General features: G+C 38.3%; 5 protein-coding genes and 1 pseudogene across 10 annotated transcripts; 4 read left to right on the forward strand and 2 right to left on the reverse strand.

Annotated features, from left to right (window-relative positions):
- The first annotated feature begins 1,761 nt into the window (after positions 1 to 1,761).
- Positions 1,762 to 6,225, forward strand: c9h8orf74 (chromosome 9 C8orf74 homolog). The gene is made up of 4 exons (XM_017476646.3): positions 1,762 to 1,865; positions 2,424 to 2,613; positions 3,666 to 4,063; positions 5,229 to 6,225. Exons 1-4 carry the CDS (start codon positions 1,821 to 1,823, stop codon positions 5,433 to 5,435), a joined length of 840 nt encoding a protein of 279 aa, XP_017332135.1. The 5' UTR covers positions 1,762 to 1,820; the 3' UTR covers positions 5,436 to 6,225.
- Positions 6,226 to 7,183: 958 nt separating this feature from the next.
- LOC108269579 (L-threonine 3-dehydrogenase, mitochondrial-like) lies at positions 7,184 to 8,350 on the reverse strand (annotated as a pseudogene).
- A 5,830-nt stretch (positions 8,351 to 14,180) lies between these two features.
- xkr6a (XK, Kell blood group complex subunit-related family, member 6a) lies at positions 14,181 to 34,441 on the forward strand. The gene is made up of 3 exons (XM_017475408.3): positions 14,181 to 14,859; positions 27,868 to 28,064; positions 28,221 to 34,441. Exons 1-3 carry the CDS (start codon positions 14,297 to 14,299, stop codon positions 29,186 to 29,188), a joined length of 1,728 nt encoding a protein of 575 aa, XP_017330897.1. The 5' UTR covers positions 14,181 to 14,296; the 3' UTR covers positions 29,189 to 34,441.
- Positions 34,442 to 39,476: 5,035 nt separating this feature from the next.
- Positions 39,477 to 46,380, reverse strand: fam167aa (family with sequence similarity 167 member Aa). The gene is made up of 3 exons (XM_017475500.3): positions 46,287 to 46,380; positions 41,860 to 42,267; positions 39,477 to 41,620 (listed from the first exon to the last, which is right to left on the reverse strand). The coding sequence occupies exons 2-3, from the start codon at positions 42,226 to 42,228 to the stop codon at positions 41,357 to 41,359; spliced, it is 633 nt and encodes a 210-aa protein (XP_017330989.1). The 5' UTR covers positions 42,229 to 42,267; positions 46,287 to 46,380; the 3' UTR covers positions 39,477 to 41,356.
- Positions 46,381 to 47,351: 971 nt separating this feature from the next.
- On the forward strand, positions 47,352 to 53,573 carry enpp4 (ectonucleotide pyrophosphatase/phosphodiesterase 4). 2 transcript variants are annotated; one of them, XM_017476992.3, is made up of 4 exons: positions 47,352 to 47,435; positions 48,482 to 49,363; positions 51,550 to 51,720; positions 51,825 to 53,573. In XM_017476992.3, the coding sequence occupies exons 2-4, from the start codon at positions 48,517 to 48,519 to the stop codon at positions 52,190 to 52,192; spliced, it is 1,386 nt and encodes a 461-aa protein (XP_017332481.1). In that variant the 5' UTR covers positions 47,352 to 47,435; positions 48,482 to 48,516; the 3' UTR covers positions 52,193 to 53,573. The 2 variants fall into 2 exon arrangements, with proteins under 2 accessions (XP_017332481.1, XP_017332480.1); XM_017476991.3 differs by having other exon boundaries at positions 47,400 to 47,649.
- A 462-nt stretch (positions 53,574 to 54,035) lies between these two features.
- On the forward strand, positions 54,036 to 60,862 carry clic5a (chloride intracellular channel 5a). Of its 5 annotated transcripts, none has more exons than XM_047157751.2 (7): positions 54,036 to 54,716; positions 57,197 to 58,336; positions 58,430 to 58,539; positions 58,633 to 58,758; positions 58,846 to 58,952; positions 59,062 to 59,243; positions 59,357 to 60,862. In XM_047157751.2, the coding sequence occupies exons 2-7, from the start codon at positions 58,181 to 58,183 to the stop codon at positions 59,480 to 59,482; spliced, it is 807 nt and encodes a 268-aa protein (XP_047013707.1). In that variant the 5' UTR covers positions 54,036 to 54,716; positions 57,197 to 58,180; the 3' UTR covers positions 59,483 to 60,862. The 5 variants fall into 5 exon arrangements, with proteins under 5 accessions (XP_047013707.1, XP_047013708.1, XP_047013706.1 ...); XM_047157750.2 differs by having other exon boundaries at positions 54,268 to 54,716; positions 59,353 to 60,862; XM_047157752.2 differs by lacking the exon at positions 57,197 to 58,336 and having other exon boundaries at positions 54,267 to 54,716; positions 58,434 to 58,539; positions 59,353 to 60,862.
- Positions 60,863 to 71,889: the final 11,027 nt, after the last annotated feature.

Raw genomic sequence — 71,889 nt, forward strand, 5'->3', positions numbered from 1 at the left:
ATGACAGTCCTGTTGCACTGCTTTTATTCCACTGTGAATACAAACATTGAGCTTGACAGCATAAAATGATTCTAGACCGCATTATTCCTGTACTGCACACATTCACAGTGCCCAAACCGTCATCATCATCCTACCAATCATGTTATAAATTATGGCCTGCTGCTTTGTTCACATACTTGTTGAATTAGGCCCAGGTCCTTTCTGGTAACCCTTTCTGAGTCATAGCTGTCTTGTGTCTCTTGGACTAATTTCACACTGCATTGCACACATCAGCAGCTTACCCTTTAGCGACAGATTCATTGTTGCAATGGGCTGTGCCAAAAACATCCAAAGTCTGGTGTTGGCTAGTAAGGATTCCAGGAAGCTAGTTCAGCAAGACACTGTAACACTGCAAATGTCTGTAAAGATAAAACAGCATCCAATCCAGCATGGTGGTGTGTCACTCAGCAGCCACAGAGACCTACTACAGGGATGACACATCTGTATGTTGTTCTCTTCACTTTGTCTCCATTCATTCCATTAGGCTAATTATCAGATACATGCAGACCCACATGGAGGGAGGAGTGACTCCTATTAAAGAGGATTATTCTGTTCCACCATCTGTGCCAGTAGATATTAACTGTTACTTCTCCAAAAGGAATGTGTAGGACAAGAACTCGTAAATAAAATGTAATGTTAAAATGTAAACACAGAATTAATCACTTATGTGCAAACTATTTAGAGCACAAGGTTGTATGTATAGATCTGGCAAACATACCAATAGAATATAATACAATATTACTTGCCTAACCTTTTCAATGAAGTCTGATATTAATAACAAATGATTACAAACAAATAATCATGAAGAATGTCATGTATTATGATCAATATTTTTACCTCTGTAATAAAAATGCTAACATTTGCAAAATAGCACATATCATTATCAGGGATTTTACTTCCTCCGTTCAGTGTGGTAGATAAAGATGAGCCAAAATGAGCCGCCTATAGATTATTAACATAATTACATAATAATTACATTTTTTCTTTAAACACAATCTCTTTTTATGACATTGCCAGACAAAACTGAAGTGACAGTTGTGTTTTGCTTTATGTAGAATTATGGTCAACTGAAAATTTTGCCTATTATAGTAAGGTTGTCTTGGAGTGGGATTATTATTATTATTATTATTATTAATTATTATTATTATTATTATTATTATTACTCTTCTTCTTCTTCTTCTTATTATTATTATTATTATTATTATTATTTAGATAGATAGACAGACAGACAGATAGATAGATAGATAGATAGATAGATAGATAGATAGATAGATAGATAGATAGATAGATGCATGGATGGATGTACTTTACTAATTTCCTGGAGGAAGATTTCCATATGCATACAAATGCATACAAATAATAAGTTAAAACAAAGTTAGACATTCAAAACATATTAACAAATCACCCACAGTGCAAAATACATTCGTGCAAGAAGCACGACAAGGTATAGAAAACAATAGACATTCAAGCCAACCAAGTGGTGAGATTGGTAAGAGATTGGTTATTATTATTATTATTATTATTATTATTATTATTATTATTATTATTATTATTATGTTCAAGAAATGCTGAGTTTTTATCATTGACAATGGCACCGAGATTTCAGGAGAACGTTTTCTGAAGCATTTTATGCACATATTCAGATGGTAAATGTGTAACTGATGATTGTTCAGCAAACATAACTCCTCTGCAGTTCTATAGTCAAAGAGTCACGTGACTAGGCGAAGGTCGCGCTTGTCTCCCTAGCAACAAGCATTTTCCTAACAACAGCCGTCGCCGCAATGGACGCGTTAAAGACGGCGATACAGGAAGCAGCGAGGCTCAAGGTAACTATCCACTGTACAAGCTTGTATTAGGTGCAGTGTTTACCAAGTACGACTTACACATACTGCTAGATTTTGGCTTCAAATCCTTTCCGAAGGCCATTTACTGTACAAACCGTTAGAAGCGGATGCGCGAGCAGGCCAGGGAGCAGTTAAAGCAAATCACAGTCAGTAGATTTGAGGTGATGTTTATCATTTTGCTGCTGATTTAACATTAGCTTGAAGGTACACGCAGTAGCAGGCAGGCCTATCTATTGTTCTTTTATAACCTAACTCCAGTGTCTGTATCTGCAGATGCAACAGGTTTCACATCATGCATGCCTGCACACAATTTCCATCATACACTTAAAATGTTGAATTCATTGCAACCAGTGTGATTAATGCAGCAGCTTACCTCCAGTTACCTTACACTAAATAACGGCGCAGTAGATCAGTTGAGAGAGATTATAGGTACCAGTGCCAAAGCAGGTGGGTGTTCGTATAATCACACCACTTTCCCCATCATCAGGAGCATGTACAGTCACTTCTGCCTTATTGCCACCATGCTCCGTTTCTTTTCAGAGAGATGAAGGCATAATACGCCTGAACAGCTGTTTTCAGTGGAGAGAATTTGAAGGCGATGACCAGAGACAGAAAATACACCAAGAATTTGTGTATGAGAATGTGATGTACTCAGTACAGCGTGGGCTTCCATGGGCTGCAGTGGCCCAAATAGCAAATCTGAGTAAAGAGCTCCTCCCTGAGCTTAGAGGTGAGTCATGGCTCTTGAATACATGCTTCACAAATCGTCTGTTTCACTTATTAAACATATTGATGCATATCTATATTTTAACAATAATATTGCTGAGTAACAGCTGAATAAAGACGCCGTGTGACTGATCTTCTTTCGACCATTTTTTCAGGCTTGTGAAAAAAATAAATAAATCAGGAATTATAGTCATAAAATCCAATGTGTTCTCTGAAGGTTTAGGGCCTGTTTACACCTGGTTATGCATTTTCTCTGATCGGATAGTTATCCGATAGTGAAAAGACCAGGTGTAAATGCCTTCCAAAATGCATTCGAGACAGATTTAAATCTGATTGCTCAAACCACATCAGGACATGGTCTGGGATGCATTCCAGACGAAACCTGACAAGTCTAAATGCATCTGGTTGTTGAAACCACATACGCCAGCGCTTTTCTCCTCCCAAACGGAAGTACGTCACTTGCTTTAGTTGTTCCAGAAGTAAAAACAACTTATCGACCGGTATAGCCTGACGGAGATGAGTGTGCTGCCTCATTAAATTGCTTTTCGTGCTGACACAAAAATAATTGAAGGTCCGCCGTCCCATTCGGAAACCAGATAGCCAGTCTTGTTCTGTAAAAGATGCCAGCACTATTTTTCCCCAGCAGTGTTGACTCCAAGCTTTCATCCAGGTATCTCACTGGGTTTTAAAGTTTAGTACTGCCGACAGCAAAAATGTTTCACGTAATAAATGATGCCTTTTGTTGCGTAAGCGTTGTAGCAAGCATTTTCATTTTCTTTTCGACTGCATTTGCAAACCCAAATAGAGCAAAATAACTATGGCTGCCATTTCAGTTCAGTGGAAATGTGTATTTGCATTTTGCACGGGAATAGAAGATCAGATTCATATCCGTTTAGCTGAAATGCATTATGTGGCCACATGTAAATGGAACAGTTTTTAACAAATAAGATAACTATCCGATCAGAGAAAACGCATGAAGTGACCAGGTGTAAACAGGCCCTTTGTTAACCTGACTCTGAATATGTGTGTGGTCCTCTCTATAAACCTCTGTATCAGGTTTGGAGAGATCTGAAGCAGCGTCTTTGATCCAGACTCGGCTGTCACAGTGTGTTCATCGACTGTCTCCCTCTCATCACGCCACCATGTATGACTTTATGGTGCAGACCTACATCCATCATCAGAGCCTATATCAAGCTTTTTTAAAGGAAGAGGTGAACCTTAACTGTATGCACTCCCATCTTGAGATTCAAGTTCCACCACATCCCCTACCACTATCTGAGGGAACAGATTTGGGAATCTGGGAGAAGCAGCAGGCTTTGAAAGAACTAATGGCAGTCGAGACAGTGAAGCTTGCAGAAATCCATAGACTAAAAGAACAAGCCGAGGCACAGATATGGGAGAAGGCAGAAGTCAGTCTCAGTGACCTTTCACTGGAGGGCAGACTAGACAAACAGGTACTAGTGTTCCTTGATTTATGACTGATTTTATCATTGTGTTTGGTAGCACATGTTGTCCCAGGTAAATTAACAAGTTAAAGGCCTGATGACACTTCAAAAAATCTTAGTTTAGGAGATAATACGTAATGTTAATGTCACTCTTTACACACAGACAGGTGAGAAATTAAAGGAAAAACCAGCATAAACTGACCTAGTAGGGTGGTTGGCCACTGCAAGATACCATAACAGCTTCAATGCGCCTGATTTGGGTTCACTTATCCCCTCAAAGGGAAGGGTCTGGTCATCCTTATCATGGTGGAACATGTATATTAACAATTACACTTACAGCATATAAAAGACACCCTTATCCAGCGTGACTTTCAGTAGTGCTTTGTAGTTTCAATAGTTGAAAGTACAGTTAGTACAGCAACAAATTAAAACACACAGGTCAAGGGAATTTTTTTTTTTTATAAATAAGTGCTAATAAGAAGCCAATCTATCATTTCTGTCCTGATGGGAGTGGTGTCTTCCAGAATGGCCCCGTCCACACCCACAGGAATGAAAACTATGTAAATTATATGCTTATGCTGTGGCCTTAATAGTCACTAGATTTCAACCCAACTGAACACCTATGAGAGATTTTGGACTGACATGTTAGACAGTGTTCTCCCCCAACAACATCAAAACACCAACTGTGAGAGTATCATTTGTGACAATTGTGTTCATCCACCATCACAGCCCCCACCCCCACCCCGTATCACCCCCACACATCAATAAGACACTTTATTCTTATTTTGTTACTCATCTGTATCTTAAATATGAGTATTTTAGACAAACTATCAATATGTCACTCACCATCTCCAAACCACGAAAGCAAGAAGGCCTTCAGATCTAAGTGCTATGCAGTAATCAGACAAAAAGCACTTCACCTTTGAACACCCATGCTTCATCGGCAGTTATAAACCGGATTAAATGAGTGCATTTGTTATTTACTCCTACTGACAGCTCGTTTTGGGTTATAAGTTAGGGAGCATGTTTGAATAAAAATCTACTTGTCTTATTTCTAAATTCTGCTATCCAAGAACTGCTATATTCTGTCTCTACAGACTAGTAAAATTTATATTGCATTTGTATCAGAGATGATATGTTTTATCCTCTTCTTTAACCATGTTTTTGACTCTAGGCACTGGAAAGCATGGTTCACTCCATTCTGCAGTCAGAAGTAGACATGCTAAAGGAGATTTTAATAAAGGAAATCAGAGCTGTGCAAGAGCTGCTGGAAATAAGACTGAGTCAAACAGCTCTACAAGGAGCAGGACACTCTTCAGATGCATCAGGCTTCTCACAAAAAGGCTCTACGTCTGGCTCCACAAAACCGAAAAAGAAATGAGGGTAACAAGATGGTTTAAAAAAAATATTTTATACTGGCAATCATTCATTCATTCATTTATTTGTTCATCTTTGGTGAGTTCATTATACTGGTCAGGATCATGGTGAATCCAGAGCCTATCCTGGAAACAGTGGGCATGAGGAGGGAATACACCCTAGACATTGGGGCATCAATCCATTGTAGGGCACCACACACACACACACTCATTCACTTATAGGGGCAATTATAGCATATTCAGTCATCCTACAGCATTTTTTTGGTAGGTGGAGAGGAAACCCACAGTAACGTGAGAGAAAAGAAACAGTAATTAGAGCTACCCCCTGCACTTGTACTGGGAATTGAATATACTGTATTAAATATCGACATTAAATTTCATTTTAATTACACAGAATTGTTTTTGCACTGTACAGTGCTCTATTTTAAGGGTTTGAAAGTGCTCTAATAGAAAATGGGGTCCTCAAAGTTTATTTGATGGTTTGGGCTTGTAGTTTTCTACAGAGATTTTAAATTGATTTATCCTGGGCTGAACAGCTAGATTGAAGAGGGTACTAAGCAAAAATACTTAATATGGAATTTGGATTTAAAAAAATAAAAGAGAAGATAACCTGCTTTATACAATGCATTAAATCATCCACGTGGAGAAACTATCCATAAAATATCAATAATATATTCATAACACAATATGCTTGTCGTGTGGATAATGGAGGAAAAAGAACATTACAGACATTAAAGTCATTCATTGCAATAAGTAATATTACATTCAAAAAAGAAAATATACTTACAAATATAGGTCAGCAAAGAGTTATGTATATATATATATATATATATATATATATATATATATATATATATATATATATCGTGCAAAAGTAAATGTAAAACTCTTTTGATAAAGCTGCAAAGTTGTCATATAGTATTTCAATGAATAGCACCAGATTCTGAATGGTTGTTCCCATGAACAATACTACACGTCTTTCTCCAGAAGAGCACAACTAATCAACCAAAAAGCACCAAAACAACTTACACCAATGATATTACACTAACAAAAAAGTACATTAAAGCTTGCACCACAAAAACAAAATGACAGCAAAATGATATGCAGATATATCAAGTTACCAATTTTTTTCACAGATGTTAAGGCCAATGTGAGGCACACCTGTACTTGGTAAAACTCAACATGTGACATTAGACCTCAGTTTGTTGACAGAAATAAATTATGAACATGAGAATATATACAGTAACATTTTTGCTTTTGAGCCCAAAATCCAGATCAGGAATGCCTGTTATTTTTAAACCCAGTTCACTTCCTTATATCTCATCACCACCACACTCAGTAGAGGCTTATTACACGATCATTTGATACTTTAAACTGCACTACACACAAGGAAATGAACAGGCTTAAAAAAACAGTATGCCTATTAAAAAAGCTCAGTAAAAAAAGCATACTGATGTGACAATTTATGTGGGTGTTTAAATTGGAAAATGGTGTTTGTCCCCAGTGTTTGAATGGATGCCTTATCTTTATCATCTCATCTATTACAAATATAAAGGTTATTTGTCTTAACATGTTCACATTTGACCTACCTATCTGTAGCTCTGCATTCCAAGAATCTAGAATTTGTTTCCCTATAAAGTCACCTGACTTTACTCACACTACATTTTAGTACAGTTGTCCAGCAAGTTTCAGGATAGTGTCATGTAATACAATACCCAATGCACAAAAAAAGCAAAACAAACCTTTTATTTGGTTGCAACTAGTGTACTACAGAAGATGGATACTAGTCCAGTGTGTCTGAGTATGCACATTGTTCTAATCAAATCGTGATGTTCAGTTAGCATGTGTAAGTCTGGAGTCAGGGCTGATGAAGCTAAACATTGTCTGGATGAGTTCTGGTAGGTCATACAGAATGCATGCTTCCAGCCCCAATCTTTCCTCACATTGCTGTCTTCAAAGTTCATAGGCCAACTGTCAGCTAGTCAAAAACGTATGAAAATAATTAACAGGCTGAACGCATGGAAAGAGAATTTACAGTAAATCTCAGATGTGAGTCATAGCCTACAGTAAGGCTTTTATACACAGCAAGGCAAATCTGATTTATATCTTAAATCTGAGTTTCCACATCATCTGACTGGTCTAACTGAGTCACATATCAATAAAAATGATTTTAATCGGTTCTGAAACCCTAGACACATGTGGCTTGTGGTAAAAAAGAGGGTGTTTTCTATCCATTCAGATTACCAAAAATCAGATATGATTTGTCTGTGTAAACAAAGCCAAAAAAGGTTTTATGTAGGCTTTAAATGAAATGCCATATATCTTTAGGCTCTTACCAATTGCTTGTCTAATCGGATCAACATAAATGATGTGCAGGTCAGGCAGCTGCTTCTGTAACTCCTGAATAAGCTCTTCAGCAGTGAAGCTCATGGCATTGATGTTGTAGGTATGCATGCTGAGCGTCTCAGCAGGAGCCGCCATCACCTCCAGTGTAGCTCTCAGACAGTCTTCAATGAACATCATAGGGAGGTGTGTATCAGCCTTCAAATTACACGTAAATTTTAACAGCATCATGAAAGATCTGGACAGCACAGTCTGAAGAAAGGAAAGGCTGAGTAAAAATAGATTTCTAATAAAAGTACAGAAAATGGAGGGAAAAATACAGAAATGCAAGAATGACAACAGTTGGTAAAGGATGGAAAGATAACCTGTCATTCCTTCTCCAGGCTGAGAGTCTGCTGAGATGATGCCTGGGTACCTCAGACACTGGAAGACAAGGCCATATTTGTGATTGTAATACTGTCAAACAAAAGCACAAGGCCATTGTGCACCTGAACATCTTTCACCTAGCCAAAGCTTAAAGGCTAAGCTCCTTCTGAGGCAGTGCTGTATTTAGCCCCTGACTGAATACCTCTCCCATCAGCTCTGCATGGACCTTGGACACTCCATAAATGGTTCTTGGGCACTGAATGCACAGTTCTGGAGTGGGGTTACAGGGCGATGTGGGTCAAAAAGCTCCAATTGTACTAGGAACAGAAATCTTTGGGGATTCACAACAATCTCCTATAAATTCTTGTAGTCCAGAATATCAGCATAGATAAAAGGACCTGGAAATCAGAATTGTATCAGTATAAGTCACATAATGATGCACAATATGTGGCAGAGAACATACTAAAAAAACATGATTTTGGTGGCATCCTGATGTCAAAAATAATAAAATTTTTGTTTCCATTTTTTTTCCTACAGGTTAGAGCATGAACTTTAGACTTATTTAAGAAGTGACATTTTCATCCAGATAAAATTGTGGCATTCCAACAATATTTCATCAAAGACATGTAATACACCCATCCATCCATCTTCTATACTGCTTATCCTTCAGGGATATACTTCAGGGTCACAGGGAACCTTGAGCCCATCCCAGGGAACATCGGGCACAAGGCGGTGTACACCCTGGATAGGGTGCCAATCCATCGCAGGGCAACATGCAATACATATATAATATAAGTATAACCTCCTTCTGTCAGCTACACCACTTAAAGCATTTCAACCTTCAATATGTCAGAAAAAAGCATTCATACCTAAGCAGTGTAGCGAGTCTCACCCCCAGTTGTTCCACCTGAAGCAAGTATATAAAGCACATAGGGGAAAAAACACGTTAGAGGTCATCAGTGCCATGGGCCCACTGTTGCCTTGGAAACTACACTTCTTTGGTTTGGAGAATCCATCTAGTTACCAAGGTAACCAATCATCCAAAAAAAAAAAACCCACATGTTTATCAATAAGGTGGAGTTGCTACAATTGCTCATTGGTTTGAAAGCATGCCACATTAAAAAAATGAGGTGATGAAAGCAGAGTAATGCTGTCATACCTGTGATGAGAACCTCGGGGTGGTCAGTCACTGAGAAGGTGATGGAGCAAAACCTGGCATCAAGTGGTGATCTCATTTGGCGTGGTAAGACACTGACGTTCCTTACAGAGTGAGAAAGCGGTTCACACCCACATGCTGCAGTCAGGAGGAGCTGCCGTGTTGCTTTACTTACCGATCTGATCAAGGGCATTATCTATCTTGAAAACAGAGGGACAATATCTAAGTAAGGGGGGCACTGAACAGTTTATAGGTAGAGGTAGTTACCAAATTAAGAGTTGGATATGTTTATGTGAGTCTGCTACTTTAACCTCAAGGATGTATGGATATACTGCCACCTTCTGGCTAAAGATTTACCACATGCAGTATAAGCTTCTCACAAAATGCAAATGGACCAAAATATTTTGCTTTAGCTATTTACACTGCAAAACATTTGTTGCAGGTTATACACAGATATGAGTACTCAGTTAGTTATAGAAATCAGAACAACATTAAATAATGTTCATGGCAGCATGTGTTTGGTTGTACATAAGAAAAATCCTCATTGTGCAGCTTTGGCTTTTCAGAATTGAATTAACAAATCAGGGAGCATGTTAGGGCTTCCTAGCCCTATAATATTACATTGCATGTCACCAGTGTTCTGTCACCAGTGTTCTGTTCCTAGCCTTATAATATTACATTGCATGTCACCAGTGTTCTGGTTCTTGGTATAAATTAGCTAGTGGGGGGATAAACTCTACAAAGCAGTAGTGCACAAGGTGTGAATGCACAGGGTGTAAAATTACTTTCATAGGGAAATATCTAGTTGACATTCAGCTCTTGTGAACACCATGACAGTTCTTCCTTATTACAGTTATGTGATACAAATACTTACCGAGATTAAACCTCATACTAACACTTGATCTTGTTATGACTTTATGTAAATTAGCTGCAGATACTACAGCAAAGCGCTAACAATGGCTTCTGTGTACACTGCTGTTACTCGCCGTTTATTACCTCCACTGAGATAAATCCTCAGGTTTAAAGACAAGTTAGTAATAAATATGTAAAATCCCTATTTAGTTTTAATTAGAGTTATAATTACACGGAGCTGCCTCACTCCGTCAGCACCGCAGCAGACTCGAGCCTGCCTCTCGCTTGGCGCGTGCAGAAGCCGGTTTAAACTCCTATTGGCTAACAAAACGAAGGCGCGACTCAAAACCTTCAGTCTTATTGGACAAGAGAACAGAGGCGTGGCTCTCGGTTGGACTGAGAACGCCCCTTGAGTCAGTACGCCTCGAGCTGAAACAGGAGTGTTTGTGCAGACAAGGTACACTTCAACATGGTGATTAGATCAAGGCATGTGTCTGCATGTACACCTTTAATCGAATCAAATTTAATATGCTGGATAGCCAGGCTGTTTAAGGTGTAGGTTGAATTATAGTTTAATTTGTAAACTATTTGAGCTTGAATATATTTAATTAAGTTATTTGGCCCTGTTTAACACTTTACACTAGCATTATACATTAGTAAGCCCTAACTTAATTGCAGTCACTGTAATTACTTAATCGTTTCTAGTAATTACAAATAGCTAAATAATAAGCAGGCGATTAAAAATGTTTTTTTTTTTTTTTTTAATGTTTAAGTAACTTTTCTAAAAACACAATAATACCATGCTATTTCATTATTCAACTTAATCACATAATTGAAGAATTGTGTATCAAAATAATATCCAAATGTGGGTACAAAAAGGACACCTTAATTTAAACTTAAGTCTTGATATTAGTGTAAGATAAAGTAATAATGTCTTTATTTTATGTTATAACCCATGAGGTTAATTAAAACTAGTGGTTTTCATTGTGTCATTTATATATATATATATATATATATATATATATATATATATATATATATATATATATATATATATATATATATATATATATATAAAAGTATATAATGTTATTTGTATAATGCAGCCCTAATAATGAATATGTATTATTTTTTAAATTAAATACACAGATTTTTTTTAATGATAAAATCTGTGTAATTAATAGAAAATAATTTATATGTATTTTTTTTTTTAATTAACTACAGTGGTTTGTCAAGTCACTGCAAAGCATCAAAGTATTGACTAAAGTGTGATTCTTCTGAAGGTGTGCTGTGGTATCTGGCACCAAGACGTTAGCAGTAGCACCTTTAAGTCTTGTAAGTTACGAGATGGGGCCTCCATGGATCGGACTTGTTTGTCCAGCACATGCCATAGATGGTTGATTGAACTGAGATCTGGGGAATTTGGAGGCCAAGTCAACACCTTGTTCCTCAAACCATTCTTGAACAATTTTTACAGTGTGACGGGTTGTACCTGGTCTGAAACAGTGTTTACCTCAGGTAAGAGGTACGTGTCAAAGTAACATCCAAATGAATGCCAGGTTCCAGTGTTTCCCAGCAGAACATTGCCCAGAGCATCACACTGCCTCTGCAAGCATTCTTTCTGTACACACACCCGGCCATCCATATGATGTAAAAGAAAACGTGACTCATCAGACCAGGCCTCCTTCCTCCATTGCATGGTCCACTTCTGATGCTCACATGCACATTGTAGGCACTTTAGATGGTAGACAGGGCACTCTGACTAGTCTGCCTCTACAAAGGTGTGTTCTGACACCTTTTTAAAATAGCCAGCATTAACTTTTTTGTCAATTTCTCTGCTACTGTAGTTCTTCAGTGGGATCGGACCAGACGGGCTAGCATTCGCTCCCCATGCTTGTTAATGAGCCTTGGGTGCCCATGACCCTGTCGCTGTTCACTGGTTGTCCTTTCTTGGACCTCTTTTGGTAGGTACTTATCCCTGCATACTGGGAACACCCTACAAGACCTGCCGTTTTGGAGATGTTCTGACACAGCCGTCTAGCCATCACAATTTGGCCCTTGTCAAAGTCGCTCAGATCCTTTCGCTTGCCCATTTTTCCAATTTCCAAAACATCAAATTTGAGAACTGACTGTTCACTTGCTGCTTAATATATCCTACCCCTTGTGAGGTGCCATTGTAACAAGATAATCAATGTTATTCACGTCACCTTTCAGTGGTTTTAATGTTATGGATGAACAGTGTACATGGATATATTATTTCTATGCCACTTCTGGTTACAGGCACATGAAAGCAATATTCTTCTCCAGGGATCTGCAGGCAATTATGTGTATTGCATTATTCAACCCACACTCATGCAGAATTCACTCTGTTTTCCCTAGAGTATATTATGCCAGCATTTGATTTCATAAAAATTGTATGCTCTTGAGTAGTAGAAGTAGAGAAATACACATGCACACAAATGGTACATTTTGTAGTATAGACAAATATTAAATGACCATGAGGTTTCCTTTACTGGTATCATATCTGATAGAGGAAGAAACTGGCTGTAAAATCAGGGAACGTTTAAGTTTACTAGAATGTGCCTCTTGCATGTTATTTTTCTCCACTGAAGTTGTACTTTTGCAATATCTGTGACAGAGCATTCAGGTTGTGCTAACCTTGGCGATTGTTATGTTTCATGAAAGTAGAGGCTGTTACATTTAGACTCTCCTAGATAGTAGTCAAATACAGGATATTTTGTGGTATTGTGGAGAATTCAGAGCCAATACCAGGAACACTAGGTACAAAGAGAATTCTCCTCAGAAGGGATGCAAATCCATCATAAGGCACCATGCACACACCATATTCACAAACTCATTCACACCAATGGGCAATTTTGTGTAGCCAGTTTGCCTACCTATAATTTTGTACAGTGGGTGGAAACCAGAGAACCCATATGAAACTCACACAAACATTAGGAGAACATGCAGAACTCCACACAGACAGTGACCCAAGACCAAATTGGGAATCCTGGAGCTGTGAGGTGAAAAGGGGAGGAAATATGATAAATAATTCCCAGGAGGAGAAATATTAGATGCAAAAAGTGTGCATTTAGGATTTGTATAATTAGGAAAGTACTGGCACTGCATGATGGACCAAATATAATCTCTCCCATTATAGTCCAAATGTTATGTTTGGGATTTCATTTTGTTATACCAGCTGCATTGCATTTCAAGTGTGAAGGGATTAAGAATGGGTAACATTGCCACCTCACAGCTCCTGGGTCCCTGGTTTGATACTGGGGTCAGGTTACTGTCTGTGCTGAGTTTTGCATGTTCTCTGTGACATGGTTTCCTCTGGATTCTCCGGTTTCCTCCCAAAAACATTCCATCAAATTCATGGAGTATTTTCACCTCACATCCAGTGTATGTCACACAGAAGGGGTTCACAGTGGTTTATTGGTTAGTATTGGTTTTGGTTTATTGTTTGCCTCGTACCTCCGTGGTTTGGGGTTTGAATACCACCTCTGCTCTGTGCGCATGGGGTTTGCATGTTCTCCTCATGCTTCAGGCTTTCCTCCAGATACTCAGGTTTCCTGCACCGGTCCAGAGACATGCATTGTAGACTGATTGGCATTTCCAAATTGTCTACAGTCAATGTGTGTGCGATTCTGCCCTGCGATGGGTGGCACCCCGTCCATGGTATCCACCACCTTGTGACCCGAGTTCTCTGGGATAAGCTCCAGGTGACCCTGTGGGAGATAAGTGCTATGGAAAAGGGATGGATGTAGAACAGATATATGTGGGTTAAAATTCTACTCACAAAAATAGTTTGACTTTGTCATTTAACTAAAATGCTAAAACAAAGGTCAATTAGTCTTATAGTAGAAATGAAGCAATCCTTGACACAGCTAAATCTCCAGTCGTGAATTAGCACTACAGTGTTTATTTTGATACACCAGGAGTAACACCCTCAATGTTAAATCCACCGCTGGTTGGAGACAAAATGTTCTCTGAGCATTAGACACTCTTATTCATAAATTCACAATATTGCAGATTAATGAAGTTCTCTCGTTCATGAGTAGAGGCTGCGGAGCACAGGTATTTGGGAAGTGACGTCACCAGCCCTGAAACGGAGGAAGGGGGGGACGAAACGTTTCGGCGAGCAAGATGGCAGCGAAATCCGATGGCGTGGGGGTCGTTACCGGGTTCGCGCAGCTGGATGAGCAGGACGATACGGCGCTCAACGACGACGATCTGGACAGCGCGGCCATCCACATCTGCCATTGCTGTAAGTCGTCGTCGTGTTACTGGGGCTGCCGGAGCGCGTGCCTGCGCTCCCTGACGGGGAAAGGGATCCGGAGAGGAGGAAGAGGAGCGGAGGAGCGCCTGTGGTTGGACTGTCTGTGGATCGTGCTGGCCATGCTCGTGTTCTTTTGGGACGTGGGCACGGACGTGTTGTTGGCCTTGGATTACTACGGGAAGCGGGACTACGCGTGGTTCGGGCTCACGCTCTTTTTCGTGCTCGCTCCGTCCGTGCTCGTGCAGATCCTCAGCTTCAGGTGGTTCGTGCAGGACTACACGGGCGGAGGCCTGGGTCCGGTGCAGGGTCTGAGCCGGAGAGCAACCGCTGGACTGAGCGCAGGCAAATACAGCAGGCATACGTGCTGCCACATCTCCATCTGGACTTGGCAAGTGCTGGTACATCTCCTGCAAATGGGCCAAGTGTGGAGGTAAGTCTGGGCTTTCGGACGCCAGTGTTATGATGTGCTGCTCTCTGATGTGTTCCCTCTCTTTCTTTCTCCCTCATAATCAATCACACTCACTCACACTTGGTACCTTGATAGCTAAGATAACCCTGCTTCACCCGTACTTCAACGCAGAAAGGCACTGACAGACAGGAGGTATGCAATTATATACAAATGCATCAGTGTATTCTTTGTAGCCATCTCCCTGTACAGTGCCCATTTTCAATTAATTATATGAGTCATGCTTGAATGTAGGAAGATTGTTTTGGTTGCCACTCTTGCTGTTCACTGAAAAAGGCTGATGTGCTGGTGAGAGGACTCCATGGTCTCAGCCATCACATCTGTGCTGCATGACATCACACCAGTGTGTACACTCAGTACCTTCATTTGCTCTAACTGTTCCTGTGAGGATGTTTATATCTGTGATGATTTATTCATCCAGCTCACGAATAATGTGCAGGAGAGTGAAAATGACTTGTATTTTAATCTTGAAGACCTTCATTCATCCAAGGGTCTTCATTCATTCCTAAACCCCAATCAATCATTGATATTTTCATTACTGATATCATTTTTAAGAGCTGTTATTTTTTTATTTTTTTTTAATCTAACCGATTGGACAGGGAATGCCAGAGCATGGTCGTTTACATCTGTTGTTTTCCCTAAACTAAAAATAAAATCTATGAATAAGGATAATAATTATTCATTGTATGCTGCCACATGAGCAAACAAGAATTACAGTTTCAATTTGTGTGTGAAAACAGTATGGCTTGTAATTTATTAACAATAAAAAGACTTCTACAAGAAAGCTGAGTCACTGATTACAGAAAAAAAATCAAGGGTTACATTTAATTTGAAGGTATAAACTATTATTTGGATGTCATAGATTTACAAGTCACTTAAATTAAAAAGAGTTAGACTAAATAGCAAAAAAAAGTAGAAATAATGTTCATTTAAATCTAAGAGCTGTTAATATAATACACATTGTATCAAATCCACATTTGGCTGGCAGGGAAGTTCAGGAACAAAAAATTCCAGTAGCTCAAAATAAATGAATATGATGGTACATATTTGCTTTGATGTGCCTAATGTTTGAATCTGTGCTGTGCTAGTAAAGGGGTTCTGGAAGATTCTTTCAGCCTGCTTGCAAATATTTTGAGAACCCCTTGTCCACATAGCATCCATAGATGTCTATATATAGCTTATAAGCAATTTATTTATGCATTCTAAACCGTGTATGAAGCCCTCGTGTCGGTTTCTTTTACTGAAGCATTACCAAATCAAACCTGTTTTAATGTGTTGAGGATGTAATAGATCTCCAGTGTGCCTTTTCTAAGCTGCAGGTTCTGCATTATAACCACCAAAATAAAAACTTTTGCTTTTTCAAGGTCAGCAACCACTGAAACCACTGAATACTGCTGACAGCTGGAAATTTTGGATTCTAATTAGTAACTTGCAGTGGTAAAGAAGCTGTCAAACAATGCTGCATTAGAAATGGAAAATAAATCTTAATTCAATTCATTTGTTGCTAATAATATGTGGTTACACCCTGAATACTCTTTCAGCCACTATTTATAAAAGTAGTAGTTGTAGCGAGGGGAGGGTCAGACACACAGTTCGCTCTCTCCGCTTTATCTGGAGCTGAAAACATGATCTAAAATAGTTGCTAATATATAAGCAGATTTGCATCTACAGTATCAGCATTTTTTTACTGTTGCATGAGAACCATGGTTTCATGCTGTAATATGGAAATGTTTGGAATTTCATCTAGGATTATTTCAGGTTTGGGGCCAATATTATTTCAGTTTTCACTTATAGACAGGCAGCTCTGCCGCAGCTCTGTGGTTCTGGGCTTGATTAAAATGTGCTTCTAAAAACACAGCCAGATGGAATGCTTATTTCTTTGAGATAGATCTTTGACTGAAGTAAACTGGAGAAGCCATGTCCAGGAATTGTAGGTTTAATGAAATTTAATGAAGTTGAATCACTGTGATTTATCACCGGAATTCATCACAAAAAAGAGCTAAATTAGTGTCTTGAAGAGATATGTCCAGAACTATTGTAATTATAATGTTAATTTAGGTTAATTTAATTTTATGTTAAAGTCAACAGTGCAAATAAAAAGGAAATAATGATGAACATTTTTCAGTTCTAGTGCCAGTTTCAGGAGTCTGACAGGTGGACGGATAGTCTGGGGGTCAGGGAGCACAGCCCAGATGTGTGAGATATGATAGTTACTTCTACAGAAAGAATGAACTGACTGTGGTTCTGTTGGATTGTTTCCCTACTTTTGTCCAAATACATGGAGCACAAAGCTGGCACACTCAAGCAAAACATTTGCTTCCCATCAGCATCATTTAAGCTCACTGGATATGCACATATGCTGCCCTTGGCAAAGCTAACTATAATGAGGCTTGATTGGAGTGTTAAGAGTGCAGTCTTGATGCAGAGTTTGGCTGGTAGGAAAATCCCCTTTAAGCCTACTGAAAACAAGATATTTTTCCTGTGGCCACTAGCCATATTTTCAGTCCTCTTATTTCAGCCTGAACTAGGACTAATGTAAGACTTTGAAAAGCAGAAGTGAATTGATAACAACGCCCCAATGTATCAAGGAACCTATTACCATTTTAAATATTACATATAATGTGCTCTGAAAAGAATTTAACTGAGTGGAGTAATTTATTTCAGATTAAATAACGTCAATAATAAGAGAGTATACAGCTAGACATTTCACAAGTGATTGCTTACAGTATGTAAAGGTTCTTCACAGCACACCATAGACCAGCATTTGGAGATGGGTTATACCCAGATGGTAGCCTTGGCACGCTGACCTGAATTCCAACTGTGTGTTTGGTGCTCTCTTGCACCCCATTAGTACCCTACACACAGTCATCACACAATTTTCCATTTTGGACTCCACTGCAGTGTGACAGCGGCTGCCTATACTGTGCAACCTACTTTGCTGCAATCAGTCATCCCAGTCTACATTTTTCCCCTTTCATCAACATGCACTAAATGTATTCCTCGTCTGCCTCCAATAACCACACTGAACTGTCATCAGTATGATTGTACTGATTCACATAGCCATAGGTGGCAAATACAGTCACCTTGAGATGGGCTGGGCACAAGCAGTGATGCAGTATTTCACACTTGAGCAAGCAATTAGATCCTCCTGAGTCTATTAACCTCCCCATATAAAACCAGGGCAGTGCAAAACATAGTGAAATAGCAGTGAAAATACAGAGAAATATATTAGGCGATACAACAAGACAAACAACTCAAGGACACATAGTGGTTCATATTCCAGGAAAAAGGAGATGCTGACTCCAGTCCTACCATTTTCACTTTGAGGGTTGTGCCTTTGATGATTCAGTGCTACTTCTTTCAGACAGCAGTTGGAGAATCAATATTAATAGCTTCATGTAATTATACCAATGCAAGAGAGCTTTCTGTCCTCAGGCGTCAGGCACATCTTGGTTCTGAGTACTCACCACAAACAAGTACTGGCTAAAGAATTACACAGCTTTGAATTATTTTCCTGGCTCAGACACCTAAGCAGTATCTGTTCTGTTCTTAATGCTCATGGGTTTAGAACATGGCCTGCATGCAGAACATTTTAGAAGAAACAACAGAGGAGCTATTAGTTTCTGTTACAGTCCAGTGAGAAGCAGCAGAGTGGAGAAATTGAGTAATATGAAATGACATGAAAAATATAAATTACAGGATTTCTAATAGGCTTCTTATATATTAAGGGCAATCATTATGGAAACAGTCTGCATTTGTGCAGAGAATATAATACAGTTTCAGGAGTTACTATGTACCATGTTCTTTACATTTATGGACATTTAAAAAAATAATAATTTCATTATTAAAGTCTTATTTAATTTTTGCATCTACATGTGACCTTGCACTTAGTCTTTGAAATATACTTACTATACATTACACTGAAGTGGATTTTTTGATCCCTCTGAATGTAATATTTGAAACTGATTTAGAATTTGAACCGAGGCTTCACTGACAGCTGACATTTTTACCATAACTTTTCATCTTCTTTCACTTTTATTAATTTCATTCAGCATCAACTTTATAGCATGATTTTGTCAGTTTGGTTTTATTTTCAATATTTCTGCTTTCGACCCCATTCTCATTTCATGACTCCATTCTTTTCTGTTTGTTTTGCTTTAGTTGCCCAGATGGACTGATGCTCCTTAAAGAAGTTCTTGGGTTTGAGATGGGGGGGGTTACACTTATTCTCTCAGCAGAGGGTAAAGAGAAAAAGTGGCCAATGAAGCAAGGTGCTTGTAAGTCCATCTCTACATTTATCCACATTTTGTCCATTTATCCACCTTTTTCTTTTGGGGCATTTTATCTCCTTGATTCCTGTCTTAGAGTCAAATTTCCCAGTTAGTCAATGATGGCAGTATAACTAAACACTTAATAATTTGGTCTGAAATATAACCCTGATTTCACTTGTTCACAGAGTATGTTCTCTGTCAAAATAGGTTTCAGCATTTTGTTTAAATCCATTGTCTATGCCAGAGAGTATTTTGCTGAGCCAGGCTTTTCCTCTTCCTGTGTATTTGTTCAGTGAAGTCAGTTGAAGAGGAGAGCCCGTTTGAACGCTCTCCCCAGGAAGCTCTTTGTAGGAAAACGCCAGAGGCTCTTGTGGGATTACAGAGACGTGCATGCCTTTCATCTGAGCTGTAACACAGAAACATCTACTGCAAAGTACATCAGAAGAGGAGAATTCTCTTCTAATTTTATATAGCTTTCTACGATTTGGTGAATATTATATGTCTGCTACCAGCCTGATTCCTTCTTTAATTTCCATTATGAAAAGCAAATGCAGCTATGATTCATTTCATGTTCATATTATGATATTTTTGGAGGGTTTTTAGGTATTAACTGTGTCTTAGAGATATTTTTATGTGAATAATGCTTGCTAGGATATAACCCTAAAATATAAGATGCATTAAATGATCAGATTTATATTGTAAATCACAATGCAACAAATTTTTGCTAAGAATTTCTGATACAAGAGATTATTTGGGCTTCCTTCCTGGAATGCATTTCTGAGGCAAACATCTGCATGTTTCTTTTTTGTGCAGAAGATTGGAGAGGGCCTTAATACATGCAGACATAAAATACAGATACCCACTGCATCTGGTGCCCTCAGCTCTGAAACAGCTACAACCAGCCAACATTTTTACCAATCATGATCTTAGAAGTGCTTACAGTCTAGTACAGTCTAATAACGTATGAACTGGTGAATGCCCCTGCTGTCTTCCAGCCACTGATTAACAATGTACTCAGAGACATGTTTGGAAAATTTGTGATAGCCTTGATGACATCTTAATTGTCTCCAACTCCTTAACCCAGTTGGACCCTCTCTACTTTTCAAAAGTGGAGAAATGTGAGTTCCATGAGTCATCTTTCAAAGTTATATAATAAATGAAGAGGAATTATTAGGAGACATAGCCAAGATTCAAGCAGTAACAGAGTGACTTACTCGCCAAAGCATCAAAAACCTATAGAGATTCATATAGTTTGCAAATTTTGACCTAAGATTCATTGGAAGTTTCATTTCAACCCCTCTGATGTCACTTTTTAATGGAGAATCAAAGATTTTACCTAATCTTTACCAGATTTTATTTCACTATCTCACATAATCCATGTTCCAAAAATGTCAAAACAGTTGCCCCCACTAACATGTTCCAAATTCACCTTTAATGACATCTTGCAAGAGTCATGTTGAATCACTGCCATAAGCTGGGATATCAATCACCAAATCACCCTGGCCTCCCAAAACAGAGCTTCCAATCTTCAAAAAGCTCTGATAACCTGGGCTCAAATCTGCCTTGCTACTGGTCACTCCATTGCCAATAGTCACCTGACTCATCAACTCCTCACCACAAAATATTAGTGGGAAACCATGCTACACTACATACAAATGTTTAAGTCATGCCCCATTTGTTCTCAGGCCAAGATTCCGTGCACTGGTGGTAAACCTGTGCTTGGACGAGTTGAAAGATCCAACCAAGAAACTGGTTGAAATTGGCTCTTCTGCACTTTGTAGCTGGACTGGATATGCCCATAATTCTCTGAGCCGTTCAACCGCCAGCTCACGCCTTTTCACTGTGTACTGGAATACCAACCAAGTCTCTTTCCCTGAGACACACCCACGGATGCACCGGCTGTTGATGAGATTGTTCTGAAAGAATGAGGGAGCATGGGAGGAGGTACATTGACAGTGAGGTCAAGCAGTTCAATTACAAAAGAACTTTGCTGACAGACTTTGCTTTGGTGACTGGGTATGATTGTCAACAAATGTGTTTTGACCTTGAAAGGAACTTCATCGGCTCTTTCAAAATAATCAAACAAATGTACAAGGAAACCTATCATCTACTCCTGTCACGTCATTACCACATATCCCAAGCATCCATGTTTCCCTTCTCAAGCCAGCCAACCCTGATCCTCAAGATGAAGGCTCCTCCAGTGAAACAGCTACTGAACACCAGCATATTTCATAAGGGCAATCATAAGACTTCCGTTGTTGTCAAGGGCAACTGAAATACCTTATTGACTGGGAGGGCTGTGGCCTGGAGGATTGCTGCTTGGTTCCAGCAGTGGATGTGTTGGATCTTTAAATAACTTGGACACTCTGTGTTACTTTGTGAAGTACTCGAGCACTGTATCTGTGTCTTGCCTATCATGATTAATGTTTTGACCATTGCCTGCTTCATGGTTCCTAATTTCTTGTCTACTATTGACTGGCCCTTTTATCTGTTTGCTACTTTGGTCTTTATAAATCTAGGAAACCTAATGGCTTGCACAAGTTTTTTAGCAATCAAATTAATACTATTTTATGGATTTTAGATTTGAGGCTTTCTTGGTATTTATGTTCAGTCTTCCAATAAAATCTGCCTATTTATAACAGCTGAGTGTGTAACGTGAATTCTGAATCATCAGTGAGCCATGTGAAGTGTTCCAATATTTCTGCAGGTACAGATGATGGATGATCACGCTTTCCCTGTCGAATGTGGCAAATGTGTGGGTTTGTGTAGGCAATCAAAACTCAAGCTCAGTTTGTCAGGGCTAATTTGTCTACAGACAGTCATAAGCTGCATGACTCACTGAACATGCTGCCAAGCTTAATTGAAGCTCCTCATAAACTATCCTGCACATATCTTTGCTGAGATGTTAGATGGCTTGACAGTTTGGTTTACAGTAGTGCACAGGACATTGTGTCCTTAAAAAATTATGCGCACATGCTACTGATTTCTGATACCCTTGAATTGATGTTGGCGGCATAGTGGGTTATTTTTATTTATTTTTTTAAATTATTTTGTTTTTACAAGCAAGTGATACAGACTGTGTTTTGCTCCTCTTCGTTTACTACTGTTATATTTGTGGATTTTTTTTTCTGCAGCATAATGTTCTGCACGAAATTCTTATTGCAAAATTGCAATAATATCCCATAATATGATTACAATTCAGCATTAATTTTTTTTTACATGATTCTTATCATTGACATAGCAGCAGTATTGGCTGAGCTCAGTATGCAGCATAATCCTATAATTTTTTTTAAAGTAATGGCCATATTTTGAATGGTGACCAATTTGGAAAATTGTATATGTAAGACTTATATCCTGTGATCTAAATATTCACGCAGCTATCATGTAGCCATGTAGCCAATTTGAGGACATCCAGGGCAAGATAGTTCTGGAACTAGTAGATTCTTCTCATAAGCTTGTTTCCTAGCTGAGCAGGAATGGCCTCTGCTATGTTACATTTGTTATCTGGCCATTCTCATTAACCCAAGTGACCCAGATAGTCTGGTAGTCTTCCATTTAGTCGTAGAACTACAGTTACATACTGTTTGTGACCTACTGTTTTAATTTCCTATGCTCTGGACTGCTATGGTGGTATCCTTCTAGGGGAGACTGCATATCAAAGTCATCACAACAGTTCCTAACACTCACTAATGCTTTTCCTGGATTGTGCATTCCCTGGATAGTAAGTGCTGATACCTTTTTCTATTGGGAATCATGACTGATCAAAGCCTCAAGTGTGAGGCTGATTTTTTTTGAGGACTCATACTGAACCTATTTGAGAATGAGAATCGCTCCTGTGCTGATACTGTTTCTATTGCAGATAGGAGTAACTAAAGCACTGATTCTATTATTTATTGATGATGAGAATCTCAGTCTGTTGGTACTGTACTTTGCTAGTGATGAGAATTACCCTATTGGTACTGTACTCTACTGATCATGAGAAACACTCAGTCTATTAACACAGTACTGTATTATAATTTGATTGGATCAACTTCCAGTGCGTTAATTGCAGATGGGTAAAGCAGCTCACCACAGTGCTTCTGCTGTGGATCGTGTGAATCGTGCTTTGGTGATTTGGTCATTATTTGTCTGGACATCCGTTGTCATCATACCAGTGTGTTGCACGCTGTATCCTACAACTCATTCCATCCCAAAATAACTCGCTGAGGTGAGGTGATCATCCAGGGTCTCCTGAACCTGTGCACCAAAGACCTGCACAGGAACTAGTGGCACTAAGTGCCCTGTCTCTACATGTGAAGCAGGTGTACTAAGCTCCACAGAGCTCTACACTTTATTTTACTGTTGCAGTTCCTCTAACAGCTCTTGCATTTGGCCATTGCTTACTGCCACCGTCTCTACACTGTGGTCCAACACAGTAAGGGCATTCTCTCCTCTGCACAGAGGACCTCTCCTTCATTTTCTAGCGAGGCTTACATCCACATTGGTTGCCGGCTTTGTGCATTTTCATTCAGGTCTGATATGAAGCCCATGGGACAAACAACGACCAAGTTCATTAACACTGATTTACACTGTTAATTCATTTATACATTTATACTTATTAACTGCCTGGTCAGGGTTTATATTTTGGGAAATAGAACCTAATGAATTTGTTATAAAACATTGTGGACAGGTACAAACAAAACTATAACTGCATGAGCAGGATTAATAAAACATTTTCACGCACATCTTTAGGTGAGACCACTACACTACTAGCTGAGGTTGAGGAACTATCAGAGCTAGAACTCACAGATAGTGCTCACAGTGCTGGTATTTCCTCCTCTGGGTTTTGTCTATTATGTACCAATGTTTCTGGAGTCATATTGGTAGGGTTTATATATAAAAAAAGAAATAATTAATTTTTCTGATTTAGGTCACACCCAGTTCAGGTTCAAATCTGAGTACGATACAGGGATATTTGGAGCACTAAACAGATAAAGATAGTGGCATTGTGTTACACCCTTAATGTGCGTGGTACCCAGATAGGCTCTGGATCTACCGTGACCCTGACCAGGATAAACAGTTTGCTGAAAGTGAATGAATAAATGTAATTACGAACTTAGAAAATTCTGATATGAATTACTTTGCATTCTCAGCAGAGAGCCAACAAAAACAATAGGCATAATGTCTGCTCTTTGAGTAGGTGGTGCATATTGATAAATCAATACTAATGTTCAACATAATCTCCTTGGTGGTGCAGATTTTTCAGAACACTTTTATGCAATCTTTTGCAAGGATTTTTGGGCACTTCTTATCATGTTCAATCTGCTTCTTCCTCTCCTCATCAAGACAAAAATAGGATATAGGACAAATGTGAGGTAATGAAGGCCTTTTTATAGGCTACACACATGAGGTCATGGTCACAGTCATGAGGTGACGTCTTTGCTATTAGTACCCGGCTTGGAAATGAGCACACAGGAAAACTCCATTAGTTTTCCTAGTAGTGAAACTTCTCTGGCAACCCAGAACATGAGGAAGTACATTGGCTGGCCAAAAAACAAAAGTCGCACACTCTAAAATTTCGTTGCACTACCTTAAGCTTTGATTACAGTGCGCATTCATCATGGCATTGCATCAACAACCTTGTGCAACATGACAACATTTATTTCCATCCAGAGTTGCATTCATTTTTGGCCTAGATCATGTATTGAGGATGGGAGAGTCGAATCACTCCATAAAGTCCCAAAGACTTTGAATCGGGTTAAGGTCAGGACTCTGTGATGATGAACAAAAATGTAACTGAAGCGTGTATTTCACTTTAAGTTCACTTGAGTGTTTAGTAACTGTTAAGCACCTTTATAACTTTCAGTTTACCTGCAGTATAAATATGAGGTAACGTATGGTGCTATGAAAAAAGATTTGGATTCTTTTGTCACTAATTCCCCAAATCTATGAAACTGCATTCATAATGGAGTTCAGCTGGACTAGACACAACCAGGCCTGATTACTGCAAACCCTGTTCCATCAAATCAACACTTAAATAGAACTTTTTCAACAGCATGAAGTTGGTTAAAAGATTTTACCTAGTAACACACTATGCCAAAACTGAAAGAAATTCCAGAAATGATGAGGAAGAAGGTGATTGAAATACCTCAGTCTGGGAAGGGTTACAAAGCTATTTCAAAGGCTCTGGGACTCCAAAGAACCACAGTGAGAGCCATTATCTCCAAATGGAAAAACAGTACAGTAGGCAACATTCGTAGAAGTGTCTGACCTTCCAAAATTCCTCCAAGAGCACAGCAACTACTCTTCCAGGAAGTCACAAAAGAGCCAAGGACATCATCAAAGGACCTACAGGACTCTCTTGCATCAATAAAGGTTCATGTTCATGACTCCACTATCAGAAAGACACATGGATGACAAAAATGTCATCCATGGAAGAGTGGTGAGGTGAAAACCACTGCTAACCCAGAAGAACATTAAGTCTGAATTTTGCCAAAACACACCTTGATGATCCTCCAATCTTTTGGGAGAATGTTCTGTGGACTGATGAGTCAAAAGTGGAACTGTTTGGCTGACAGAAATCCAGTTACATCTGGCATAAACCAAACCCCGCATTCCACAAAAAGATCATCAAACCTACAGTCAAGCATGGTGGTGGAAGTGTGATGGTGTAGGGATGCTTTGCTGCTTGAGGGCCTGGGCAACTTGCAATAATTGAGGGAAACATAAATTCTGCTCTCTACCAGAAAATCCTAAAGGAGAATGTCTGGTCTTCAGTCCATAGGTTGTAACTTGCAACTGGATTATGCAGCAAGACAGTGATCTAAAGCCTAGGAGTAAATCCTAGTCCTAGAAGTAAGTGCAAGTCTGATCTCCAGAGGTGGTGGGCAATGCATGTGTGAAAATGATTCCTCATGCTCCCTGAACCACTCTTTCACAGTTTGAGACCGATGAGTCTTGTCATTGTCATCCTGGAATATGCCTGTGCCATCAGGGAAGAAAAAAATCCATTTATGGGATTACCTGGTCAATCAGTACATTCAGGTACTCAGCTGAATTCATTTTATTGCCGCATAATGTTGCTGATCCCAGACATGAGGCTTGTACTGTAGACACTATGCATTATGGGTGCATCGCTTCATGTGCCTCCATCTTACCTTGATGCACCCATCACTTTGGAATAGGCAAATCTGGACTCTTCAGACAACATGACCATTTTCCATTGCTCCACAGTCCAATCTTTATGCTCCCTTGCAAATTGAAGTCATTTTTATCTGATTAGCCTCACACTGATTAGGCCACACAGCTGTTTTAGTCCCAATCCTGTAAGTTCTCATTCATCGCGTTGTGCATGTGGAAATTCTCTTACTTTCACTATAAAACTTAGCCATGAGTTCTACTGTTGATTATTTACAATGAGACTTCACCACTTGTTTTAAAGATCTCTGATCACGATCATTCAAGATTTTGAACATTAATTTTTCCTACCATATTTCTTCCTCAAAGTTGACAGTTCACCACTCTCCTTCCAGATTTTAATAATGCCTTAGACAGTTCTTAAAACAGTTACAGGGATTTCAGCAATCTACATAGTTGTTTTCTTTGCCTGATGCAGGCCACTAATTTGCCCCTTCTGAAACATATTAACATCTTTTTCATGACCATGGGATATGTCTTCAAACATGGTTGTTTAAGAAATGAGAAGCTACAGACTGCATCAGTTAGGGTCAAAAGAATTGTTGCCAGCTGAAACATATTAATCACTGCAATAATGATCCAATCATAGGCTCTTAAGTGTTTGCTTATTTAAATCCAAACTGTGTGCTTTTTTTTGGCCAGGCACTGTATAATAATGAAGGAAGGTGAGAAAAGAGAAGTGAAGGTAAATACTGTGAGAGCAGAGAAATACGGCCAGAAAATCGGGTTTATGATTAGCCGCTTACTCTCACTCTATTTGTTGATGCTCTTCGCTTTGATTACTTTCATTGTTGCTCTTTCTTCAGTAGAAAGCAGAGGTTTTTCTTTTGAAATGTTGATTAAATAATTGATACATAATTAAAGTGTGAAAATAAAACATGCCAAAATATGATGTTTATTTACAGCTCTTTTACTTCAAGAAGTCACGAGGTACATTTAGCGATTGAACATACAGACCTATGCAGCTAAAATTCGAACGTTGGGGAAAAATTCAAACAACATAATTATTACTAACTGCTATACATTATGCATTAACTACAGTGAAACTAATAAGTAGCTGCAATAGTGAGGAATGTGAATATGGTCAAGCCTGATTTAGGAAGAGCCCAAGACCATATTTTTATAAACAAAATGACTCGGGTATCAGTCTGTCATGAGTAGTCAGATAGTAACCTTTCTTTAAACTTATGCACATCAAGCATGAAATCTATTTCACTTTTGAAAGTGAAAATAGTTAAAGATTAAATGTGTGCATCCATAAATATGAGTCACATTACAAATGTCTCTCAACTTGTGCCTAGCACTAGCTATGAAGGTTATTCAGTGGTTTGTTACTATTTCAGTGTGCTACTGCTTGTCATTGTGAAACATTAAAGAATGTGGAGGAGTATAATAAGATTCAAGCTCCTGAATTCCATTGATGTCTGTCCCTGGAATGAAAAAGGACTAGTATCTGTGGTTGTCATACTTTTCTTCTCAGCACATGCTGTAAGCATATTTTGGCAATGTTCATTTTTCCAAACAGATACATTCGGACTATGTACCTGGGCATCCAGAGCCGGCGCCAGACCAAACACAGACGGAGATTCTATTGGGCCATGATGTATGAGTATGCTGATGTCAACATGCTTCGACTGCTGGAGACATTTTTGGAGAGTGCTCCACAACTGGTGCTACAACTTTGCATTATGATCCAGAAGAACCGGGCTGAGACTTTGCAGTGTAAGGAATCTACCCGTTTACCTCCAGTTAGTGTTACTTAATCCTACTGTAAGTAAGATTAGAAAAAGACTGGGTTTCCTGGAAACAGGATATGTTCAGTGAGCAAACTGATAGGTACTACCAATACTAAATGTATTTCTACTACATTTCCTTCAGGTATCTCTTTATTAGGATCGCTGATGTCTCTGTCCTGGGTGTTAGCTTCCTACCATAAGCTCCTGAGGGACTCCAGAGATGACAAGAAGAGCATGAGCTATCGAGGGGCACTGATTCACATCTTCTGGAGGCTCTTCACCATTTCTTCAAGGGTGCTCTCCTTTGCTCTCTTCGCATCTATCTTTCACATCTACTTTGGCATTTTCGTGGTGATGCACTGGTGTGCCATGGCCTTCTGGATTGTGCATGGAGGCACTGACTTCTGCATGTCCAAGTGGGAGGAGGTGCTCTTCAACATGGTAGTTGGCATTGTCTACATATTCTGCTGGTTTAACGTGAAGGAAGGTCAGACACGCTACCGGATGATGATCTACTACTTTGTGGTGCTGGCTGAGAACACAGTGCTCACCTGTCTGTGGTACACCTACAGGGACCCAACCACCACAGACTCTTACGCAGTGCCAGTCCTATGCGGCGTTTATCTAAGTTTTGCCTCAGGAGTGGTCTTCATGGGCATCTACTATGGAGTCCTTCACCCCATGGGCCCTAGGAGGAGGGTGCTAGCCAGCTCCTGCTGTGCCGATCTATTGTGGGGTCTCCCTTTACCCCCTGAGGCCGAGCCAATGGCACCAACCCCTGGTCCTCATGCTACACAGACAACCCCAAGCCGGGCATCTACAGCAGGTTATGGACAGCAGGATGACTCCACTACAGACACCTGTCTACCAGTGTTTCAGGTGCGCTCCCCTGAGCTCACCACGCCATCGGGTCGCCATCGACCAGAGGGGCCGCTCATCAAGATCGATATGCCCCGCAAACGTTACCCAGCCTGGGACGCCCACTTTGTGGATCGGCGCCTGAGAAGGACCATTAACATCCTGCAGTTTATCAGCCCCTCGGCTGTAGGGATCAGGTACAGGGACGGGCCTCTTCTCTATGAGCTCTTGCAGTATGAGTCCTCTCTGTGACCATGTCCTCTCTCCTCCAAGCCCTGTGTGTCATTCTTTCTGTCCTGTTCATTAGTCATCATCCATTCCTGTCAATTTTTTTACCTTTCATTTAATCAAAAGGGTTTAAACGTTTTTTGCAACAACAAAAAAGTTTTGTAATTATTTACTATAAATGAATACTTAAAATGTGAAAAACAAAACTTGATCTTAGTCAGTGTACATGATTTTCTTATGCAAACTGTGAGTGTATATTTTATTTGTACATATGCATTTTCGTTTTTATATAGTCTATTTAAAAATGTCAACTTCCTTTAAGAAGATGCATATCTTCTGTCAGTGTGTTTACAGCTAGCTGAAACCATCCCATTGGAAAAATGGAGGTAGATTGACCTTGTTCAATTCCATTCAGTTCCAGTTATGTTTATCTTTAGGTGTCTTCCTGTTTGTTTCCTCTTGTAAATAGTTTGTCAGTGTTCTGTATGGTTTCAGACTTTGCTTTGCACTTACACTGACCTCTGCAGGCAAAAGCTTAAAATTGACGGATTACACAGTGGCATTCATTGACTGATTGCCTTAACGATATCTTAATAAGAAGTCCTACTTTTAGAAATGTACTTCATGAGATACCTCATTGACTCATGATAGCACAGTTTTCATTAAAAGCTCATAAAGTACATTTTGCACAGCATGTTTAATGTAAGTATTAGCAAGCATAAAATGAAAGTTTGTTGAGTACATATGTAAAAGACAGCTTTTGACTTAAGAAGAGCTCTCCGATTTACTTTTCATAACAGTGATGCCAGGTCCACTGTTTTCTTGCTGAATTGAGTTACTCTTGAGTGTATTATCAGTGAATTGGTCTCAGCTATAATAATATAATAATATCTGTAATAATGAGATCATGTAGTCAAACTATGCTTTACCACTGCTTCATGCATTTTAAAAGCTGTGTGTAGGGTTTAAAAGGGGAATATGCTTTAGATTTGGACTAGTCTTACTGACCTTTGGATGGGTTTGTATGGGCATTAACGCATTGGTTTGTAACGCAGACCTGGCAACCCTGCTTCAAAGTATTGTGCTCTTGCCTTCTTAGCTGTCCGTCTATCTTCCTGCATTTTTGTAGGAATGGTCAGGTAGTTCTCCTCCATTCTTCCCAGCACCCCACATGCATTTCTCTGTTGGTGCTCATTCTTATGGTTTTTAGTCCAATTCCCCATTTGGACATTAAACCAAGTAATAAAGTTAAAAGGTGCAAATGCTTAACAGTGATTCCGTATGGAATCATTTGCATACATGTATTTTATTTCTTTTTTTCCAAGTGTTGGATTTTTATTTATTTATTTTACTTTTGTCCAAAAAAGCTGAACTCATGGAACTAAATACTTATCTTTGCCTGAATATACCTGATTGGTTTTTCCACAAACTAAGAAACCATTGCAGTGTTTCTTTCCTGGAGATGAGGATGCCTTCCCAATTCACGTCCTCTACTGTAACCTTACCACCTGTCAACAACCTTTTTACTCTGGATAGGTGCTTACAACAAAATTGTTTTTCTATTGTACCTAAGCAAACAGCTTATTGTTGGATATGGTGCTACATTCTTACATAGATCATGTACTTTTGTGGAAATGCTAGGGCTCAGAATGCTTGGTAAGACTGCTGAATCTGACATCTGTTTTAAACTAGGGCACATATTTTCACCCTTTGCATGACAATGAACTGTTGTCTATAAAAAAACAACAACAGCAACAACAACAAAAAATTACCCCCACAACTTGGCCCTGGATAAGCGAAAGTAAATGGATGGATGGATGGAAAAAACATCCATCCAGGTCATTTAAATATCTAATTGTAGTTAATTCAAGGAAGCTGGAACTAACAAGCTCCTGAGAAGTTAAACATCGTCTAGATAAGTCATGATGCCTTCATTTTAAAGTCACTGTTAGGCAATGAGTTGTTTTATCTGCATATTACACCATCCTCATTTCCAGTTTATTCTGTAGATTTAAATATGCGTCACTTATATCATGAACATCAACACACTTCAGGTTTGGTTAGGAGTACACTACTGTGGCTCCATTGTGCCTCCTGTGATCCTAAAACCCAGATGCCATGCAGGTGCGTCCAACAAGGTGAAGGGTTCTTGCCAGGGTTGGAAAGGAAATTCAGGGTCAGCTTATTAGGTTTGACATTACAAATTCACCTGAGGTAAATGATTTATTACTGTTTGTGATTCAAATTAACATTTGAAGAGGATATGATGCTGTAATTTGAGCTCTTGTGTGCTGACTCGAACACGGCTCCTTCCCTGGTTGCTGCTAGCCCTTCCCTTTTATTAGTGTATGGCTCAGGTATATTCTGGTGCAGATATTCTACAGATTACTACAAATGTGCTTATTGGGTTTTCTTTCAAATGTTGCACGTTAAGTGAATACATTCACAACATAGTACCTCTGCATATAGAGTAAAATACTGAAACTCAACACTTGTTTTATGTTACTTCAGTTATAGTTTCTGGTTTTGTTGTTTGCTGGAAGTTTTAGCTTGTATTTGTGCTTTTGCCAAAATGTACTCTGGGTGTAAATAGTTGCTAAGCATGTCCCATGGGGAATTGCCATCTTACAGGTGCTAAAACACTGTGATTGGTTTGTTTCTTCATCAGCAACATTATTTGAATTGTTTTCTATTATTAAAGCAGTGTTGAGCTGAGATTTCAGTTCAGTAATACACTGGTAAAATACAGTATCCTCACCACTTGCACTGTTCTTGTATTGTAACACTGTTTAATGATTATGTTCTTAAGACATCCATTTACTTTCACTTTGTTTGTTTGTTTGTTTGTTTGTTTATTTATTTATTTATTTATTTATTTACTTACTTACTTATTTAAATTTTTTGAAACACTCATTATTTGGGGAACTCACAGATATCTTGCTGTTATGTCATTTATCCTGTTGGCCTGCTCGTAATTCTCTCAAGCTGCAATCTCTGTAGAGAATGGCAAAAACTGGCAATGCAGAACATGTTGAAAATGATTAAATACTCATCATGCGCACTAGTGTGCAGCTCAGACGCGTAAATACTTCTCACCTGAGCAGATGCTTGATCTCAATAACAATCCCTTCTGCATTTCTGTTATTATGGCCCCTCTTTATTTTAATCTGTGGTGCTTTTATATTGCCGGTGCTTAATGCTGCCACGACAAACTTTTCAGCAAACAACAATGCCAACGTGCACATTAAAAAAAATTTTGTTTGTTTGTTTTTCACATACAGAAACATGATACTTGTGTGTAACATGACATTGCAGCAGATAGTTAAGTATACATTCCAGTCTTATTCACTGTAAAACCTGATAAGTTCATTTAACTCACATAATTTGAGGAAACTAATTACCTCAAATTAAATCAATTTCTTTAAGCCAAATACACTTAAATAGACTTAATTGTGTTCAATTTTTGTTATATTTAATTGTGTTTGGCATAAAGAAATTTATTTATCGACTTAAAATTTTTGAGGTAATCACTTTTCCTCAAATTTTTTGAGTTAAATGAACTATCCGGTTTTACAGTGTTGTAATTCGCAGAAGTTGGAGATTCTATGGTGCAGCTGCACAGGAAAATGAACTCCTGTGCACAGCCCAATATAACTGTTCTTAAAGTGTTACAGATACAGCAATACTAGATATTTACATGGATTTATTTGGAGAACAGTTTCATTCAAAGCGACTTACAGTATAGTTGAAGCAGGATCTCTGGCAATCCTGGAATTTAAACTCACAATCTTCCTGTCACTAAGCACAATTTAACAACTAAGCGGCATTGCAAAGTTGTTACTTGAATCAGTTGTAAAAATATGTTAGGAGCACATTACAGACGTGCGTTGAAGCTAGAATGTGTTGTCCAGTATTGCTGTACTTGGTGGACATTTGGGAACATTGTCATCAAGGTGCTAAAGCTGATCCGCCTTTGTATATTATGGTTTATGGAGATGTAATTAGATTTTTATATAAAGCCTTGCTGTATATTAACTGTAAAAGACTGTTCATTTAAAAACAATACTGAACAGAAATGTCTTGTACTCTAAAAAATACAGAAGTACAATTCTGTTATCTAAAGAAATAGATTTTTTTTTTAAAAAAAAGATATATATTTTGTTTCTTCTCTAAATGTCATTGTGAATGAACATGAATGCTAATGGAGCTATGATATAAAGCTACAGTGTAGCTTTCAGCGTGTAGGTTTGTTTTTCATTTCAGCAGACTTCAATAATCTTATGTATTGTATGCATGTTTCTCTCCATTCTCCTTGTTGGAATGAGTTTCACAGATATAATTCGAGATTGAATTATTGTAGTCAGCATGGCCCCACTAGTACAAGTATGTAAGAAATCCAATTAAATGCCCTTTTTTGTGTAATAGAATTAATCTGACTTTTGTGCACTTTTGAGGTCATATTGGCACACCATGTAATTGAGTAAGTTCAAGTGCAGCAAAACTAGATTAACAGAATTGCAAATTTATTTGAATTATTAATCATAATACAGTGAGTCATTATGTAAAAGCCAGGAGTTTAATGTCTGCATTTAATGTCCAGTGTTTCCCAACTGGAGCAGAGAATAGGTTTTTGATTTTAAGAACCTGAAAAATATCCATAAAAACATTAAACGTTCTTTACTTTTCAAAATTATGCAATCTGTAAAATGTACACTTAAATGGGCCATATGTATTTTTGTTCCAGTGATTACTTTTTGCCTTTTTCTAAAGTTAGTGTGAAAGGACAAAAATCACTCCAGTAGACGCTGTTTAAACTGCGTCATGAATTCCCAGCATTCCCAGTTCTTTAGATTCTGCTCCTCTGCTTATACTATAGGTCATAATACCTCTGCACCTCTGCTGAGTATCTGTACAGTCCCCTCCGATAGATCAGAATTTCAGCTCTCACTTCCTGATAGTTACTACATGCGTTAAACAAATTCAAACATGCCACTTTTTGTTTGAACCCACCCATTTTTCAAGTGATCAAATATATTGGAACATATGACTGACAAGTGTTACTTGTTGCCCAGGTGTACCCTGTTAGATTGACTGTCTAAACAGATAATAGCTCTGAAAGTCTACTCTTGATTTGAGCTCTGGGTTTTGCCTGTGAAGACTGCATTTGTTGTTAAAAAGGATAAACCATCATGAAGACCAGAGAGCTGATTATTGGAAAATCAAGCCATTTTTAACCTGAGAAAAAAGGGAAGATCAATCAGAAACTTTGCACAAGCATTGGGCATAGTCCTAAATATTTTTATTTATATATATATATATATATATATATATATATATATATATATATATATATATATATATATATATATATAATTTATTTATTTACTTATTATATTCTTTGGAGGGGACTGTGTGTGTGTGTTGTGCATCAATCTTTGTTTTCTTGTTTTAACCATTAATGCTCAGTTTTCTGTATGACTGCACATTGTGTATGTGTAAATCCAGATTTCAACATTGAATCTGTTATTCAGTAAAAATGGTCAGGTTTGTTATGAAGAATGTTGGCTTAACCAAAGTTGTTTTGGAACTACTCTCTAAAGCATTTGTATATCGTACATAATTATCACAGCACAGTATCTTAAATTGTTGCCCTTGTACCAGTTTCTTGGTTGTTCTGTGTTGCATAAGGGGACATCACCTTGTCGGTTGTAATTGAGTTTTTTATCAAAGCACAAGAACATAGTCTTTGGTATCCAAACAATGCAATATAATCACATTCTCTATTCTGGTTTTGACACCAGTCATGTTTCCTTCTTATTTTTCTGCATGTAGGTAGTTAATTCTGTAAAGTATGATGTACACAAAATGTATATTTCCTGTTTTCCAAAAATACTCAGTATATATTTTATCAGTGGTGGAGTAAACAGTACTTTTGATAACTTAACATATTGTACATTCAATAGCTTATATTTATGATATAATGTGAAGCAAGATAATATTTATGTAGTGTTTGTACAATTGTAAGCTGATGACATCACAATTTTGATGTTATCATTGCGCAGCATGTTACATTGTGATCATAACATGCCTGGATCATGTAATAGCTATCAGATGATCAGCTAATCGGTGATAGGGTGCAGATTTTTATTTTTTTGTTTCAAACAGAACAGTCTGTGATAACTTAAAAGTCATGGTTCTAATGTTCAGTGATTTGAAATAATGATATAAAAACAATAACAGACCAAGTCGTGGTTCTCTAAGGGCTGTCATAGCTAGACTACATGTTTAAGTATATTTTTTAAAGGCATCAAAAAGTTCAGTATTCAGAAATGAGTACATTTGCTCTTGTGGAGCAACACCACCTATTAGTGACAGAACAAGGTGATTGCCCCTTGCTTTCACAGCACTTTAATCTGCAAATGTGTTTATTTGTTTGTTTGTTTCAATGTCCTTAAAGATATTTTAAGTATACATGCTAATGTTATAATTGTGGTTTTATGGTTTTGTGGCAGTTCAGAATAATTGCAGATCCGTTGTGAATATTTTAGAAAGATATATCTTTTGTCCATAGTTCCCAACAAGAGGAAATATTTTTGAGAGAATGTAACTTCAGAATAATGATGATTGTCTTCTCCAAGGCAGAGTTTAATCCATCCGACAGTTAAGAAAATGTTATTTTTCATCTGATATTGACTTTATATCAGTTAAAAGATTTTGTGATTAGATTACACCTCTGTTCCTCTGGTTCTAACCTTCAGACCAAATAATTATCATCAAGTAGGAGATTTTGGTTATATGTTCATTCTTTTCACTTTTGTAAAAAAAAAATATATATATATATATATATATATATATATATATATATATATATATATATATATATATATATATATATATATTCCGTCTTCTAATTGGGTTATATTAGACATTAGATGTTGTTTCAGTTTTAAAAATAAATAGATAAATCAGGACAACAGAAGTGTAATTTGTGTTATATAGGCTATAAATTAGATTCCGAAATTCTGTTTTTAAAACGCAATATGCAAAATACACCAATCAGCCATATAATTAAAACCACTGACAGGTGAAGTGAATAACGTTGATTATCTCGTTACAGTGGCACCTGTCAAGTGGTAGGATATATTAGTTCTCAAGGTTGATGTGTTGGATGGAAAGGTATCAGAACACACAGTGCATCGCAGCTTGCTGCAAATAGGGCTACGTAGTTGCAGACCAGTCAGAGTGCTTATGCTGACACCTCCGAAAGCACCTACAATGGGCATGTGAGCATCAGAACTGGACCATGAAGGTGGCCTGGTCTAAAGAATCATGTTTTCTTTTACATTATGTTTACAGTGCATCACTTACCTTGGACAGAGATTGTACCAGGATGCACTTTGGGAAGAAAGCAAACCATTCAGAGGCAGTGTGATGCTCTGGGCAATGTTCTGCTGGGAAAACTTGGGTCCTGGCATTCATTTGGCTGTTATTTTGACACGTACCACCTACCTAAACATTGTTTCATACTAAGTACACACCTTCATGGCAACGGTATTCCCTAATAGCAGTGGCCTCATTCAGCAGGATAATGCACCGTGCCACACTGCAAAAAATTGTTCAGGAATGGTTTGAGGAATATGACAGATTTCCATGTGCTGACTTGGCATCCAAATTCCCCAAATCTCAATCTGATTGATAACACAACTGTGGGATGTGCTGGACAAACAAGTCCGATCCATGGAGGCCCCATCTGGTAACTGACAGGACTCAAAGGATCTGCTGCTAACGTCTTGGTGGCACCTTCAGAGGTCTTGTGGAACCCATGCCTCAACGGGTCCGATCCGTTTTGGCAGCCCAAGGGGGACCTACACAATATTAGGCAGGTGGTTTTAATGTTATGGCTGTTCGGTGTATATTGTAAAGCAAATAATAGATTGTTAAAGACATTATTTTTATTTTAAATAAAAGATTTTAGGGCCAGCTAAGTGTGGCTCTGATGACCAATTCTGATGCTCAGATCTTCTTTAAGGAAAAGTACGGAGAAGTGAAAATATTTTACCAGTTTACTCCAAAATCTGAACAGAATTATGTATATGAACAGTGTTTACTCATTTATTTGTTTGTTTATTAAGGTTTATTAAGATTTTTTGGAAAAATCTGTTCATGTCTGTGTTTCTATGTTCTCAAACTTGCACATCTTTAGAATCGTGTCTACTTTATATTTAACAATCAGCTATTTTGTTTAATATAAGTTTATATTTTATGTTCTTTTTGTTGTATTGACGGTTTTTTAAATCATGGTTTGTAACTGAGGTATAAATATATAGCTAATAATAATAATAATAATAATAATAATAATAATAATAATATAAAGGACTTTAGGAGGGAGTGATGTTCTGTAAAATCTGAATGTATATTTTGTATTAGCAGTCTGACAAACCTAGTTAAGATGTATGTTGGTTAATAATTAATTGTATGTTTTTGGAATTTTCGAGATCTGCTTAAAAAATTACAATTGAAAAATGTCTGTAATTTTGCATGGGTGTATATAGTGTTCTTGGCACACTGAAGAAAACTAAGTTTTGAGATTCAGGGGTTTTGTTGAAGTCATTAGTTTTTTTTGTTTGTTTGTTTGTTTGTTGGTTGGTTTTTGGGGTTTTTTGTTATATGTATTTGTTCTGTGTGACTATCATATTAGGATTTTATGGTCCTTTGGTACCTTTAACTGTGAGGCTCTTGTTCTGATTCCTCAAGACAAGACATATGTTGCATGAACGTAGCTGTCTATTGTTGTGAGGCGTTTCTGAAGTTCTCACCAGCAGCAACTCAAATTGCTGATTTCTATTTTGAATCTAAAGGCTGTATTATATACATAAAGAGATTCATAGTTGTCCATTTTCTGAGGATTAACATTGTATGGTATTTCTATATTTATAATACATTGTGTTTGTTTGTTTGTTTGTTTTGCAAAATTTCTCAAATGCAACCTACCACTGTACTTCACTGTATATAAACCAACTACCTGATAGAAATGTTAATTTTTCTGGCAAGTTCATTATATACAGTGAGAGATTGTGACTCAGATACTTTAGTTTTATGGATGAAATCAGATGTTGTATGTAGCCATCAATACACTGCGTTGTGTCCCCCTTATTCACATAATTCCAGAGCCTTTCAAATTGTCCTAAACTCTGATAAAGAGGACATTACTTCCTGCACACGGTAATAGTTACTGTACATATTTATATGACCACTTATGAAAAAAATGTTCCTTATAGCACAACTTGTTTATTACCACATTATAACCACCTTAATTCTATTATTTATCATCTATGCTTGTCTTGTTTCCTCAGTTTAGTGTCCTCTTCTGGAAAAATAATGAATGTAAGTAAAGTACAAGATCAATTCAATGGGATTTACATCTGTATTTTTTCCTGATCATTTTAAAATGTATAAAAGTGTGACAAATTCTCGTACGTGATTTTAACACTGGCTATAACAGCTGAATCTTTTTAAGTTGAAATGTTCTTTGAGTTTACAGTTTTATACATTATCTGTAGTTTTAATTATCAAAAATGTTTAAAAAAAAAAACAAACAAACTGTACAGATTCTTCTGATTTAACAAGATACAAATGTGCACACGAATGAATAATTTTGTATCTTTGTCCTTTTAATACAAGAAAAAGTGACAAAAAAATAAACATTTCATTTTCCTACGGATGTGGGTGACATTTGTAGCGACCATCATTTTAGTTTACATTATGTATTATATTTTATTCTTAGCTCTAGAATAGATTTAGTTGATTGGGAAACACTGATTAAATCAGCAGTTGTCCTTTGTGGCCGTTAGATGGTGTCATTGTGTTACTTGTGGTTTTGAAATGGATCTATCTATATTTACAACAGAGTGTTTCCTTATCAGGGAGAACCAAATCTCACATTTTCCCAGTATCACAATGGATCATAGCAAAATCGGGTCATAGAATTAGCAAAACCCTGTGTTTATGACAATAAAAAGAATAGGAACTGAGCATTGATACTTAAATCTGTTTGATGTAAATGGTTACTATCTGTTTCACATTCCCATTCCACTGACTAGCAGTGACACATGGAAAGTAAACTCACTAGCAGTAAGCTAAACTTGATTAAAACCATGTCCTGTGCAATTCCTGTTGATGATTATAGCTCCAATTGATATTCAAGCATTCATGTACTGTGTTTAAAATTCATATGAAAACCAGTGACAATATCTCATCAAAAGTTGATTTGTCATGTATGTCACTGGTTGGACGGGTTAGAAGATATTTTTTTTACTACCATTGATTTCTATTGAAAAAAGAAACTGAGGTATTAGTTCAATGAACCAAATAAGAGGTATTCATAAAACAACACAATTTTTGTTTAAAATGTTTTTAATGCAACTTAACCCAAGTGAGGAACTTAATACTCATCTGAGCGTCTGTCATCATGTCTGGCTGTGAAGTGAAAGCTTGCAGCTGGCTGTGAATCTAGTGATACGTACACATTTTCCTGAACAACTACTAGAATTGATTATACTACTAGAAGCAATCCAGCATCTGTTAAAATAGTCAAATTCGCCCTTTCCTTAACTGTGCACCTAAACCTTTTAAACTAGCAATTCTCAAACCTCTGATTAGAAAAACTTACCTTGACCCATGTTTATCTCCTAGATCCTACAAAGGTTGTAGTTCAGTAGCTAAGTTATGCTTGAATAATTGAATGTGATTTTCATGAATATGCCTTTTCTAAGTCGTTCACTTCCATAAATCTCTAAAGGACAAAATATTAGATATTAGTGTCTGCATTTAATGTACATGAAATATTAAACAATTAATGAATCTTACAGTGGGCATCATGGAAAACTATTGTATTATGCTATTGCCTATGGAGTTTAAATAAAGCATGAAAGACTCTCCCATGTAGACGAATACAGTTGGCTCATTCAAGACTGATGGTGAAAACAGTGTGTATAGGGAAGAGCTGGAGCAATAGTCTCAATTGACATAACATGCACCATTTACTGTTGTACAAGAAATATGTCAAGTCATATGTAAGTGGTCTGCACTTATATAGCACTTTTTAACCTTAGCAGTTATTTACACACACACACACCAATGGCAGCAGAGCTACCATGCAAGGCGCTAGCCTGCCATCAGGAGAGACAGAGGATATTCATGGGAATACTGATTTAAATGGCCTTAAAAGGTTCAAATTATGCACAACAATGGTAAACAACACTGTCTTTTCCTGCCCAGATGTACAGTCTTGAGATTGTACAAGCCTTCAGTTTGTGGCAGAGAAAGAGGAATGCAGCAGTTCCTTCTGATCCTAGTCCTTTGTGCACTCTGAATGAAAGGTGATGTAGCATGTTTAGAAAAGCTGTCCACATGTGTGCAGTTTGCATATTAAAGTGCCTTTAGAAGTGTTTGTGTTATCTGTCATCGGGGTTGCAATTTAGTCAACTTTAAGACTCACGGAGGGCCCAGCTGTCCAAAGTACACTTGCACGATAAAAGGAAGACAAACAAACATGTTACAGAGGGGAATGGGTTGATTTTCCACTGGTTAGATGTGTGAACCAGGGATTTAAATTTTTTTAGGTGGGAAGGATTTTCAAAGTGTTCTTGCTTAACATGTTTTTATCTGCAATCTATTCAGGTGTTGTGTTTATTTGGTGGCCAATTTATGCAAACACTTACAAAAATATGCTTTGGATCTGCCACACTCAATCACTCACTCGTTTTCAGTAGCCATTTTATCCTTATCAGTGTGAGATCCTATCAGGGTAACACTGGGCGCAAAGTGAGAAAATTTACCCCAGTTAGGATGCCAGTCCACCGCAGGGAACCATGCACACACATGTTCACACACGTATACACCCCCTGGAGGCAATTTTGTGTAAGCAATCTGCATACCTGCATTTTTTTGTTGGATAGTGGGAGGAAACCAGAGAACCTGCGGGAAACCTATGTGAATATGGCATGAATATGCAAAACTCCACACAGACAGTAAAGGAGCTCAGGATCGAGCCCAGGTTCATGGAGCTGTGAGCCAGCAATGCAACCACAAACAGAATCACTTAAGATGAACCATGTTAAATTCATTTTAAGCAAATATTTTTAGCTTGTAATTAAATCTGGTATACCTCTATACTCAGTCTATACAGAATAATTAGCATAGGGAGAAGCGACGGGAGCTGATGTTCATCTTTGTGATGCCAATGAGCTTCAGTGGTGCGGAGAGGCCAAATCCAGAGGTGACAGGGACATCACAAAGCAGGTCCAACATCTCATAGCGCTCCTCCAGCTCAAACGTAGCATCATTTAGCATCTTGCGATGCTGTTTACATGCCTGCTCAATTTTGAGCTTGTTAAGATCACCGTGTAAACGCATAAGCTGGAGAGCTAGCTGCTGGTCCTGTACACGCATCTCCCTCTGCAGTAAATAATGCAAACAGACAAGCAAGTAAGAAGAATTGCAAACTAAACAACTAACATAATAAAATTCAAATTTCAAGCTGTAGCAAAATCAAAATCAGATATATTCAGATTCCATTAATAGTTCATGGCCTCTAGTGTCTCCAGAGTTGTAAATTGACAGCAGATTTGGCTTTAGTTCATTTGCTTATGTAAACCAACAATTTGCATTTAAACAAAATGGCATGCAAAGCTCACCAACTCTTTTCTAAGCCATTCCAGTGCCTCAGTAACACTTCCAAACCCTTTCAGTCTCTCAGGTGGATGCCTTTGGGGCTTGTTTACAGGAAAGTCCAATGATGATTTTGTCCACTTCAGAGAACTCCAGGATCGTATGTGTCCTTCTTTAACAGAAACTGATGTCTCCAGAGCTTTGGTTCTCAGACTCTCTAGCTGAAACCTCCACTCCATATGTGAAGGCCTCTTTGTCTCAAGGTGTAGCTTCTCAGCCAAAGCCTTCAGACTGGAAAGATGGTCATCCTGAGTCACTGAAACACCACTGTCCTCATCTGGTTTGTTTCGGGTTACCATCAGGGTCTGAGGGACTGGCATTGTTTTTATGGACATTCTAGCCAATATTAATGCTTACTGAAATGTTCAAACACACTGAAAAATAAAGTGAGAAAGGTGGTAACCTGTTATTGGATTGTTTTAGTAGCAGATGAAACAATGAGTTGTCTCTTTTGTAGATTTACTTTGTTTTAGGAATAATGAAATGCAAATGCATCCATTCATGAAGTACTGACAAGCGTGTATGTCATCTGTTAGAAGAAATATACATTAATAATTCATAGTAAAAACATTATAAACCATTAACACTAAAAATACAAACACACCAAGTAACTACAAGCTACAAAGAGCATAAATCTTCATCTATACAATATGTGGCCTTCTGGTACTAATCTTAGTCATTGTTAATTTTTTTTTTTTTTTTTTTAAATCAAAGCACTGAATTAAACGTTCAAGATATTTAGACAACAAAGCTAAAGGAGCATATATAAGGAATGACCTCAGATTTAAAATGAAACAATCACCTGTGGAATGGGGAAGTAATGCAATACAATAGATCAGGCCAGTGTAAACTAGGGTTATCACATGACCCGAAGATTTTTGTATGAAAAAAAAGTCTTAAGACCATCGTATCAGGCTGTGCCACAAAACTTGAATGAATTGATTCTATTGTGGCAATTTGGCCTATGTTCAGGCTAAAGCTTAAAGGTTGCGCTTTAACATGTCTGCCAACTGTTTGTGTTTTCCTATCGGTGTGTTTCCACAACAAAGCTTATTCACTTTTACAAAAATTCCATATGAATTCACATGAACTGGTCAGGTCTTTGCTTTGACTCACTGATTTCAAAGTAATCTTTTACCCAGTTGCTGTCATTTAATGACGTAATAATGATAATGACTAGAACAAATTTTCAATCCACCGCCATATTAGCAGGACCGGTTTCCTAGAGTCTTTGGCTGAAGTTTACTGGTTCCTGAGGGTGAACTGTGAAGTAGGACACAGCAGCCGACTGCTAAACTGGGAACCCCTAGAGTCCAGCCAGACTCTTCATCTCTCTAGTCTTCATTTCATCTGGGGCACTTCTGATCAGAGGGCATCTGTCAGTTCCTTAAGACAGGCTTAATCAACAGGACTGAAGGCTAAACCTACCTACTTGTTTCAGAAAGACTCTTCAGGAGGCCCTGTGTTCAACAAAATGCTGGCCCATGCTTGTGTCCATAAACAATGAGTAGTAGTCACATGGATCTGCCTCAGGAATGTGTGCTGGATTATGTGCTTAAATCAATGTGATGGTACTCATCATTATGAAATGGGGCATTGTCTTTATATCAAAAATCATTTCTAGGATTCTATGCATATAGCAAGATAACTGGTACAGAACAAGTAACTTTGGTGTAGAAACACACCATTTTTATGATAAAGAAAGGAACACATGACTTAGAAATATTCCAGGTGTGTTCCATTATGGGGTTATTTTCTTATTCATAAAATGGCAATTATAACTACAGTAAGCATAATTTAATTGTAATATGATACTAAATATTTCAAGGTTGTATCAGTCTTTCACTTATTTCTAGGACTATGACTCATTCCGATGCTTTGGATCATTGTCTTCCTGCATAATCCAGTTGTGCTTCAGTTTCAATTTACGGACTGAAGACTAAACATTCTCCTTTAGGATTTTCTGGTAGAGAGCAGAATTCATGTTTCCCTCAATTATTGCAAGTTGCCCAGACCCTGAAGCAGCAAAGCATCCCAGAGCTTTTGAAATAGATTTGTAACCCTTCCCAGACTGATGTATTTCAATCACCTTCTTCCTCATAATTTCTGGAATTTCTTTCAACTTTAGCACAGTGTGTTACTGGGTAAGACCTTTTAACCAGCTTCATGCTGATGTATTTAAGTGTTGATTTGATTGAACAGGGTTTGCAGTAATCAGGCCTGGTTGTGTCTAGTCCAGCTGAACCCCATTATGAATGTAGTCTCATAGATTTGGGGAATTAGTAATTAGAGGGGCAAATACATTTTCACACAGACACAATTGGTATTAACCTTTTTTTTTGATTCAATAAATAATTTTATCACTTAAAAACTGTATTTTGTGTTTACTCAGATTGCCCTTGTTTTAGCTTAGATTTAGTTTTACTGTCTGAAACAATTTAATACCCCACAGCACTGTATCCACACCTTTGACTGGTAGTGTACTTACTGACTAACATTTATAACTTTGATATCTAACTTTTATCATTTAAGATCGCAAATACAGAAAAGGAAATGTAAGTTCCCAAACAAACAATATATGATAACTAACAACAGCCTTAGCATTCAAATTGTTTAACTGATTGAATTTATTTACTGAAATATGAAAAGCTAATGTGTGATTAAGTAAACAGTGTCACAGTTCTTACTGTGGACTATTTGATGGTACCTCGAATAGCGAAGGCTACAGCAGGGGGAAGAGCTTTTTCTTATAGAGCCCCACAGTTATGGAACAGTCTTCCAATTAGTGTTCGGGACTTAGACACAGTCTCAGTGTTTAAGTCTAGGCTTAAAATGTATTTGTTTACTCAAGCTTACCCTGACTAGACTTTCTGTTACGCTAAGCATAGTCATAATAATCTTTTCTCTCCCTCTCTCCTTCTGACGAGCCATACACGATTTTATGGAGATACTAGAGATCCTGATCCTTTCTGCTCTCCGGACCTGCCTGATCTGTTTCTGATGTCCTACCTCTGGATGGAGCTCTCATCTACTCCAATTCCAGATTGCTGGGACTACGGCTGCTTCTAAGGCCAAACAGACTTCATTTGAAACCATAATGAACTTTTTCACACTATCTGTTGTTACCCAGATGAGGACGGGTTCCCTTCTGAGTCTGGTTCCTCTCAAGGTTTCTTCCTCTTAGGGAGTTTTTCCTTGCCACCGTCACCACTGGCTTGCTCAATTGGGATAAATTTGCACTTTAATATCTGTATACTGTGTTTATATATTTCTGTAAAGCTGCTTTGAGACAATGTCTATTGTAAAAAGCGCTATACAAATAAAATTGAATTGAATTGAATAGACTGTGTCTCTCCGCAGTGGAATGGAGACATGCAGGGTGATGATGACTTCTAAGAGATGTGCATATTTAAATTCCTTAACATAAATGTGTTGACAGCTTGGAATGAACTGTAACGTGATGATCTAAAGCAGTCAATTAAATGACTGAATACACCTAAGTTGGTCACTATGTACTAAGCCTTTGTGTGTCTATTTTAAGACATAACCTCAATGATGATTATACTAGTTATATATATATAAAAAAAACGTCCTCACGTTATTTGACATTATTTGGTGAGCTGAGAAGCTCTAAATGTACCTAAGCATATTTTAAAGTAGGCTATTACAGTAATGTGTAGGGTACCTTATCACTGTCTGTACATTCATATTCAGTCACTTGCAAGATGGAAATTTTATGGAATATAAACTGTAACATACATTGTATGAAAATATTCAAGGGATGAACCACACACACTAGCTTGTCTTACTATCCTTGTGAGGACTTTCCACTGACATAAATTATTAATGCAGCTGATTAATGTTATGCCTACACTTAAGCACAACCCTAAGCTTGCCCTCAGTAACCAGGGGGGCGGGGGGGGAGGGGGGGATAACACTTTTTTTTAATTGGGGTAACACACGGTCGAAGCAGATATTTCTATCCTTGTGGGGATATCTGGCACTCACCAATATATATATTTAAAAATCCCTACACACACACACACACACACACACAGGCGCAGAACTGTTTATTGCATGCGACACCTGGAAACATCAAATGCTTAGATCACTCCCAGCAACATTAAAGAGGAATGGAATAAAAACAATGTGTGAACGAACCCTTTAGGAGGCTAGGAGGTTACATCTCACACATACCTCAACACATGCACGCGCAAACACCCACAATAACTGTAGACGCCACTGCTGTAATCTCTTCAGCACAGCTTGCATCACACACAGTTACTGGGTGCTGGCCAGCCCTGTGCACACAATGCAGCAATAACGCAATAAACCTAACCTTACACTGCAGCCGTGTAGTGATCTGATATGCGTGCAATAAAATAACACGTACCTCATGTCTTGGTAGGCATGATCACGGGAATGTGTGCGCTTTCTCAGGCTGCGTGGCTGATCACTCCGCCTGAGTGAGAGACTCATACATACGGGTGGGGGTCTTTACACACACACACACACACACGGAGAAGTGCTCACTAAAGGAGTGTGTGTAACCACAGTTTAGATTGTAAAATAATACACATATATAGTTTATAATACAACCTACAGAGAATTGCTGGTTTAAATTCTTAATTCAGCAGAAATTAGGCAATGTAAACCTGTAAACCTGTTAATCTAGCACACACCTATAGTAATTGCCCTAATTAGGCTACCTACATGTACACATCAAGGCATCAAGACAGTACTGTCACGAGATTTATAAACTGCTATAGTTGTTTTGTCTTTTAAAGTACACAGTAAATAGGACGGGAAGGTGGTGCTCCAGAGTCCGGCTGTTATTATTATTATTATTATTATTATTATTATTATTATTATTATTATTATTATTATTACTATATTTTTGCCTATTTTATTGGGTTGAATCAAAACCTCAATAACTCAAAAACAAGTAGGCCTATGATGTATAATTACTACACATGTATAAATAATGTTAAAGGGCCCGTGGATTTTATTTAAAGTGAAAGGCATCCCTGAACACAGGTCTGAGAGTTTCCCTAACAGTAAGCTCGAAAATTTACCCAAGTAAAGACCACCCAAAAGACCTCACTTTCTTAGAGTGCAGCATATGTTATGTTGGTTTATTTCATGTGTAAAGTCTACCATTTTAATCTCACCTCATGCCTTTCATCATTTTTGGTTGTCTCTTGGACAACAACAGTTGGCATTTTCATTGTGTAGCTATTTTAGAAAGGATACTGTATGTCATAGGACTGACTCCCATAACATTCGCATAGAGAGGTCTTCCAAAGCATTCAAATAAAACCTATGTATGGTGTGGAGTTTAATTTATTTATTAACAAAAAAAAAAATTAACAAACGTATTTTCAATTCGAGATTTTGGTTTATCAAACACTCAAACACCACATTTTTTTGTAAGTGGAACACCTGCCATTGAGGGGCGGGACCACTGCATAACTGGCGCCTACTATTGGTTCATCGAGCAGTCTGTCACGAGCGGAGCATTTCGAGGAAGTGATCAAAACCGGTAATACAACACAATAAGGCTTCGGAGTTGCTCGTTATTTCTTGTAAAGCGCTTAAGCGTTTTGGTTTGTCGATTTCTCATGGCTGAGTATATTCACAATTACTCGCTACGGAACAACAACAAATATTTATAACCTGTGTCTGGGCAGTTGCTGGAAACTTGTTTGGAGCTATTTGAGCAGCTGTGTGTGTGCGCATTAGATTCTGCCTCACGGGTATGTCGCTTAATGTCATAGAATGCAATGTACTATAATGTGAAGCTGTGTAGAAAGTGGTTAAGTGTTTGCAGCTCGGCCAGCGTCCTGTTTTACTTCTCAGCGTTAGCTAGCTGTCAAACGTTTTTCACACATGGTTAGCTAGCTGTGCTAAATTCCTCTTCATGCCACTAAGCTTAGGAATCTCTCTCTCTGTCTGTCTGTCTGTGTCTCTCTCTCACTGTCTGTCTGTCTGTGTCTCTCTCTCACTGTCTGTCTGTCTGTGTCTCTCTCTCACTGTCTGTCTGTCTGTGTCTCTCTGTCTGTCTGTATCTCTCTCTGTCTCTTTGTCTCTCTCTGGCATCAATTATGCATTGACATTCTTCTCAAACCCACCTTAGCTATGACTAACACTAGAATAACCAGGTGTTGCCCATTAGTTTTAACGTAACTTTGGTTGTAGTTGGTTATTGGGAAGTGGTTGGCCAAGTTTAGCATTATAGCACCAAAGGAAGAACCTGGGTCAATTTACCTGCCACATTTTTAGCAGTGATTTATCTCGCCTACATTTAAGCAACTTTCATTTGCTTAAATGTGCACCTGCTCAGCAGATTTTACACACAACCAGAACTGTCCACATGAAACCTAGAAAAGTCTAAATGAATCCTCTTTAAAAAATAAAAGGTCTTTATAGCTGCAAAAGTGATATGCCAGTTGACCTTTATTTAAAGTAACATATAGTACAGGAGTCCCAGCAGGAGACTTTGTGTGCTCTTTCCATATTGACCTTTACTCAGTTTACTAAAAGTGAAACATCTAACAAGTGAGTCGATGCACTTCTTCTTTCTTGCAGTAAGGAGTTGTTCAGGCCTTGTTCCTGCTGACAGGATGCTTCTCCAGGCTCTTCTGTGTGTACTAGCAGCATGTTATGAACCAGCAGCCACTCTGAATGCATCAAGCGATGAACAGAAAGGCGATGGAAAAGATGTAACCCCACTACTGCTTGTATCATTTGATGGTTTCCGTGCAGACTATCTGGAAAAATACCCATTACCTAATCTGCAGAAATTCTTCTCTGATGGTGTTCTTATTGATCACCTTAGCAATGTCTTTACTACTAAAACCTTTCCCAACCATTACAGTTTTGCCACTGGATTGTATGCGGAAAGTCATGGAATTCTGGCAAGTCGCATGTATGACTCGGAGACAAAAAAGTTTTTTACTGTTCATAATTCTAATGATTCTTTCTGGTGGAACGAAGCGACACCGATTTGGGTGTCTGTGCAGAACTGGAATTATAAATCTGCAGCTGCAATGTGGCCAGGAACAGATGTGATGATCCAAAACCGTACCGCGACACATTTTTTAAAATATGACTCAAAGGTTAGATTTAATGTAAGACTGGAAAACATAACAAAATGGCTCACTGAAGACAATTTGGTCAAGTTTGCTGCTCTGTACTGGGAAGAACCTGATAATACTGGACACAAATATGGACCAGAAAACACCACAATGATGGCCAAGGTACTGAAAGAGGTAGACGACCATGTAGGTTTTCTGATGGACCATCTCAACCAGACAGGACTATGGGGGAAAATTAATGTGATTATTACTAGTGATCATGGCATGGTGCAGTGCTCCGAAGACCGACTTATTAAGCTTGATGACTGTGTCGATCGGAAAAGCTATATTTTGGTGGACACCACTCCAGTTGCTGCCATCATACCACTCAATGGTGGGTATTTACTTGTACTATTAAATATATGTGCTACTCACTGTGTAATATACACCGTATATACATAATAATTAACAATAGGGTGTTTATAATCCCATCAGAGGTGCCAACATCAATATGTTATAGGATTACAGTTTTTGTCTCCTTTCTACGTCCATACAGGAGATACCTGTAAACTACACATTTCTGCTTTTTCAGTTAAACCAGCAGTAAGACCAAACACAAATAAAATACGACCAGTGTAAAAGGCATTCCGCTGATGGGGAAAGAGGCGCGGTTGTTTTGCTTTACGTTGACTTTTTCTGGGTTTTAGATTGCTGTGTTGATTAATAGATTTGTTCAATAAAAAAAAAAAACACACATTGCTAGTAATGCAGATGTAAAAAAACAGGTTTTTTTGGTCTTAGTTTGTGTACTTATTACAACCCCAATTCCAAGAAAGTTGGGACAGTATGGAAAATGCTAATAAAAGCAAAGAGGAGTGGCTTGTAAATGTACTTTGACTTGTATTTAAACAAAAAAACGTATAAAGACAAGGTATTTGAGGTTTTGCGTAATCAACTGAATAGTTTTTTTTTTTAAGGTAAATGTTTATTTTGAAATTGATGCATGCAACACGTTCCAAAAAAGTTGGGTTAGGGGCAATTTAGGACTAATAGTTATGTGAAACAGGTGAGGCAATCATCTAATCATAGTATATAAGGAGCCTCCAAAAAAAGGCCTAGTACTTCAAGAGCTAGAATGGGTCGAGGATCGCCAATCTGCCAACAGATTCATCAGCGAAGAATCCAACACTTTGAAAACAACATTCCCCAAAGACAAATCAGTAGGACTTTGGGCATTTCACCTTCTACAGAGCATAGTGTAATTAAAAGATTCAAGGAATCCAGTCAAACCTCGGTACGTAAAGGGCAAGGCTGAAAACCAGTTCTGAATTCACCTGATTGCTGATCCCTCAGACTTCATTGTCTTAAAAATCGTCATGATTCTATAATGGATATCCTGACATGGGCTCGGGAATACTTTGGTAAACCTTTGTAAGTCCCATTCGCCGCTAAATCCACAGATGCAAGTTAAGGCTTTACTATGCAGAACAGAAGCCATACGTCAACACTATCTAGAAGTGCCGCCGACTTCTCTGGGCTCGGTCTCATCTGAGATGGACAGTAGCACAATGGAATCGTGTTTTGTGGTCCGACAAGTCCAATAGTTTTTGGACAAAACAGCCGTCATGTTCTCCGGGCCAAAGAGGAAAAGGACCATCCAAGCTGTTATCAGCATCAGGTCCAAAAGCCAGCATCTGTCATGGTATGGGAGTGTGTCAGTGCGCATGGCATGGGTAACTTGCACGTCTGTGAGGGCACCATTAATGCAGAAAGATATGTACACATTTTGGAGCAACATATGCTGCCATCCAGAGCAGGACAACGTCAAACCACATTCTGCCAGATTACAAGCACATGGTTGCTTAAGCAGAGAGTGCGGGTGCTAGCATGGCCTGCCTGCAGTCCTGACCTGTCTCTGAAAATGTGTGGCGCTTTATGAAGTGCAAAATAATAAGTGTTATTTAAAAAAAAAAAAGGTGATGTTACACAGTAGTAAACAGTCGACTGTCCCAACTTTTTTGAGTGTGTTGCAGTCATCAGATATGAAATTAGTGTATATTTTCAAAGCTAAATTAAATTCACAAAGTAAACATGTGAATTTGAAAATCATCAAATAATGTGTTAATAATGCAGTATACTACAGGGTGAATTGACTTTTCAAATGACACTCTTTCTTTGTTTTTTGTATTTTCCATACTGTCCCAACTTTTTCACAACTGGGGTTGTATATTATACAATTTTATACTTTCATTATGTGCAACTAAAATGGACCAGACTGCAAGCCTGACATTTTGCAACAGTTGTATAATGGAAAGCTTATACACTCGCCTAGTTGCAAATATTTCTAATATTCCAAACATTTTTGTACAGGTTGCAGTTAAATATCAGATGTATGCCATTTTGTCCATCAGTATATTCTTTTTGTGGTACAATTCTGTTTTTTTTTTTTTTTTTTTTTTTTTTTTTTTTTTTTTTGTCTTCCAGCAGTGTTGGCACCTAGGTCCCAGGTAATCCTTTCAAAAATTGTATTTAACAGATGAAATTTTATTTTTGGTCAAATTCATATTTTTTTATTTACAGATTCCGCAGAGCTGTACAAAAACCTTAGCAACTGCAATGTGCACATGAAAGCTTACATGAAAGCTGCAATACCTGACCGGCTGCACTACAGAAACAATAAACGCATTCAGCCTATCATCCTGATTGCTGATGAAGGTTGGACAATTGTCCAGCAAGGCAACCTCCCAAGATGTAAGTGCCGTCTAATCAAGTTATCTGATGTAGTATGCTTGCAGTGCTGTTTACATGTTCAGTGTGTTATTTTGACACTAATCCTGTACTGTTTTGTTCCATAGTGGGTGATCATGGCTATGATAATTCTTTGCCCAGCATGCACCCCTTCCTGGCAGCTCAGGGCCCTGCCTTTCGGAAAGGCTATCGGATGAACACCATCAACAGCGTGGATCTCTACCCACTCATGTGCAACCTCCTGGGCATCCCTGAGGTGCCCAATAACGGCAGCTTCACCAACGTGCGCTGCATGCTGCTCAAGGAGAAGTGCTCAGACCTGGCAGCGGTGATCGGCATCGTCATCGGCGCCCTCATAGTGCTCACCACCATCACCTTCCTCTTCAGACTGCTAAAGAACAGAGAGCGTTCCTTGTCACAGCCGTTTGCCCGCTTAGAGCTGGAGGACGACGACGACGAGCCTTTGCTTGAATGAGTGTGCAAAAATTTAGGATTGGTTTAAGTACATGCTTGCCCGAAAAGAAAATAAACAAAAAGGCACAAATGGGCACCAAAAAAAAAAATTTTGTTTGTGTGCCTATTTTCACCTATTGCTATCCAAAGAATTGTGCTGCTTTTTATTTAAGCAGTAGTTTAAATAAGCAACGCAGTTTTCCATAAGATTTCAAGTTCTTACCTGTTTCTTTCTGGTCTAGGAATGTAATGAGGGAACAGATTATGTTAAGATGTCAGAGATGAAGACGCTGTGTAGTGAGATTAATATGTAGGGGTTTTTTTTCTTCAGTGTAAAGCATTTGCAAATGAATGTCAGGTCATGTATAATATACAGCGGCATAACATTGAATACTTCTATTATTTTTAAAGCAGATATTGTTGGGTACATACCACAAAAAATGATAGTAAACTATAAGTTAGACAGCCATAGGCGTTATCAGGTACGATCAAGTGCAATGTTCATTCACCTTACTGACTTGCTGGAAATGCACTGAGAATATTCATATTTTGCATTGCTCCAGTGGTTTGATGTACTTTCTGATGTTCAGCATAGTACCAGGAACTGAAGCAATCAAGTTACCGAGTTAAGTACACTGTATATTTATTTCCTTGTGTTGTATGCTTTACGAGCATATGAGTGTTTATTCCTTCTGCTTCCTCAGTGAATATTGAGCTTTATATTTAGATAGTGTTAAAAGAAATTATATTTTTCTATTCTGGTAGTGTATACGTGTAGGCTATTCAGTGATTTGGAAAATATTATGCTTTTAGTGATCATTTAAATTAAGAATTTTTTTAAAAAAATAAATAAATAATGACTTTTTTACACTCAGATGTTTGTGTTAATGGTGAGATGGGTTTAAGGGCTTCTTGAAGTCTTCCTGTAAAGGTACTGTGTAACTATGCAAGGGAACGATTGTTGGTTACTGATATGTTGTAGGAGTTTTTGTGAAGCCATCTGTGTGTTTAAGCCATGATTTTGATAGATTTTCTGTCTTGTGTAAAAATTTAGTGGTGTTATTTTAATTCGGCTTAAATGGTTGCTACATGTACTAAAGTAATACTATATATTTCCAGCTTTGTAATCTGGTTACATCTGAACCACTAGAGGTCGCTCTCTCGAATATGTGTGTCTTATAATGAGGCTCACAATGATGTGGAAATCTCTCAAGGTTTCATGGCATCATCTTTTGTCTAAAAAAAAAACGAAAGAGAGAAAGAAAATGGGTGCTTGGTACATTTCAAGTTCATTTCAGTTAGCCGTGATCGTAAATTGATTTGCATGTGTATGCGGATGAAATTGCAGCTCTGGCAAGCTCTAAGTTGACTGTCTTTCTCATAATAAAGTCTCCTTCAGTAAATTATTGTGCATTGGTATTTATTAAACAAAATGATCAATCATGTAATAACTAGATTCTTGTTTATGTAGTAATAACTGTTGTGTTTTGGGAGGAATTTTGAAATCATAAGACCTAAGCCCTAGGAGGGAGCTCGGTGTGTGCGGAGTGAGTTAGGAGTTGAGCAAGCCTCTATATTTAGAGAGTGGAATGTCCTGCTCCCTTCTCCACTCCAGGCTATAGCCCACCTCTGACTCACTTTATATAGCATATGCTGCACTTTCCTACAGGTGATCATTTTCACAATGATATTAATCAGTATGTATAACATGTTAATTATTATTTTATTTTATTTTTTAAGGTTTGTTTCATGCTGTATATTCAGGAGATGCTCACTTTTTAATCTCAAAGTTTGAAGCATAGATATACTGTTGGTAGAGGATAGATTACTAGATTATTCAAGCAGTCTATCAAATGAGTTTTCACTGTATCTAGTTACATTGCAATATTATATTGGTTCTAACATCATAACTGATGTCAATTTTAATCACCATCATTTATCAGTTACTGATGTATCACATCTTTTAGTGCTTAAGCATTACTCATCCTCCTGGATCTTGAACACTCCATCTGGATTTTCACACCATCTGAAGTAGGACATCTCTTTCCTGTGCTCCCAGGGTGACTCAGTTACTGCCTTTTTTTTTTCTTCTTTTTTTTTGCAGGAGAGGCTGAAAAGTGATTGAACGCTGGCAGGACATAAAGGCCAGAGAGCGAGAGTGTGTGTGGAGGGAGTGTAGGTGACACAGGAGCAGACGTTTGGAGCTCCTCCCTCTCCTCTTTGCTGGTTATTTTTGGCCTGAGTGTGACAGTGAGAGCATGCTGTACCCCTGACAGCTGGGCCCAGGGGCCAAATCAAAACAAGGCTGCACCTCATGCACTTGTTGCATGAACACGACCATCACTACAGCCACTACAAGAGGTACAGTAAGGACAGTAAGGAGATTCTTTTGGTGAGCAAGCTTTCTCCTGCTTATGAGCCATTCCACCCTGAACTCAGTGGCACATTTGGTTTAGGGGAACATTAATAAAGCCTGAATCAAAATGACAGAATTGGTCTCTTCAAATGAAGAGGATAAGGATCCTGACATTGAGCTGTTCGTAAAGGTAAGGTTGCATGGCATGCTAATATTTACCTTTATTCATTTCACTTTAGCTATCATGAGAAATTTCTTCGCACACTTTTTTAAGTCAATATTTTAGCAATGTTTTGATGTGTGCATATTGTGTAGGTCTGTGTTTTAGTGTTTGATCAGCAGCACTTGGTCAGTGAAGCAAAAGTACTGAATTGCTGAGCTGAAATGGACAGGTGTCTTGGTAGCACTCTCTCTGCCCAGGAGGCACACTCCCTCCTGAATTATTTCTGCCTACCTATCAACACTGCAACGCTCTAATTCCTCAGTAGGAGTGCTACACTAGGCTAAATCAGATCAGTGCTAGTGCCTGTGGCTTGCTCCATGAGTTTTGATAGAGCACAACCGATAACACTGTAATAGTTGAAGATGACGGAAATGATGTGACTATTGCAGAATCTAATGAAAGATCAGATCAGTTGCATCATCAGCTGAAGTACTGTAAGTTAAGTCAGTATTTCTTTCTTGTGATTGCACCATACCTTGGTTTATTAGAATCTTTATAGCAATTGATGTGTTAAATTGCATATAAATATTCAGCCACACATCTGTGGCACAACCACTGGGAAAATCCCATACAGCCGATTGTTTAAGCGTCTTATGAAAGAATTAAGGAGGGAAAAGTGGACCTAATGGTAGAAACACAGATCTCATATAAATATCTGACAGTGTGTGAAACTATTCATAGAAGTGTTTTGCATTATACTAATGTAATATTTCCAAAAAAAAAAAAAACTTCCCCGCTGTAGCCCTTTGAAATCTAAGCTGTCTACATTTGAACCTGTAGTGAAGAGGTGATAAAACAGAATCAATTAAAAGGGGTTAGGATGAAGTCAAGCTCAAGGTTCTGTTGACAAGTCAGACTCGAACTTTTTGGGCCGAGGGCTAATGAGGCAGGTAATGGAATTTCCATCAATAATTCAGCTCCAGTTGGGATCCTGTGACTGGCTCAGTTTTCTGGTCCAGTTCAATGCTGCTATTGGATAGCATGAGCACTTAATTTCAGATATGGATTGTGATTGCCCCCTTGTTTGGTTCATATAATTGACTTGATATCAGGATTAACTGCGAGGACAAAAGGCCCCACCTGATTCACCCAACTGCGCATGCCACTCAAGGGTGTAATAATCTTGACTCTGTCCCCGTGACATTGACTCACATACTAAGTTGTTTTGTATTAGGTTCACACTCATTTAAAAAAGGCTTTATAAATGACTCTCAATCGTTTTAAAGAGGGTTATTGTTTCCACAATACTAGTTGGAAAGGTAATGAAGGAATTAATTATGACATTTAATGACTTTGTTCATGTCATAAATGCATAAATAATAGAATATAACAATTGAGCCAGTCTAAGCAGTTGGATAAAAATTAAATGGGGAAAAAAAACACAATAAGGTTTCTTATACTTTGGAGGCACATTGTACTGACTTTGTTTGGATCCACTTGTCCTATTAGAGGGAAGGGTCACTGCAAATAATTACAAAGTTGTTCTGACTGATTACTTTCATCCTATGACACTACCAAAATGGTGGCAGCAGGTCCTCTACTGTACCTTTCAGAAATTGCTGCTATTCTTGAAGATAGCTACACTATGTTTCATTATACTGCTGTTGAATTGCTGAATTGAATTTAATTGATCATTTCTATGGTTTCATGAGTGTGTACATTATGTAAATCATATGCCATGGCCTTCTCAGTCACTAGGTCTCATCCTAATCTGACACCTGTGAGAGATTTTGGTGTTTTGTGTTGTATAATGCCCTCCACCACATCAAAAAAAACTAATTCAGGAAATATTTTTGGGAAATGGTGTTCATCCCTTTATTACAGTTCCAGAGATGTGTGGATTCTATGCCAAGGTGCTTTGTGGAGCTGTTATGGTGGTGCATGGTGACTCAATACCTTACTAAGCCACTTTTTTCTTTAATTTGTTTTCTTTAATTTCGTTAACACTTCTGTATAAGATGTGCATTCAGTTCAGTTCAATTTTATTGGTATAGCCCTTTAAGCAGTAGGCACAAAGCAGTTTTACTGAAACTGATGTTGATTACACCAATTAGCCATAACATTAACACCACTGAGAGGTGAAGTGAATAGCATTAATTCTCTCATTACAGTGGCATCTGTCAAGGGGTGGTATATATAAGGCAGCATGTGAACAGTAAGTTTTTGAAATTGTTGCGTTGGAAGCAGGAAACATGAGCAAGCATAACAGAGGGCAAATTGTGAGCATCTCCATCAAATCATAGCATCTCCAAAACAGCAGGTCTTGTGGGGTATGCGGTGGTTAGTATCTACCAAAAGTAGTCCAAAGAAGGACAACTGGTGACAGGGTCATGGGCACATAAGGCTTACTGATGTATATGGGGAGCAAAGGCTAGCCTGTCTAGTCCGATCCCACAGAAGAGCTACTGTAACACAAATTGCTGAAAAAGTTACTGCTTGCTATCCAGGAGTTCATCCGTTGGTTTCGACGAAGACCGAAGTTTCCATTTCTGCCTCCATTGTGGAGAACACAAACTAGAACTCGACTTGCGTGTGAATTGGATTAAAGTGAGGAAGACTTGCGCAGCATCGGCCTCACTCTCACTTCCTGGTGACCGCCATGATCCAGTGGCAAGACTGAGTCAAGACGACTGAGGATGGCCCCGGGCGCAGTGATTCATACATCCATTCATACACTATGGACACTTTGGAAACGCCAATCTGCCTACCATGCATGTCTTTGGACTGGGGGAGGAAACCCCCACGGGGAAAACATGCAAACTTCACACACACGGTGGGAATCGAACCCTCGACCCAGGCGGCGTGAGGCGAACGTCCTAACCACTAAGCCACCGTGCACCCCTGTGCTATCAGGTGTCAGAACACACCGTGAATCACAGCTTGCTGTGGATGGTGCTGCATAGCTACAGACCGGTCCGAGTGCCCACGCTGACCCCTGTCCACCACCGAAAGCGCCTACAATGGGCATGTAGGCATCAGAACAGGACTATGAACTAATGGAAGAAGGTGGCCTGGTCTGATGAATCACGTTTTCAAGTGGACGGCCAGGTGCATGTGGGTCGTGTACTCATGGAAGAAATGGCACCAGGATGCACTATGGGAAGAAGGCAAGCCGGCAGAGGCAGTGTGATGCTTTGGGCAATGTTCTGCTGGGGAACCTTGGGTCCTGGCATTCATGTGGATGTTACTTTGACATGTACGACCTACCTCAACATTTTTGTAGACCAAGTACACTCCTTCATGGCAACAATATTCCCTAATCGCAGTGGACTCTTTCAGCAGGATAATGCACCTGATACACCTCAAAAATTGTTCCAGAATGGTTTGAGGAACATGACAAAGAGTTCAAGATGTTGACTTTGACTTGGCCTCCAAATTCCCAAGATCTCAATCCGATCGAGTATCTGTGGTATGTGCTGGACATCTGATCCATGGAGGCTCTACCTTCTAACTTACAGGACTTAAAGGATCTTCTGCTAACTTCTTGGTGCCAGATACCACAGCACACCTTCAGAAGTCTTGTGGAGTCCATGCCTCGACGGGTCAGAGCTGTTTGGTTGGGCCTGCACTATATCAGGCATTATATTGTTAGTTCCTATGTGCTATAAATATTAAGTCTCATTAGTAGAATTGTTGCTCTTTAATGATTATTTTCGTTCTAATGGATTGTTTCACTCAAGGCAGGCAGTGATGGAGAGAGCATTGGGAACTGTCCCTTCTCCCAAAGACTCTTCATGATCTTATGGCTGAAAGGGGTGGTATTCAATGTCACCACTGTTGATCTGAAAAGGTAATAATATGGTCATAAAAATGGGTATAATTTGGGCGATATAACTTCTGAGTGTTCATGTCTAATCTGTTGTTGTTTGGGATTGCTCCTCAGGAAACCACCAGATCTACATAATCTGGCACCTGGAACACACCCACCTTTTCTCACCTTCAATGGCGAGGTGCGGACTGATGTCAACAAGATCGAGGAGTACCTAGAGGAGATGCTAGCTCCTCCAAAGTATGTAGTCAGAGCAGGGTTGTTGTTTTTTTGTGTATTTTTTTTTCTTGTTCAAGTTGAACGCCTTATTGCCTCCTTTCTCTCAAGGTACCCAAAACTAGCAACAAAAAACAGGGAATCAAATACAGCAGGAAATGACATCTTCGCTAAGTTCTCTGCATACATAAAGAACACAAAACCTGAGGCTAATACAAGTGAGTGGCATAATTTATGGTGATTCAAATGCCAAAAAATACTCATTCTCCATATTCTCGCAGTCCTCTTTGGACCAATACACTTTGGACTAATCTTGTCACCTTGAAGGTCTACAGCGAGGTTTACTGAAGACTCTGAAGAAACTAGATGACTTCCTTAACTCTCCTCTACCGGAGGAGATCGATGCAGATAGCATGGAGGAGGAAAAGTGCTCCAATCGTAAATATCTTGATGGCAATGAATTAACACTCGCAGACTGCAACCTTCTCCCTAAACTTCATGTTGTCAAGGTAAGCCCTCTGATTTCAAAAGCCAGGAATAATGTTCCAGTATTTTTAAACTGTATATATGTTTTTGAGTCCACTGGAGATTTTCCAATGAAGACATTCTTGTTTCAAGGTAGTATCTAAGAAATACCGTAACTTTGAGATACCTTCAGAGTACAGTGGAGTTTGGCGCTATCTACAGAACGCCTATGCGCGGGACGAGTTCACCAACACGTGTGCAGCTGACAGAGAGATCGAACTAGCTTACCAGGATGTAGCCAGACGGCTGGGGAAGTGAAACCTAATTCAAGAGCATAGTTCATTTTCACAGACAAACTGCAACGAGAGGAGACTCCTTTGTCACATGAATGTGTTCAATACATTTGATAGATAATACATAACATTAAAAAAATTTTCAGGGGGAATTTTTTTGAGTTTTATTGTGTGTGTTGCCTTGAGGACACCATATTGGATTGGTCCTATAAATGCCCTAGATAGACTGTTGCTTGGTCTGATGCTGCCTGTGTACATTTTGCATGTCGCTGCCGTTTTGCTACCTGGGTGCAAATGGCACGAATCTGTCTAATCAGCAACTCTGTAATGGGCTTGAGAAAAGACTGTGCCACTAAAATAGTTCTATTAAAATCTCTGCAGCCTTCATTCTCTTGAAATGCACAAGGCAGCATGTTTCATTTGCTTTTCCACTCTACTATTATAATACTTTATGCAGTCAAATCACCAGAGTTAAATAAACCTGTAGTGTTCTCCAGACTCCAGTTTAAATATGCACAAATTAAGCATAATCAGATGAATACTATACAACTGAATTCTGCACTGAATCTATTACATTTATAATCTTGTCATTATCTTTGCTCAAGAGTTTTACTTTTGTGCAATTTGGTTCCTTCTGTGTTCTGTAAACCTGTTAATAAGACTCACATGCAACAATGCAATGTTCTTTGGTTTAAAGCTTATTTATTGTAAAATTGCTAAACACTTACTGTATGATTAACTGTGTTTGCTGACATTTTATGTTAATTTAAGAACAGTATTGGATTTTTAGACTGAACTTCAGTAATCCACAAACATATTCATTCCCTGCACAATCTATAAAGATTAGTGCAGTGTATTCTACTTTACAGCAGTTGTCACAGGTCCTAGTTAAGCAAACAGCGCCATCTTGTGATGAAGCAGTAGAAGTTAAAAACGCAATCGTACACTACAGTACATCAATGGTACACAATATCTACCATCAAGTGCAAAGGTTTGCATAGTCTTAAGACAGAATTGAGAAAACAAATAGTTTAACAGATCTTCCTTCATTATCACAATGAATAAAAAATGTTATTAAATCTCTGCCAGTTCTGCAAGCATTTGCCATGTACCAGTTTTGCTTCACTGTTCTATTTAATTCACCTAAACCATTTTATGTGGTTTTACATCGCATGCGAATCAGCTAAAATCCTGACATGGTAGTATTATATAATTATTGGTAGTCATGAATAATGATAAAAATGTTTATGTACAATGTCCCAAATTATTTGTTGAACTTTTGTATAGATCTAACATATTTCTGTACTCTGCTATATGCCACAATTATACTGAAATCTCTTCTAATGGCAAATAAATCTATTTTTTTATAATGCTGTTTTACATGAGATTTTCTATTATATGTATATTGTAAAATATAACACAGTGCAATGCAAAGAATCCATTGAACACTCACTTCAAGTTGAAATCCTGCATTTACAATAATAATAATAATAATAATAATAATAATAATAATAATAGCAATACGTTTTGTTTTCATGGACTTCAACATTTTCTGTTACACAGTATGCATGAACATAAAGTGCTACCACCACTTAATCAATTATTTAGGAAATTTAACTTAATAAGTAAGCAAAAACTTTTGACAAAAATAACCTGTACCTGTCCCCAGGGAAACAGTGTGTATGAAAATTCCCTGTCACACCATCAGATTATCTGCTCTCCATGTCAGACTTGGTGGAGAGCAGAATAACACACACTGCGGTGTAATATGTGTATGGAGATCACACTGACGGAATTCTGGGTGAAACTGGAGAGGTGTTCCTCAGCTACGGCTGCAGGGGCCTGGGGCTGCTCGGCCTCCTGGGCTTTAATTATTGCACTTCCTGTGGAGGAAGCCCTTTCACCAGCTCAGGCCTGTCCAGCATGTTTCTTTCACTGCAAATTCAAACCATCTGCATATATACGTCTGCAGTCTTTATTGGTGGCCACTGGTGGTATTGGGGGGCTGTCAAACATGCAACTCACTCCTTCCTTGATTACTTAAGCAAGCTTTGCAGCATTCAGGATGATAAAATGTCTTGCCTGGAGCACATGGGTCCAGACATTCAGTTTGTTACACCACACATATCATCATGTCCCTTCAGGCTCTCGGTGGAGCACAATGAAGAGAGACACTTCAGTAATACATCTGTGGTGCATTTGATGTCTTGTATTTCTTCTATTCAGTATTAGGTGTAGCAACTGAGGACTGACCTGGAACCAGAAGGTACGGAAGAAGTGCCAGGCACAAATTCCGTACTCAAGTTATACTCATCTGAAAGTATACTCATCTAAACTCTGGTTAAAAAAAAAGCTTCAAATTATTTACTCAAGGTAAGACCAAATGTACCAACCATTATAGTTACTTAAAGTAAAAGTACAACAAGGAATGACAAAATATAGCGAAATTACAGTAAAAAAAAATAAAGAAAGAAATCGCAAATTACATTAGTCACTTTTCACTAAGGGACATCAAAACATCAGCTAAAAACAGCAAGCAACAGCTAATAACAGTGATAATGCAATATAATGCACATTTTAACATGTGAATAATGCTAATAACTATCTGTCTTTAATACAAACTGTGTAGATAAATGTAAAATGTAGCTAACAACAGCATATTTCTAGCAAAAAGTATTAGGTCACTTACCACAGTGTGTGTAGTGCCATGAGTATGTCACTGCTCAAAGATCCACTGTACATTAACATACCTCATTCTTATCGTGGGAGATTTCCTGCTTCACAGTCAGTGAATTATCACAATATTGAATTGGCTGATCATAAAGGTTATACTGCCTAGCCAGCTTTTTTGTTCAAATCCCAGTTCTGGCATTTGTCCCTTTGTCTGTAATTTTACTTGGATGAGATAATGTGTGCTTATTCTGTTTACTTCTACTTTACACCTGTTATCTCACATGCACCTTCTCAATCAATGCTGAGGATATGTCAGTGAATCTGGCTCAAATAAATTTGCCTCAATGCACACAAAACCTTGGATGTATTCACCAAGTGTATTTCGTTTGACCTGGCTGTCACTGATACGCTGTATGAATTTACAGTCTGGGCTAGAAAGAAATCAGCTCCAGCTTCTACTTCCTACCAATATGTGTTTGTTTGTTTTAACTTATGACCATTTGCAATGGTGTTGTTTACAAAACCCCAAAATAATCCACTTTAAGACATCCGGTAACATGAAATAAGATAATGCAAAGAAAACCGGTGGATGCCAAAAATTTAGGTTTATTTTTAAATGTACATTTCCCCTGAAAGCTCAATCACAGCTGTGCTGATATTCAGTACAACAGCACTTTAAATATACCTTTATAGAAGAAAACTTTCATTACTGTAGTCATGATTATTTGGCTCTATTGCTGAGGAGAAAACAAAAGTCCTCATTGAATGCTAATCCTTCAGCTCCAATTCAACATTAATTCACATGGAACTCACCTCTGATTAAAATGACCCAAAAAAGACAGGATTCTCAATTAGATGTTGTTTAGTTTTCAAACCAGCTGCACATATTAATACCCCAGCACAATTTCATGTGTGGAGTCTGTCATAGTGTCTAATAGTGCTGTGCTCTTGGGATGTTGGATTGAGAAAACGTGCAAATCCGGTTTTCATTGTGTGACTTAATGGATTCAACATGTAAATAAGGCCAGCCAGTGCCTTCCAGGTGTTGAAATAATGTATTGATTGGTGAACAAGTCCATACTGCTACATGTTCACTAGAGTAGAATCTGTTGGGTTTTGTGAGATAAAGATGAGCATTATTTTTTCTCATTACCATGAATCCCTAGACATTTGTGCATCTGTATTTATTATAGAGCTTTCCCCTTAGCTTGTACAGTGTGAAAATTAAAGAGGCCACTGACTAGTTCTCACTTCCCACATGATTTAACTTATACCGAAGTGGCAATTACATTTTCATGGCTCTAAAACCAATCCACATGCATGGTAATGTAAAGCAGAACCTGAGCCACAGACACTGCCAAAGGGCCTTGCACGAGGCATGCTAGTTCACCACAAACAGGCTCAAGTCCCCGACATCAGAGGCTTTTTGGACAGTCGAGTCAGTCCTTGATCGAGAGAACCTGCAGTTCAGTTAAGGTTTTTCAAAAACAAGCGCTTGCTTCATCCTTATAATTATAGGTTAATACACAGAGCTGGATTTGAGCAGTGCAGCACAGTAATATCTTATGAGATCTTGTTGGATTTGTTACTGAGAACTGGTTGTGCATCACTGACATTGCCTACACACTAAATAATACCAAATGTTTCAGCTCGTCCCTATTTCAAACAGCAGGGTAATTGTGGGTATAGATTGGTCAGATCCTGATTTAAACTTCAGTGCTGTCCGTCTGCACCTCATGAAAAGATCCAAGCAGTTCCACGTTTTATGGTGGAAAATTAGACGTGTTCATGCCGAGGGTGTATGTGATGGCGTTCAGCATTGTTTGCTTTGGTAAGAATACTTTTTGTCCTGGGCCAAGTTAACTTTTTGGAGCTTTCAGGAGCAGCATATAGCTTTTCGCCATGTACAGTACGTTAACTTTCCATCCTACAGTGCACTCATTTCAACATACTCTATTCAACTCTGTTCAAATTTCTTTTGCAGATGCCAATACAGCATTATGTTGATGGTCTTATTGGAGATCCTGAGTTTGTTTTGTTGAAAGAATTTGTTTGTCAAGAATGGCAACTTAACGCCTGAAACCAGACTTGTCTCTAGAATCTGGAGTCACATGGAAATGACACACATATAGTATACAAAACGAGGCTCAAGTAAATGCAACAAGTCTTTCAGTAACTCGCACTAAATCACACATGTGTTCTGTAAGCTGAGGAATGGCTCTTTCATGACTGTACCATGACATGCTTTGAGGAAAGGGCCAGTGTCAGGCCAGCTATGGAGCGCAGTGGACCATGGCAGATTGAGAGGGTGAGTCCGACATTCTGTAAAATTGTCACTCTCTGACACATGCATTTGTTTAGTGTTTGGCACTCCATTCCTTCCACTGAGGTGTCAGAACAGGGTCTTTCTTCTGTTTTGCACATCTTTTTTCTCCCTCTGCTTTCAAATGTAACTTTCTTTCTGGGAGAAAGGGGAAAGTAATGATGTGCTGGGATCTTCGAGCAAGGAGGCATTTTGTGTCAATAAGATGATGGGCGTTAAGAGGATAGTGTCTTCCCAGGCCATGCAGGAATCCAACCAGCTTATAGCACGGCTCAGTTCCCTGGTTGTCCTGCTTGAAAACGGCACCCTAATGATCAGTCTATATTTAAAAGCACACTGCAGCCCAAGCCACATGCCTTCCACAACAGAGGCTGAATGCGCCGCATAGTAGTTTGACTTCTTCCAAAACATAAAAAAAAATAATAATAAAATAAAAAAATCCGGAGAGCATTATTTCTAGAATCTAAAACCAACCACCCAGCATTCGAGAGACTGATTTGAGAGACTAATTACATGCATATATATGTATATATATATATATATATATATATATATATATATATATATATATATATATATATATATATATACACATGTAATCAGTCTCTCAAATATATATAGGAGCAGCAATGTATATGTATGCTATATATGTGTATATATATATATGTGTATATATATATATATATATATATATATATATATATATATATATATATATATATATATATATATACACTCACACATGGCACAAAGCTCAGATTAAGATTTCTGCTTGTGCATCAGAATGCTGTCTTGCCATGGTTTCCACGGGCCACTGCCACCCACTCTCTCTGACTCAGAACAACATTTGTGGATATGACTGAGTTTCCGTTTATGCGCCTGGCATCCTCCCTTCTGCTGTCGGCTCCTCTGGTCTGCCTGCTGGCTGAGGGCCATACCAGGTCTATGGTAGTCTGCCATGAAGAAGAGAGCTCTGAGGACACCACTGGCCTCTTTCATCACTCACTCTTTCCTTTTCCTCAATTGAATCTCAATGTTTAGAACCCAGTTCGCATAAGCCGTCCGACAAATGTAAATATAGCCATAGCTCATCTGTTAAAAGCACCGATCTATTCTTGCTTATATTTTCTTGTTTGTCCAGTTGTTTTTAAACACTGAAATTTCATTCGGCCTCTGAGGATGTGAGGTATAAACAGGTTTTGAGCTTATAAACACAAAATAAATCTAACAGTGGAATTTATACTGTCGTTGGTTTATAACTGAACTGATGTGTCTCCCTAACACGCTATTAAAATAGTGCTTTGAAATGCTTCTCATGAGGTTCTGGATGCAACCCTTCACATATGCAAAAGAATTTCCTTTAGGAATTTGGCTGTCTGATGCTGATATCGGAGCAATATTGATATGAAATCAATATGAATTTAATGAAATATGAATGAAATCAATATGAATGAATAAATGAAACCAATCACATCTCAGTTGTGAGTCTTATCTTCTCTCTATACATTCTTCCCTATGCGGTATGAGGTACATGTAGACTTGGGTGGATTGCACACTGAATCTGTAGCTGATAAATTACAGATCCAAAAGTGATCTTAACACAGCATTAGATGTCACATTGATTAGGTTTGTAATATTCTTACTCATGCAGTATACTCTAATGCTGACGGAGATATGTTCTCATGTTGTGATGGTATGGCATGATATGATTTGAATACACCAGGTGCCAAAATATATTCATCAAAGTGTTCCACCGCTGTGAAAGAGCTGTATATATCTGTAAATTGGCTGCACTACAGGAAAAACAAACAAACATGTACTACAGAGATCAATGAGCATTTTCTGTTTCAGCTTTGTACGCGGAACTCAAGTAGCTGGTAACTGGTGTAGCTTGCATTTTGTAGATGTCCAGCAAAGTATGGCGCTGAAGTGGATTATTTTCTACAGGATATTACCCAAGTTACCCTTAGTAGATGGCGAAGATGACCACAGCCAAAACACAAGTGGTTCGCTCTCAGAAGAAGAAAAAAGTTAAGGGTTCCATAACACAGGGCAAACTTGGCAAACTGGTAGACCATCTTTGCTAGTTGTAATTGCTCCTAGATAGAAACAGTTTCTGAATTATTGCTACTAATGTTACATGTATAATGCATTTATTGATAACAAGTAATAATGACGCTGAAAATAACTTACCAGCTGGTAAAGGTCACCTTGACTCGCAACTTTTTAGACCCCTTTAGCATCTACTAACAGAGCTGAGTTGAGAGAGCAGGACCAGTTGACTCACTACCACTGTAAAGCCTGATAGCGTGTAAAGTTGTGCTTGTGTGTGGCTAGGGTTGTAACACAATGGCAATATCTGCATCTGGATCTGTTTAGTGCTCCAAATACTCGTATCTGAATCTTATTCAAAATTAAACCCAAAGTTAGTTTAACTATAACTAGCTTTTGGAAACACTGAAAACCGCTGGGAAAAAAACCTGGCAGAGGTCAAAATGCCAGCATCATCAGCATCTCATCAATGCCAAACTATGTGAATGAATTATGCAGCATGGCTTGTCTGCTTCCTGTGAGTTTCTAGATCCGGCACATATCTTTAGTCTCAACTAAATGCCTTGTGAACCTTTCTTACAAAAATGTGCCTCCTATTTGTATCTGTATTGCTATCTTTTTAGAACACATTATCTCTTCATTCTGATGTAATGTATTGATGTCATTATCAGTTACATCCGTAGATCGTGTGTTCACAAGGACCAAGAAGTCCTTCTTCTAGAAGAAGAAGTCTTTGTCACCTATACATTACAGCATAGTAAAATTATTTCTTTGCATAAAACAGCTTGTTAGGAAGCAGGGGTTTGAGCGCAGGGTCAGCCATGACATGGTGCCCCTGAAGCAGTTATGATTAAGGACCTTGCTCAAGGGCCCAACAATAATAGCTTGGTGGTGCTGGGGCTTTAATCTCTGCTCTTCTGGTCAGTAACCCAGAGCCGTAACCATTGAGCCACCACTGCCTAATATTCTATTCTATTCTACAGCCCAAATTCCAAAAAAGTTGGGACACTGTGTAAAATGTAAATAAAAAACGAATGCAATGATTCTTATCTTATTTTTTCCTTAAAATGGTGCATTTACTCAGTTTAAACATCTGATGTGTTTTCTATGTTCTACTGTGAATAGCATATGGGTTCATGAGATTTTCAAATCATTGCATTCTGTTTTATTTACATTTCTTCTCATTTGACACAGCGTTCCCAACTTTTTTGAAATTGCAGTTGTATACTATTCTAAAGTCTGCAGAAAAATCTTTCCTCTTCATGTAAAACCTTTTGATATGCAAATCAGCATGACGATCCAATAAATACGCAAATTGGTCAGTTACGTAATTTGGTGACCTCTAGCAACTTTTTGAGCATGCATTAGCTACTTTCCCCTGAAAAGGCCTGGGGGGGGGGGGTGGGGGTGGGGGGTTCTGCCTGGAACGCGACTTTTACTACTCTCTATCTTTTTTTTCTGAGATATTTACCTCTAATAAAAGTATTCAAAGTATTAAACTGAACCCATAGCTGTCCCTGAGGTGTTAATTGTCCTGAATGCGCCATGATGTAACCGTGGTCCTTCGTTTCGATTTGAGTTTGCTCTTGCTCTGCTGGCAAAATATTTCCATGGCCACATGAGGGCAGCATTTCAGCACGATGTCGTGGGTTTGTCCTTTGTGACTTGTTCGAGGTCGCACCATATTTCCACCAATATTATTTTATTTATTTATTTATTTTTTAAAGCGTGCTTCTAAATGTCTCTAAGAACCTGCTTTCTCCTATTCACTTGCTACTTCGTCTGAGCCAAACCCTAACAGTTAATTCTGGGGAGTTGGGGTACGCTTGCATTTCTCTCAAGCGTTAATGCAGTGTCATTTCAGTTCTTCATTCCTCATCAAACGGGCAATCTGCTCTCTATTCATAAGTTTCTCCAGTCTCATGTGAAGCTCTGATGTGCGCATTCACAGTGTCTGTGCCGCCCTCTTCCTCCTCCTCCTCCTCCTGCTGCTCCCTGGAGCTTCACACTTCATTTGTACGGATCTCCCTCCCGGTGGCAGCAAATATTTCACCGACACTGGCCGCTCAGCTGCCGGTGTAAATCACGGGTGTGTGTGTGTGTGTGTGTGTGTGTGCGCGCGCGAGAGAGAGAGAGAGAGAGAGAGACAGACAGCGCAGGGACACCGAGTGGCTCTGTTTTCACATGGAAAGCACGAGCGTCTGGGCCGCTCTCTGTGGCACTGTGCCATCGTTAAACTCGTGGATTGGGATTGCTTGTGAAATGATTCTGGGGCCATCGGGTTGTTTTTTTTTTACGTCTGTGAGAAACGAGCAGGCCTCCTCGCGACACGCAGTGAAACCGGAGCCCTCGTATTTCACGCGCAGAGAAACATGGGAAATGAAGCGTAAATCAGAATCGTTCAAATAAAGCCGGAGACGTGAGAAAGAAACACAAGGGTTCTGTTCGTTTGGATCGCGCAGCTCACGGCAGCAGGGAGAAATCGCATTCATTCACCACCTAACATACCTTTAGACTTTTCACAGTCACGTGCAGGCCCGTGATCAAGTCCTTTCAGAAACACTCATCAGGTGTTCCTCTGGCCATGTCACTCACAGCACACCAGCTCTCCTGAACTTTTATCAAACAAAAGCTGACGTCATTCTAAGCCATCAGATTCGTAAGAAATACAGACGACACGTCAAACAGCATCTAGATCATTAAACTGTGTTAGATTATTCTAGAGAACTGTGCACTCAGTGCTTTACCGTAGACTTCAGTAGCAGAGATGACGCCATTTGTGATCTGATGCTGTTTACTATATATTACATATACATAACATTAATATCAGTCATGCACTTTTCTTTTTTCTGTTGTGATTGTTTTACTTGTGCTTAAGCCTTGTGCAAAACATAAACAATAAACAATCCCCCAACCTCTCCATGTGAGCTAAAAGTGTGAGCTATTGGTTTTTTGGTACAAAACGTGATTAATAATTATGTATTTTGTACACAGTACATAAAACAATGTGCCATCAAGCTATGTTTAACAGGATATTTTGTTTAAATTGATTTTTTTTTCTTATTTAATGAAAACTGCATGTCTCTCAAGTTTATGGCAGTGCTGGTACCCTAATAAATAAAATAAACCCTTAAAAAAAAAAAAGAAAAAAAAAAGGTCTTTCTACTTTTTTTTGTTGTTGTTGTTGAACCATTTCCAGTGTGCCATGGTCAAAACAAAAGAATGATCAAGAGCACATGGAAAGCTAAAGCGTCCTCCCCATACCCCCCCCCCCCATTTGTCTTTGGTCTCTGTGATGTTACTCATTTAAAATAGAAACTTTTCTTTATCCAATAATAATATATTTATAAAACATTTATTTGTTTCCAGCTAATCAGTTTAGTTTCATTAATAAATGCAAGATTGCAATGGAAACACATGTCATTAAAAATATATATTAATTATATATATATATATATATATATATATATATATATATATATATATATATATATATATATATAATTTATCACTTAACTGAAAAATGCTATAATAAATCCTAAAATCATACCAAGCCTAAACCTACATCTTGCATGATAACAGTACATGTTAACAACACTGACAAACCTGAGCCTTTAAAACATTTCTAGACTCTATAGATTCTTTGGTTGTTCTTCTTGGGAACTCAGCGGTTCTGTAGAACCTCACCACTGTTTCTCTATCAGAGAGTGTTCCAATAAGATCTCTTTTAGGATGTAAAGAAAAATTAGCTATGCAAATAACCCTTAAATGTATGCTTTTAATATGCAAAAAAATCCATATATTTCAGAATGGACAGCTACAAGACCTACATGACATCTGCCATTAAAAAACAAACAAACAAACACTGAAACACAGGAAACATCATTACTCCACTAGGTACAGTGTGTCCCAAAAGTCTCCATATATAGGGGACTATGCACGCCAGCACCAAGTCGGTTGTGCCGTCGTCAGTGGATGTTCGTGGATGTCCACTTCTTGCTTGGTCCACGACACTTCCAGTCTTTTTAAAATTTGTCAGTAAATTTGGTAACAGTGTTGTGTATAATGTGCTTGCCATGTTTCCTGTTAAAGTCCATTGAAACCTTCCCGATCCAGCCACGAGAATGATCTCAATACGTTCTTCTTTTGGCAAAGGCATTCTTAAAGGCTATCTGAAAAAAATAAATAATAATTTTTATATATATATATATATATATATATATATATATATATATATATATATATATATATATATATATATATATATATATATATATATATATATATATAATACTGTATAAACTATGAAATTTTTTGAAAGACATTTAGGTAAAAGGGTTCATTTCCCCCATGTATGGAGACTTTTGGGACATGCTGTAGTTAAAGTTTATGTTTGATTTAGAGATGTAATGAGAACCTCTTCACTGGAAAACTTGTACTCCTATAAATGAGTGTTTTTCTAATTAAATATCCAGTCCTTCCTTTTTTGGTTCAAGTAGCCACAGAGATGACATACACTTCTAGGGAAGTTGGCCACCTCAATGAAGACCATGCTGGACAAAGCTTTCGGTTGTTTCAGTGAGTGTCATATTTCTCACTGTACATGGAAGACATTTTCACACAGTATCTAACATACAGAACATAAATCAGATTTACACTATGAATTTACCAACTGTTTACAATTCTTAACATCAAGCAAGAGGAATTTTTGTGTAACTATTTTGTTGAGAAATTATAATCCAATATGAAATGTATACAACAATTGGTGACATTTTACTTCAGAACCAACTTGAATGGAATGATCCATAAAGTAGTTAGCCTCTGTTTTGAACTTTTTAAGTAACAGACCGAACACATACAGAAAACCCCAAATTCCAACAAAACCAAGCATGTCAATGAGAAATAATCCGACTATAAATGTATCAAAAGTATTTACACATGGTACTAGAAAAGCCCATTGAGTTTCCTTACTGTTGTGATCCAAGCTTTAGGCAAACAGTCAGCGATGTGTTTAAAGATCACACAGCCTTAACTGATTCTTTACATGGAACAAATCAGTTTGCATTAATCACAGGACATACAATGGGACATTTGTACTTCATTCCTGGTATGTTTTGAAAGTCTTTGGCAGAAATCCTATAAATGGTAAAGTCTGGCAGAGTGACAGGAAATCTTAAAGAATCTTATGGAGATTTGAGTCCGTACTCAATATTAGCAAGACATATCCAGATAAGCCTCCTTCAATAAACAGACTCAGCGAATATCAACATAACCACCTTCTCATTTTACCAAATTCAAATCTGAGTTAAGCGCTCGGCTGTGGAGGAGACCCAAATGTGGAGGATATCT

Source organism: Ictalurus punctatus, chromosome 9 (assembly GCF_001660625.3).
Source record: "Ictalurus punctatus breed USDA103 chromosome 9, Coco_2.0, whole genome shotgun sequence".
NCBI lineage: Eukaryota > Metazoa > Chordata > Actinopteri > Siluriformes > Ictaluridae > Ictalurus > Ictalurus punctatus.

Bases quoted from the DNA above. Each gene is read 5' to 3' on its own strand.
- c9h8orf74 (XM_017476646.3), top strand. From the start codon at position 1,821: ATGGACGCGTTAAAGACGGCGATACAGGAAGCAGCGAGGCTCAAG. The intron at 1,866-2,423 runs GTAACTATCCAC...GTTTCTTTTCAG, and splicing joins AGGAAGCAGCGAGGCTCAAG to AGAGATGAAGGCATAATACG. The intron at 2,614-3,665 runs GTGAGTCATGGC...CCTCTGTATCAG, and splicing joins GCTCCTCCCTGAGCTTAGAG to GTTTGGAGAGATCTGAAGCA.
- clic5a (XM_047157750.2), top strand. From the start codon at position 58,181: ATGGAGGCTCTACCTTCTAACTTACAGGACTTAAAGGATCTTCTGCTA. The intron at 58,540-58,632 runs GTAATAATATGG...ATTGCTCCTCAG, and splicing joins ACCACTGTTGATCTGAAAAG to GAAACCACCAGATCTACATA. The intron at 59,244-59,352 runs GTAAGCCCTCTG...TCTTGTTTCAAG, and splicing joins CTAAACTTCATGTTGTCAAG to GTAGTATCTAAGAAATACCG.
- fam167aa (XM_017475500.3), bottom strand. From the start codon at position 42,228: ATGTCCATAAAAACAATGCCAGTCCCTCAGACCCTGATGGTAACCCGA. The intron at 41,621-41,859 runs GTGAGCTTTGCA...TATTTACTGCAG, and splicing joins AATGGCTTAGAAAAGAGTTG to AGGGAGATGCGTGTACAGGA.
- enpp4 (XM_017476992.3), top strand. From the start codon at position 48,517: ATGCTTCTCCAGGCTCTTCTGTGTGTACTAGCAGCATGTTATGAACCA. The intron at 49,364-51,549 runs GTGGGTATTTAC...TTTTATTTACAG, and splicing joins TGCCATCATACCACTCAATG to ATTCCGCAGAGCTGTACAAA. The intron at 51,721-51,824 runs GTAAGTGCCGTC...TTTGTTCCATAG, and splicing joins GCAAGGCAACCTCCCAAGAT to TGGGTGATCATGGCTATGAT.
- xkr6a (XM_017475408.3), top strand. From the start codon at position 14,297: ATGGCAGCGAAATCCGATGGCGTGGGGGTCGTTACCGGGTTCGCGCAG. The intron at 14,860-27,867 runs GTAAGTCTGGGC...TTTTCCAAACAG, and splicing joins CAAATGGGCCAAGTGTGGAG to ATACATTCGGACTATGTACC. The intron at 28,065-28,220 runs GTAAGGAATCTA...CATTTCCTTCAG, and splicing joins CCGGGCTGAGACTTTGCAGT to GTATCTCTTTATTAGGATCG.